This window comes from Helianthus annuus, chromosome 7, assembly GCF_002127325.2.
Source record: "Helianthus annuus cultivar XRQ/B chromosome 7, HanXRQr2.0-SUNRISE, whole genome shotgun sequence".
In the NCBI taxonomy this organism is placed as follows: domain Eukaryota; kingdom Viridiplantae; phylum Streptophyta; class Magnoliopsida; order Asterales; family Asteraceae; genus Helianthus; species Helianthus annuus.
The window spans coordinates 49,765,600-49,837,688 of NC_035439.2; the positions used below are offsets into that span (position 1 = coordinate 49,765,600).

Here is a 72,089-nt window from a genome sequence, read left to right on the forward strand (position 1 = left end):
GACTTTGAAATCTTTCCAAGATGCAAAGGATAGAAAGATGTGAATTGCTTCAAGCCTTGCAACCGGTGCGTAAACCTCATCATAGTCTATTCCCTCCTGCTGGCTGAAGCCTTGGACCACTAGACGTGCTTTGTTCCTCACCACGACTCCTCTATCATCTCGTTTACATTTAAAGACCCATTTCGTCTTAATCACCCTCTGATTCTTCGGCAGATCGACCAGTCTCCAGACGCCCAGTTTCTCAAACTGTTGCAGCTCTTCCTGCATTGCATTAACCCAGCTATCTTCGGTCAACGCTTCTTTGTAAGTCTTGGGCTCTATCTGCGAAATAAAACATTTGAGTGAGACTTCTTTCCGCATATCAGCGATAGACGAATAAAAACATGTAAAAGCATGGTCTATCTGATGTCTCGTCTTGACACCACTCTGTAGATTGCTAATAATTTGTTCTGAAGAGTGGTAAGACAGCGTCCGTGGCATCACCGTATCAGGCACCACCACTTCCGATTCCAGATGTGAAATATCGAGATCAACGGTTTGATCAACAGCCTCCTCTGATGTCTCATTTGGTTCCTCGTCAAAGGTAGGAGCGGGTTCCTCCTCTGAGTCGTCAGAAACGTCAAATGACGGAGCTAGTTCCTCTGGCGGTTCATGAATAGTTCCACTTGGTCCTGCTTCATCATCGTGAGTGCCCACGGTGGGTATAGGAACATCTAGCGGTCTAGATACTGGCTCTTGTGACTGACTTTGCTGATACAGGTACATAAGAGCAAGTTCCTCATCACTCGGCTCGGACGGCAAATGAAACGATTCCCAGAGTTTGTCGTAGTCGAACAGGAATTTTTGTCCAGGAAGTTGTTGCGATGGCGTGTGCTTCTGACAATCCACATGATGGACCTGAATCACCTTCCCCAGACATGGTACAAACACCCTTTTTAGCGGGCTGGTGTAACCTACAAAGAACCCTTCATTAGCTTTTGCGCCGAATTTACCATCAACATCTATAAAAGTACACGGAGAGCCAAAAGGTTCTAGGAACTCAAGATTTGGCTTGTAACGGTGCAGCAGCTCAAAACACGTCTTTTTGTATTTTTTCACGGTGAGAACTCGGTTCAAAGTATAGCATGCCGCTGAAACTGCTTCACTCCAGAAGTAAATCGGAAGCTTGGAATCGGCCAACATTGTACGTGCAGTCTCGATCAGGGTCCTGTTCTTTCGTTCAGCTACGCCGTTCTGCTGTGGTGTGTACGGCGCACTGAATTCATGAAGTATCCCCTTCTCGTTGCAGAACTCGTACATTTTATTATTCTTGAACTCCGTTCCGTTGTCGCTCCGAATTCTCCTGATTGGCAGCTTGTACACCGTTTCCATCTTCTTAAACAAAATCTTCAACGTCTCAAAAGTTTCATCTTTTCTCTCCAAACATGCAACCCACGAAAACCTCGAATAATCATCTGTCACCACCAAACAACAAGAATCCCCGCTGATGCTTTTGACGTTGACAGGCCCGAAGAGATCCATATGCAATCTCTCGAGAGGTAACCTGATTGTGTTGAGTATCTTCAGCGGATATGACTTTCGAACCTGTTTACCCTTTTTACAAGCAATGCAATCATCAGGTAAATGAAAATTCTTAACATTTACACCATCAACTAAATCATTGTGCACCAGAAAATTCATTTTACGTACATGAATATGTCCCATTTTTCTGTGCCACATTACCGATTCTTTTTCAGTTGCTTTTGCTTTAGTGACAAAACATTGTTTTTGAGGAGTTGTTGGCGTTGCAGCGCTCATATCTAGAATGTAAAGATCGTTAACCCTCGGAGCGCGCAACAGGACCAACTCATCAGGGACTTTAAACCCTGGCTTTAAAACCAAACACTCTGATTTTGTAAAATGAACGCTAAAATCCTTATCACATATTTGTGATATGCTTAACAAATTATTTGTCAACTCTACAATGTAGTTCACTTTGTCAAAAGATATCACGCCGTTAGTAAGCTTTCCCTGGCCGACAATTCTGCCACCTTGGTTTCCAGCAAACCCCACGTAGCTTCCATTTATAGCCTTGACATCATACAAGAGAGCTAATGACCCAGTCATGTGGCGTGATGCTCCACTGTCCATAATCCACCTCGAAAGAACAGACTTGGGCAGCCCCTGCAACCAACACACAAACACATTACTCAAACAATGATGCCCATGATTTCTTGACTTCCGACACAGATCCAAAAACTACATTACACTTCTCATTTGTTTTAGGAAAATTAAATGTGACATTTGAAGCTTCTTCTTTGACATCTTGTTTTATTTTGTTGTTAATTGTGGGAAATTCTGACAAAAACTTATCAAGCTCAGTCTCAAACTCAACAACATCATCTTTAACAAGATTTGACTCATTTTTCAAAACACTTTCCATTTTCTTGATTTCAACTGGTGATTTCGATTTCACGATCCACGATTGATTTTCAAAAACTTTTGCTTTGGGGTAAAACTTTGAAGTCTTGTGAGACTTAGAAGATTCGCCAATCTCGAAACTCGACTTCGGCTTATCCTCCGACTTCAAGGTTTCACCTCTTTTAAGAATACGGATCGGAGAAATCATTTCTTTTTTACCCTTTGAAACAACCGGTGATTTTGGTCGAGATTTTTGAACGATTTGTTTTGAAACACTTTTGTTTTGAACCTTAGGTTTTTCAACCTTTGGTTTCTCAACCACTTGTTTTTGAACAGATTTTTCAACAACCGGTTTCTTAAAAACTTTCTGACACTGTTTAGCCATGTGTCCGATTTCATTGCAGCGATAGCACACACGTTTATCATACTCTACAAAAGTGGTATTAACAGTTTCCACTTTCAGCTTCTGTGCTTCATGGAAATCGTCCACGACCTTTTGACTAAAAATGTATTCTTTTTCAATCTCAGTGCTAGGACCAGCAACAAACACATCATCAATCCTATCTTTTGGCTTAACCACCTGCTTAGCCATTTTCTTCTCAAAATCAATATCTTTTTTCTTTAACTGATTTTTCTTGTTTTGGCTTTTACCCACCCCATCTATCTTTTCCGGACTAGTGGGACGTGAAGAACCAACTGATTTTTTCAGTTTCGAAAAGAAATCATTTTTCTTGATTTCGTTAACACTCAGTTCAACCAGCTTAAAAACTTTCTCAACATTCTCAAACTTGACGTTCTGAAGCGGAAACTCAATGTCCGAATAAAGTTTGTCAGTTCCAACCATAGTGTAAACCACCATGATTGGATCATCATTCGCACTTTTATCCGTTTTCGACAAATAACGATCTAAGAAATTCCCATCCTCCTCAGAATCACTAACAGACTCCACCGAATTAGCCTTCTCAGATTTTTCACTTTCATCATCCAACACCTGATCAATAACAGTTTTGATAACCTGGGATTCGTTATCAGTGTCGGATGCAGTGAAAGTGATGTCAATATTATCAGGTAACTCTTTTTCAATTGTTTTCAGTTTGATGTTTAATGCAGCTTCCACCCCATCTGGATACTTCTGAGTATAGTGATTCCACATTGGGGGTGGAACGCTGTTAAAGACAGGTGAAGCATGTAGCTGTTGAGGTACAATTTGTTCTAACACATACGATGAAGCCACATAGCTCATCAACTTTTGATTAATTCTGTCATTCTCAATTTTAACCAACTCAAGTTCTTTTCTTAAAGATGCGATCGTGTCAAGATGAAAATTAACTTCTCTTTATTTATCAAACAATGTGGATTGAGCCAACTTTGTTGCTTTATCATTTTCAATACTCTCTTTTTGAATCATTTTGATTGACCTAGATAACGTGTTATATGCCTCTTTTACCTGTTCTAGATCAAACTTTACCAAATCAGTATGTTGTTTCAATTCCTAATACTTAGTGTCTTTTTCAAGACACTCCATGCAAGGTTGTGAACAACTTTGACATGGAGTTTCGGGAATTGAAACATTTTCAACAACAATCTTATCCTCACACACAACTTTACCAACTTGATTTGACTCTGACTCAGACGATTTGACAACTTTGACCTCTAGGACTCCAATTTCCTCTCCTAGAACTGACATCTTATCAATTGACTTTGACTCCTGGAAATCTGTGTCTACCTCCTTCAACTTGCTCATCAACGCTTTGTCTGCAATTTCCTTTAGAGCCTCTCCATTCATTTCTTTTGAAACGTCGATCACCTCCTCGACTGCTTCTTTCTCTTCTTCAAATCTCGGACACGTTCCAGTTCTCGGTTCTTCAAAGTAATCTGCAAAAGAATCAAAAATGTTAGGAGGCAGAATAGATTTCATTGTATAAACAAATTCCTCCTGCCGTGATTGAAAGTTGAGAACTTCAGTCATTGATTCCTCAGCTTCTGCAGCACCTTCCGTAGAAACCTTTTCAAAAACCTCAGGAATCACCTCATTAACTACCTCAGTAACCACTTCATCAACCACCTCAAGAGCCACCTCACAAACAATCTCAGGAACTACCTCATCAGCAATCTCAGTAACCACCTCATCGATAACCTTCGACTCTGCAACTGTCTCGGTAATCTCAACTACCTCAGCCATCATTGCCTGGTCATCCTTTCCCGGTATAAACTTATCCCAACTAAACCCAGAAGCGACTTTTTCATCATCTTGGTTTACAATAAGCGCCTTCTCTGGTTTATTCTCGATTTGAGGCCTCTGAACAGCTGGCTGTTGATTTGGTCTGTGATAAATTGCCTGTCTGTAGTAGTCGTTTGTGAATGGGTTTTGATGATTATTCACTTCACGGTTGGGGCAATCACGTTTGAAATGACCACGTTCTTTACACTTAAAACAAGTAACCTTCGATTTATCAAACCCTAACTTTTGATCAGGGCCTGACAGACTGCTTCGACCAGTAATCTCCATAAAGCGTTGAGCTCTGCGTACCAGACTCGCCATGCACCACTTTATATCTATCAATTCAAGTTCTTCAGGATCGATCTGGTCGTAATCCTCTTTTGTCATATCAGGATTACCGATCCTTCCTGCTACCAAACCTTCATAAGCTTCCAGAACGGATGCTAGTAATGCGATGTGTTGCTTGGCTGCATTCTCGGTTATCTCATTCCCGTTCTTGATGTTGACAGCTATGTTACATTGCACGCCAGAAACAAATGCCTGCTGGTTTAAACCTGTAGAACTTTGAGGCGAAATCTGTTCTGGAACTTTGATGTTTGGCTCAAAGTTGGCAAATGGAGTAGACTGGCTTGACTGATAAGCATTGGATGCAACGTTGGAGGTGTTGTCAGCACTAAACCCGGTCTGAATCTTCGGACTTTGAACATTTGTTGCTGCCGGACTGTTTTTATAATACAATGACACATCTTGCGGCATATTTGCTGAGTTCATCTTCTTTATCTTTACCAGCTCCAGCTCATGAGCCTCTATTTTCTCGATAAACACGCTCAAACTGTAATTCACAAAATCTGAATTATTTTTCAACATCATCAAATACGTTCCCCATTCTTCATAGGGAAGCGCATCACATAGCTTGTCGATCCACTCCTCATTCGTTTTCTCAATATTCAACCTTCTCATTTCAACGACTAGATGACAGTATCTCTCTATCAGTTGCTTTGTCGACTCGCCTTTAATTCCAGTGCATATATCAAATTCTTTCTTTATCAGCGCTTTCTTACTTTTGATCATAGATGCACTGCCTTTAAACTTCTGTTCCTAAGCTTGCCATATCGATTGTGCACTCTCATTGTGCTGTAGCAGAACTAGAATATCTTCCTTGATCGCTTGCTGCAGAATACTAACCATCTTCTTCTCTGCTTTAAACTCTATCTGCTCCGCATCTGTAAGACTTGCGATAGTTTTCAACATTTTCAACCCATCCATCGGAGGAACATATTTGCGTTCGATTTTAATCCAGCATTCTAGATGGTTGGCCTGCACCCAGTTTTTGAATCTCCCAGACCACCCCGAATACTCATCCAGACTCATCAACTTTGGCGGCTTCTGCATAGTTCCAAGTTCGTTTTCCAAATTTACGTTTTGCATGATACTCGCCGGACTCTGAGTAACTCCACCACTACCAGCAAACATGTTATAAAAGTCTTGGTTTTCCATTTTTAGTCACAACGGAGAAATTTACACACAACTGTTCAAACAAGCGGATCTACACCAACCGAATAAGCGAACCAGCTCTTGAACCAATAAGCGAACCAACAGTAGTCCTATGAGCGGACTAGAACAATAACCTTTCGAGCGGACCAGAAAAACAACCTTTCGAGCGGACCAGAATAAACTTTCGAGCGGACCAGAAAAAATCTTTCGAGCGGACCAGAATAAATCTTTCGAGCGGACCAGAATAAATCTTTCGAGCGGACCAGACAACAAACTTTCGAGCGGACCAGACAACAACCTTAGGAGCGAACCTGAAAACTAGTGAACCTTGGAGCGGACCAGAAAAGCGAACCCTACACTGAACGTATAAGCGGATCTGTTTCACGAGTGGTTTTTGGTCACTTTTAGGCCGAATTTGAGTCTAATCTTCTCAAGGGTTTGTTATTAGTAGATTTTACACCTTTTGTCAAATTTTCAGTCCATTTCAACCATTCAAACTGTCCGAATCTACAAAAGTACGGGTAAAAAGCTTTGTATCGGGCAAACTAACTCACAACTGGCTCTGATACCAATTATAGGATCAGTTTTGACCTCTAGAACGAGTCAATCAGAGCTAGTGCGTGTCGGAAATGTCGCGGAAATACATTTCGGACATGATACAAAGCAAACAGTAAAAGAATGGAGTAGAAACAGAAGGATTATACTTTAAACACACTTTTTCACTTGTATTTCACTTGTCGTACGGACAACACTTCGACTTGATATCACATACAAGGTTACAAATGAAATACATCACAGGGGTATTTATACTGTTTCTGGTCCGCTTATGTGACATGCCACAAAAGCGGATCTCCCTATCAAGTGGGTTCGCTTTTGTGGACATGTGACACAAAAGCGGACCTCTTACATTCAAAACATAAAATTACAGTTTAACCCCCTGTACTATACAAAATCAACCTATCCAGACCCTATACATGAAACTAGCACAACAAAGACGAAGGCTTTAGACATTGTGTACCAACAGCCCCCCCTCTTCCCAAGACTAGGATGGTCCAATCAAATTGCATGCAAATGCATGTGTTAGAAGCTCTTTGATTGGGTGGTCTTTCCAAGACCATTTTGGTCCAATGAAAATCCATGCACTTTGCATGGTTAGAGACTCTCTCATTGGATGATATGGGTGGCCATTTTCTCTCACTTGATTTAAGATAATTGTTTATGACAATTTCAATGGAAGAACTTGTAAGACTTGAAAAAACACTAGAGATTTCTCTCTAGAAATCGGCCAACATAAGGTTGTGCATAAGGTTTTTTCAAGTTTGATTTTCAAGTGCAAAACTCCATACTCTTCTCTCATATTTTCGGCCAAGGGTTGGTTCCAAGAGAGGGATTTTAAGTGAGTTTTGAGTGTAAAAATCCTAGCTAAACACAAGGTGTTTGTTGGAAGGCTTGGGGTATACAAGCTTGAGGTATTCTACACTTGAAGACTACCATTCAAGAAGCATCATCTTCTTCATATCTTTAACTCCATGGAAGGTAGTATTCTAAACACCCTATGGTTGTGTTTTAACTTTTGATAGCATGCATGTTCGTATATGGATCCGGGGTTTGGGTTTTGCATATAAAATGGGTTTTATATCTTGCAAGTAACATGTTCTAAATAATTATTCCGCTGCGTTTTTATTTTATACGGATAAAATAGCTTTCATAAACATGTGAAAAACCCAGCAATTATTAGTATTAGTATTAGGATTAGTATTAGTATTAGTATTAGTATTAGTATTATTAGTATTAGTAGTATTATTAGTGTTATTAGTCTTAGTATTAGTATTATTAATATTAGTATTAGTATTAGTATTAGTATTAATATTAGTATTAGTATTAGTATTAGTATTAGTATTAGTATTAGTATTAGTATTAGTAGTAGTATTAGTATTAGTATTAGTATTAGTATTAGTATTAGTATTAGTATTAGTATTAGTATTAGTATTAGTATTAGTATTAGTATTAGTATTAGTATTAGTATTAGTATTAGTATTAGTATTAGTATTAGTATTAGTATTAGTATTAGTATTAGTATTAGTATTAGTATTAGTATTAGTATTAGTATTAGTATTAGTATTAGTATTAGTATTAGTATTAGTATTAGTATTAGTATTAGTATTAGTATTAGTATTAGTATTATTAGTATTATAGTCTTAGTGTTAGTATTAGTATTAGTATTATTAGTATTAGTAGTATTATTAGTGTTATTAGTCTTAGTATTAGTATTAGTATTATTAGTATTATTAGTCTTAGTGTTAGTATTAGTATTAATATTAGTATTACTAATGTATTAGTATTATTAGTATTAGTATTAGTATTAGTGTTAGTATTAGTTTTAGTATTAGTATTAGTATTAGTATTATTACTAGTATTAGTATTAGTAAAGTATTATTAGTATTAGTATTAGTATTAGTGTTAGTATTAGTATTAGTATTAGTATTATTAGTATTATTAGTATTAGTATTAGTATTAGTATTATTTGTATTAGTATTATTAGTATTATTAGTATTAGTATCAGTATTAGTATTATTAGTATCAGTATTAGTATTATTAGTATTAGTATTAGTATTATTAGTATTATTATTAGTATTATTAGTATTAGTATTATTAGTAGTATTAGTATTATAAGTAGTATTATTAGTATTAGTAGTATTATTAGTATTAGTATTATTAGTATTATTAATATTAGTATTATTAGTATTATTAGTATTATTAAGTTAATAGTATTAGTATTAGTATTATTCATATTAGTATTATTAGTATTATGATGAGCTGTGTTTTAGAAAGAGAAACTTAGAGAGAGGGAGAGTTAGACCAAAACAAGCTTGCTTCATTCATTCTTGATCACCGGTTATATAACCGAAATAACAGACAATAACAAACTTTCAAACTATTGCCCGCCTATCCTATAGGTCCCTATATTATGACTTTATTACACTTTCAGTCCTTATTATAATACTCATACACACACACTAATACATTTTACACAATGACCCCCTGAACTTTCTAAACGTTATCTTTACACATCAATAGTCCCCTGTTCTTGACATCTTTGTCCTCAAAGATCATCCAACTGGAAATCTGGAAACCTCAGCTGCAATTCATCTCTGAATTCCCATGTAGCATCTGAATCTGGCAAGCCAGTCCACTTAATCAATACTTGACCTGCAGCTCTGTTGCCCCTCCTGACAACTCTTGATTCCAAAACTTTTTCAGGTTTCAAAGAAAATCTATGGCCCTTTGGAATAGGAATGACTGTAGTGGGAGGACCTGTTGCCTTCTTCAGTAGTGAAGCATGAAATGTGGGGTGTATATTAGCATCATCAGGTAAGTCAAGCTTGTATGCTACTCCACCCACCTTTTGAACCACCAAGTAAGGCCTATAGTATTTAGGTGATAACTTGCTATAGGCATGACCCCTTATAGAACTCTGAACATAGTTCTGTAACTTCAAAAATACCCAATCTCCCACTGCAAAGACCCTATCAGACCTGTGTTTATTTGCCTGCTGTCTTAGTCTATTTTGAGCCTTTTCAAGTGATTGTTTCAACAGCCTGATTGTTTCTTCCCTACTGATCATAAAGTCATCCACAGCAGCAACCATGGAATCTCTGTGCACATAGGGTACATGTAAGGGTGGAGCATAGCCATACAAGGCCTGGAATGGAGTTGTATGTGTGGCTGTGTGATAGTTAGTGTTGTACCAAAATCCTGCCAAAGATAACCATTTCATCTAAGAGCTGGGCCTCTCCATTCTCATGCATCTCAAATAAGTCTCAACACATCTATTGACTACCTCAGTCTGGCCATCAGACTGAGGGTGATATGCTGTAGATAAGGCCAAAGACACCCCTTGTAACCTTGTGAATTCCTTCCAAAAATGGCTTAAGAAGATAGGGTCTCTGTCAGAAGTGATATTGGAAGGCCACCCATGCAGCTTATAGACATTGTCAAGGAATAACTGAGCCACTTGTGCAGCAGTAAAAGGGTGTGATAAAGCCATAAAATGGCTGTATTTGGTTAGCCTATCAACTACCACAAAGATCACCTCTTTACCTTGTGATTTTGGAAGACCAGATATAAAATCCATGCTTATATCAGACCATACCTCAGTTGGAATAGGTAATGGCTGTATTAAGCCAGGGTATGCAGAACTGTCATACTTAGCTTGTTGACAGACATTGCAAGCCCTTATAAACTCTTTAATGTGCTTAGTCTGACCCTTCCAATAAAACAAACTCTTTAACCTTTGGTGTGTGGCATGCACCCCACTGTGTCCACCCATGGAGGAAGAATGGCATATTTCAATAAGCTTTTTCCTTAATTCCAGATTTGCCCCTATCACTAATTTCTGCTTTCTTTTTAATAACCCATCATGCCAACTATAATGATGGACCTCTTCCCCTTGTAACAACTTCTGAATAACATTTTGAACCACTGGATCATGTTCCCAACTGTCCTTTATATCTTTCAATAGTAATGGGTCAAAGGATGACATTACCATAGTATAAACAATGGAACTCTCAACTCTTGATAGGGCATCTGCAGCCACGTTTTCAACCCCTTTTTTATTTTGAATCTCATAGTTGTAACCCATCAGTTTAGATAGCCAAGAACGTTGTAAGGGTGTGGTAATTTTTTGTGTTAGTAAATGTTTTAGGCTTTTCGGGTCTGTCCTTATAATAAAAGGCTTAACAACCAGATAATAATGCCATTGTTTAATGGCCATTATTTTGGCTAGTAACTCTTTTTCATAAACAGATAAAACCATTTGTCTAGGACATAAGCGTTTACTGAAAAAAGCCAGGGGATGGTTATCTTGTATTAAGACTGCCCCAATTCCTTTCCCTGAGGCATCAGTCTCTATGATGAAAGATTTAGTTAAATCAGGCAGTGCTAAGACAGGAGCCTCAGTTAATGCATGTTTCAACTGATCAAAAGCTTGTTGGGCCCTGTCATTCCACTTAAAAGAGTCTTTCTTTGTTAATTCAGTCAGTGGCTTTGCAATCACACCAAAGGACCTTATGAATTTTCTGTAATACCCAGCCAACCCCAAGAACCCTCTAAGCTGCTTCCCTGAACTGCCTCGGCCACCCCATCTTTGTTGATTTTGTGACCCAATTATTCCACTTGTCGTCCACCAAAACAACATTTTGATTTCTTTGCAAATAACTGTTGATCCTTTAAAATTTTTTAAACCTTCTCAAGATGAACCAAATGCTGATCAATATCCTGGCTGTAAACCAGTATATCATCAAAGAAAACTAATACAAATTTTCTCAAAAAAGGTCTGAAAGTTTGGTTCATTAGAGCTTGAAAGGTTGCATGGGAATTATTAAGCCTAAAGGCATAACTAAAAACTCAAACAGCCCCTGATGTGTTCTAAATGCAGTTTTATGAATGTCATCATTGAACATTCTCACCTAGTGATAGCCAGATCTCAAATCCAGCTTAGAAAACACAACAGCTCCTTTTAATTCTTCTAAAAGTTCATCAAAAGGGGTATGGGAAAACTGTTCTTGATGGTGGCATTGTTGAGTTGTCTATAATCAACACACATTCTCCATGTTCCATCCTTCTTTTTTACAAGAGCCATAGGAGCAGCAAAAGAACTTTTGCTGTTTCTTATCACCCCTGATGCCAATAACTCCTCAGTCATCTTTTCAATAACATCTTTTTGGATTTATTGGTATCTGTAAGGTTTCTGATTAATAGCCATCTCTTCATTTTTTTAGTTCAATTTTATGATCACATTCTCTTGATGGTGGTAAGCCTTTGGGTTCTTCAAACACCACTGGATACTGATTCAGCAGTTCTTCAAGTCTATCATCTCTTACTTCTTTGGACACATTTGTGCTTTGACCATTTTGCCCTTCTAATGATACCAGCTGAATGCCATACATGTGAGATTCTACTAACTGATTTGGGTGGCTCAACATATGCTCCATTTGTTCTATAGAACAAAGGCTCATCTTGTTATTATTATTAATCCCTTTCAACATTTTCTTCTCACCGTTAACCATAAATTCCATGGTTAACTGGTTGAAGTTCCAAACAATATCACCCAATGGAGACAACCACCGGATGCCCAACACCATATCATAACTATCCAATGGGATTACCATCACATCTACTTCAAACCACATCCCCTGCATCATCCATTGAAATTTCTTACACATTTTTGCACAACTAATCTGATTCCCATTTGCCACTGATACTTTCAGGGCTGGTACATCATAGGTAACACATTGTAATAATCTTGCCAACCTTTCACTGATAAAATTGTGTGTGGAACCAGAATCCACTAAGATGTACAATCTTCTGGTTCCAAAAGAGCCCACAATCTTCATTGTGGAATATGAAGGAACGCCATTCATGGCATGGATAGAAATTTAGGGTTGTCCCAATATCTCAGCCAGTTCCATGATTTCATTCTCTACTTCCTCCTCTATTTCCTCATCATCCAGGATCTCGATCACAAACAACTGTCTATTTTTACATTTATAGGTAGCAGAATATTTCTCTGGACAAAAGAAACATTCTCCTCTTGCCCTTTTTTCATCAGCCTCTTTAGTGGATAATCTTCTCACACTTTTATGTCCAAACTTGTTATTATTATTATTATTAGGTGTAGGTAGTAAGGGAGGATTTGAAGAACTTACATTTGTTGTTCTATTCCCATAACTTGTCTTTCCACCACTGTTGGAAGAAGCAGACGAATTCCAACTGTTTTTCCTTACTTCTTTACTTCCAAATAAGGTTGTGTGAACCTTATCTTGCTGCTTAGCCATAGCAATGGCTTCTCTCAATGTTCTTGGTCTGAAAACCTTGATTAGACATCTTATTTCAGGTTTCAGACCTCCAACAAATAGGCTAGCAGCATATTCTTCGGACAATGTGACCTTAGTCATCAGTAAATCAAAAGAATTGCAGTATTCATCAAGTGAACCAGATTGCTGCAAATTCTTGAGTTCGTCCATTGCGTCTTCCCGTAGGTCTTCTGAAAACCTAGTGGTAATGGATCGAACATACTCATCCCAAGGAATCAATTCAATGGGTCTGTTAGAACTTGACAGATACATTGCCGATGATCTTTTCCTGTTTATTAACCCGGACATGGTCTCTGTTAAAGTGATGCGTGATACATTGGAATTGTTTACTAGAATGTCGGGACTAACTCCGAATCTAGCTAAAAGTACTACATTCTTTTGCAATGTCTCTCAGGTGGTCAAGCAGGAAATTCGGTCGCTATTGCCGTTTCAAGAGGGAGAGCTCCCTGTGAAGTATTTGGGAGTGCCTCTTATATCTACTAAGCTTATGTATAAGGATTGCAAGATTCTTGTGGACCGGGTAGATAAAAAGATCGATCATTGGATGAATAAAACTCTTTCTTTTGCGGGTAGACTCCAACTGATTAAATCAGTCATATCGGCTATGCATATTTATTGGGCATCTGTGTTTATGCTTCCAGCGCGTATTATTGGTGATATTGAAAAGCGTATGCGGAATTTTCTATGGAGCGGGGGGCTGAATAAAGTTAGCCATCCTAAAGTGGCATGGAAAAATGTTTGTCTTCCTAAGACGGAAGGGGGATTGGGTGTTCGAAGGATCCAGGATATGAATAAAGCTCTTCTCGCTAATCATGTTTGGAGTATTTTGCTTAAAAGGGAGTCGTTGTGGGTTAAATGGGTCCATTCTTACAGGATTAAGGGCAAGAACTTTTGGGATATTCCGTTGCGGGGTAGCATGACTTGGGGGTGGCGGAAAATTCTTAACCTTCGTGCTTCTATTCGCCAGTTTACTTGGTATGAGATTGGTAATGGCCAGAGCACGAATGCATGGCATGATAACTGGTGTAATCATAGTCCTTTGGGAGCCTTCATTACGCCAAGACGCATACATGGGGCGGGATTTAATATGAGTTCTAGAGTTGCGGATCTTGTCAGTCACCGTAGTGAGTGGACATGGCCTAGCTCGTGGCTTCAGCTATATCCGGGTTTGATGAGTCTTGTGCCGCCTATTCTGAATCAAAATGCTCCGGATAAGTTGATATGGAAGGATAGAGATGCTAAGCATAGGGAGTTCAGTACTTATGAAGCCTGGGATAACGTTCGTTCGCGGGGGGAAGAGGTTCTTTGGGCTGAGCTGGTGTGGTTTTCTCAGTGTATCCCGAGGCATTCGTTTCACATGTGGCTTGTTATAAAAAATAAGCTCAAAGTAATAGAACAAATGGCTCTGGCGACTCTGGGCGATATTGGCGATCTACTGAAACCCTAACTTTCTTGTTCTTTCGATCTTGCTGATCTTCTTTCTTGATTGATTTGGGTTAGGAATTGTGGTGTTGTCGTTCCTTCTGAGTAAGGATACTAGACTTCACCGTGGTTACTAATCTTTTGACGTCAGATTTAGGGTTAGCTTTTGTTTCGTTTCTTGTTAGGGTTTATCGCTAATTTGCTTGGTTTCTCTCTTCTGTTCATTATTATTGTTCGTTGCATGCTGCTAGATTACGTGTGGTATGGATTTTAATCAATCTTTGCCGGTGGATAAGGACGCTAGGAATGTGAAGCCGCCGGATATCTTGCTAAACCCTAATAAGGGTTTTACGGCTAGAGTATTGAACATAGATGGCAAAACATTCTGCCCGCGTAGGGGTGTTTTGTCGGATCATCAGCAGGGACCGAAGATAGTTAATATTATCGACGAACTAACCAAGATCACAGTTCCAGTTGAATGCATAGCGGATGGTCATAATGGTGCAACACCTGATTCGGTGCATGCTGAAGGAGAAAATTCTAACCCTAATAGTTCTACTCAGACGTATGCGGATAGGGTTAAGATTAATACTAAAGGGAAACGCGAGGTAAATTTCAGGTTATTGGAGTCTACAGAAATGGTGGAGGAGGCTGATGTGGTCATACCCAAGGAAGCTGTTAGGCAGGTACAAAAGAAATACGAAAACGTTCTGTATGGTTATTTTCTAGGTGATAGATTGCCGTTCCCGGTGGTTGAATATTATGTTAAGAATGTTTGGGCGAAGTATGGTTTTGTTAAGCTCATGATGAATTCAGATGGTTTTTTCTTTTTTAAATTCGATTCCAAGGAGGGCATGAATAAAGTTCTTGAAGGTGGTCCATGGCTGATTAGGAAGATGCCGTTATTTTTGAATGTTTGGGGCCCAACAACTAGCTTAAAAAAGGATGGTATCAAGTCGGTTCCAGTTTGGATTAAATTCCATAATGTACCGCTTGCAGTTTACACAGATGATGGGCTTAGTCTTCTGGCGTCTAAAGTTGGTATTCCCAAGAGGTTAGACGCTTATACTGCGGATATGTGCATTGATAATTGGGGGCGTACCAGTTATGCTCGAGCTTTGGTAGAGATTAATGCGGATAATGAATTAAAGAACCATGTTATAGTTGCTATCCCGAAAATGGATGAAGAGGGTTTTGTGAAAGAAACCATTAAAGTAGAGTATGAATGGAAACCTCAACGATGTGAGACTTGTTGCTTGTTTGGTCATAACAATTCGTCATGCCCGAGAGTTCAAAAAGAGAAGGCTAAGCAGGTTACGATTGATGAGGAGGGATTTATCATGGATAGAAGGAAAACGGCTAGGTATGGCTTTCCACAGAAAAAGCAAAAACCAAAGTTTGTATACAAGCCTAAGCCTAATTATGCGGGTGCAAGTACGTCAGGAACAAAAGATCAGCCGGTAGCTAAACAAGACTCTCATCCGGTGAACACTCACAATAAGTTTGAAAGTTTAGCAGATGATTCTTTGAAATCAGGTACTTTAAATGAGTTGCAGTTGGAGAATCCGGTGTATGAGAAGGTGGATGGAAGCACGAGTAGACCTGTGGACGTGAGTAATAAGCAACCGAATCAGAGTAATTATGAGGAGGAGGGTTTTGAAGATCCTGTCAATACGGAAATGTCGTCTTTTATGAGTATGTATTCAAAGAATAATCGTTCTGAGGGGGCAAGCACTCCCGGTGATATGGGTTTTTATGGATAGCATAGCCGCCTGGAATATAAGGGGCTTGAACCGGCCCCTGAAACAAAGGGAGGTTCACCAAATAGTTAAAGATAATCATCTAAGTGTCTGTGCCATCTTGGAATCTCATGTGGAGGTTTCTAAGCTTTCGAAAGTCTGTGGTAGGGTGTTTAAAAAGTGGGATTGGACGTCTAATGGGGGGGTGTGTAATAAAGGAACCAGAATTATTGTAGGTTGGAATGCCGATTATTTTCAGCTTATGGTTCTTGCCCAAACGGATCAGGTTATACATGTTCAGCTTAAGTCTACTTTCGATGCCAAAATTCTTTTTGTGTCTTTTGTTTATGCTAAGAACACTTATCAAGAGCGACGGGTGTTATGGCAAGACTTATGTAAGCATAGTTTGGTTGCCGGAAACCATCCGTGGATTGTTATGGGGGATTTCAACTCGGCCCTTTATATGGATGACTGTTTGCATGGTTCGTCCACTCCTACGACAGGTATGCGAGATTTCTTCGAGTGTGTTCAACATAATGAGTTGCTTGATATTCCGGGCCATGGTCTTCACTTTACGTGGAACCAAAAACCAAGAGATGGTATTGGTATTCTTAAGAAAATTGATCGGGTCATGGGTAATGTTCGTTTCTTGGATGAATTCCCGAATGCTCACGTGTTTTACCACCCTTACCGTTTGTCTGACCACACCCCGTGTATTCTAAAAATGGCTAGAGAGGTTCGGCCTAAACCTAAGCCATTTAAGTTCGCTAACTTCATAGCTTCTAAGGATGGGTTTAAGGAGTGTGTTATGGCTGAATGGAGCAAAACGATTGTTGGTATTCCTATGCTCTCTGTGGTAAAAAAGCTTCGTAACCTTAAACATCCGTTGCGGATCCTTCTTCATAAACAAGGTAATTTGCATGCTAAGGTTGAAAGTCTTAGAGCGAGCCTGGATGATATTCACAAGCTGATTGATCAGAACCCGTTTGATGCTGCTCTTCGGGTCAAAGAATCTAACATTATAAAGGAGCTACATTGTGCTGCTTATGATGAGGAGTCGTTTCTCAAACAGAAAGCGAAACTTGATTGGCTTAGTGCGGGTGATGGTAACACAACATATTTCCACAACTTTGTTAAAAGTAGGAATGCACGGAGCAAAATTTACTCTATTAATGACGCTAATGGTAACCATTATGAGGGTCCAGATGTGGAGCATGCGGTTGTAGATCATTATATGAAGTTTTTGGGTGTGGAGTCCGAGGTTGATGAGCTGATTATGGAGGATTTGTTTTCTAAATCCGTTAGCCCTATTGATGCTAATAATATGATTCGTCCTGTGACTAGAGAAGAAATAAAGGCTGCTATGTTCAGTATTGGTGATAATAAAGCTCCAGGTCCTGATGGTTTCACTTCGGTTTTCTTTAAGAAAGCTTGGGATATAGTGGGTGAGGAGGTTTCGGATGCTATTATGCAATTCTTCGATAATGGTAAACTGCTTCAACAGGTGAATCATACTATTATTGCTCTTGTCCCGAAGGTCCCGACTCCCTCATCGGTATTGGATTATAGGCCCATTTCTTGCTGCAATGTCATTTTTAAATGCATCAGCAAAATCTTGGTTGATCGAATTAAGTGTAGTTTGGGTAGTTTGGTAGATATCAGTCAATCTGCTTTTGTTCCGGGTAGGAAGATTACTGATAATATTCTGCTCACTCAGGAGCTTATGCATAATTACCACCTTCAAAAAGGTAAACCAAGATGTGCGCTCAAGATTGACATACAGAAAGCTTATGATACGGTTAGTTGGTCTTTTTTGAAATCTATTCTAACCAAATTTGGTTTCCCGAGTAAAATGGTTGAGTGGATTATGACATGTGTATCCACTGTCTCCTTCTCGCTGAGCATAAACGGGAATCTTTGTGGTTATTTCAAAGGTAGAAGGGGTCTTCGGCAGGGTGACCCTATTTCTCCTTACTTGTTTACTTTAGTTATGGAAGTTCTTTCGTTGCTATTACATAGAGCAGCTGATCAACATCATGCGTTCAGATATCACGATAAATGCAAGCAACATAAGATTCTCAATGTCTCATTTGCTGATGATCTTTTCTTGTTCGTCAATCCGGACATGACCTCGGTTAAGGTGGTGCGTGATACTTTGGAATTATTCACTAGAATATCAGGGCTAACCCCGAATCTAGCTAAAAGCACAGTGTTCTTTAGCAATGTTTCGTTGGGTGTTAAACAGGAAATCCGGTCCCTTCTGCCGTTTCAAGAGGGTGTGCTCCCTGTCAGGTATTTGGGTGTTCCGCTAATTTCTACAAGGCTTATGTACAGGGATTGTAAAATCCTGGTGGAAAGGGTGGATAAAAAGATTGACAATTGGATGAATAAGTCTCTTTCGTTTGCGGGGAGGCTTCAGCTAATTAAGTCAGTTATTTCGGCTATGCATATATATTGGGCTTCAGTTTTTATGCTCCCGGCTCGTATTATGGCAGATATTGAAAAAAGGATGCGAAAGTTTCTTTGGAGTGGTGGTGTAGCGAAAGTTGTTCATCCTAAAGTTGCGTGGAAAAACGTATGTCTTCCGAAATCGGAAGGGGGTTTGGGTGTGAGAAGAATTCGGGATATGAATAAGGCGTTGCTTGCGAACCACATTTGGAGTATCTTGCTTAAAAGGGAGTCTCTTTGGGTGAAATGGATCCATTCTTATAGGATTAAGGGAAAGAATTTTTGGAGCATTCCCTTTCGTGGTAGTATGACTTGGGGATGGAGAAAAATCCTAATGATTCGATCTTCGATTCGTCAGTTTGTTTGGTATTCTATCGGTAACGGTCGGGACACTAATGCGTGGTATGATAACTGGTGTGACCATAGCCCTTTGGGCGATTTCATTACCCCTAGACGAATACATGGAGCGGGTTTTAATATGCAATCTTCTGTGGCAGATCTTGTAGGTAGCCTCAATGAATGGATATGGCCGGATACATGGTTTCAGTTATACCCGGTTCTCACGAACTTTATTCCTCCGGCTCTTAACCAAAATTCGGACAAGCTGATTTGGAAAGATGGTCAACATATGCAAAAGGAGTTTAGTGCTAGTGAGGTTTGGGATAATATCCGTTCGCGTGGGGAAGAGGTGAACTGGGCTGAATTGGTGTGGTTTAGTCAATGTATCCCTAGACACTCTTTTCACATGTGGCTTGTCATCAAAAACAAGCTGAAAACCCAGGATCGTATGAGGATTTGGGATGCTGGAAGTGCTACTAATCTTAATCTGATGTGTTGTCCTCTTTGCAGGAAGGGTAAAGACTCTCGGGATCATTTATTCTTTCAGTGTGCTTATGGGGAACAAGTGTGGAATATGGTTAAAACTATGGCTTATATGGATGTAGTGGATGCTAATTGGGACTCTATAATGACTTGGTTCTCACAGCATAGATCGAGTAAGTCGCCTGAAGTTTCAGTTGGTAAAATGGTGGTGGCTGCATCTACTTATTTCATTTGGCAAGAAAGAAACAATAGATTATTCACTCCAAATCAAAGGAAGGCTGCGTTGCTTGCTGATATAGTCTTGCATACGGTGCGTATGAAGCTGATGACATTCAAAGCAGGAAAAGGTTCCAAGAATCCGTTAGTTTTAGAGCGGTGGAAGTTCCAAGTGAAGTCTATGAGCATCGATCCAGGCTAGAGTCGGTTTGAGTTTTGTGTTTTGTTTGTTGCCATTGTTTCGGCTTTTGGTTGTTTAGTCTTTGGTTGTTTGGCTTGGTTGTGAACTTGTTGGTTTTGGTTGTGCTAGTCTTGGGATGCCAAGTCTAGCCCTAGTGTGCTTCTCTGGCACGCTCGTGTGATTTTTTTATTCTTTATTTATAAAATTCACCGGGGTAACCCTTTACCCAAAAAAAAAAAAAAAAAAAAAATAAGCTCAAAACTCAAGATCGGATGGGGATATGGGACGCAGGTAGTGCAACTAATTTAAACCTTATGTGTTGTCCGCTTTGCTGGAACGGTAAAGATTCTCGTGATCACTTATTTTTCCAATGCTCGTTTGGGTTGCAAGTGTGGAATTTGGTTAAAGATTTGGCGTACATGGAAACAGTCGATGCCAATTGGGATTCTATTATGAATTGGTTTTATCATAATCCTTCGGGTAAGTCGTCAGAATTTTTAGTTGGTAAAATGGTTGTTGCGGCTTCAACTTATTTTATATGGCAAGAGAGGAACAATAGATTATTTTCTACAAAGCAGCGGGAGGCTACCTTGATTGCAAATATTATTCTCCATACGGTCCGCATGAAGTTGATGACGTTCAAGCCAGGGAGAGGATCCAAGAGTCCGTTATTGCTAGAGCGGTGGAAGTTCCAAGTCAAGACTATGAGCATTGATCCGGGCTAGAGTGGATAAGTAGTCTTTGTGTGTCTTGTTGTTGCCTTTGTTTTGGCTTCTGGTCGTGTTTGGATGTGGTTGTTTTTGTTTTGTTTGGTCGTGAATGCTTGTTGGTGTTTTTGGTTTTGCTAGTCTTGGTATGCCAAGGCTAGCCCTAGTGTGCCTCTCTGGCCCACTCGTGTTATTCTTTTTTCTTTATATAAAATTCACCGGGGTAACCCTTTACCCAAAAAAAAAGAACTTGACAGATACCCTTGATGCCATTTCAAAGCAACTCCCTCAAGATTAATGACTGCAAATTGGACTTTCATATTTTCAGGAGTTTTGTCAATTAAGAAAAAATGATTGCACTTATAAATCCACCCATCAACATCATCACTGTTGAATTTGGGGAAATCCAAACGGCCAATTCTTGATAATCTTTGATCATGGTGGTGCATTTGTAGGTGATTATTATTATTCTGCAATTGGAAAGATTCCAACTGCTGTTTAAGGCTATCAAACATGGTTTGTAGGTTAAGATTCAATTGATTGATGGCTGTTCTATTATCTTCATGAAGGGTTTGAGAATTTTTAATGGATTGAGCATGTTCTTTCAAGGTTTTCTCAAGTTTATCCATTTCTTGTTGACGAGTGTTGGCTGCCATTAATGGTGATTGAAAAGAAACGAAACAAAATTAAGAACAAGAATAAGAAGGATTTAATCACAAATTGATTAATTCCGGGAGCAGATTGATCTTCAAAGATCAATCCAGGTACAAAAATGAAAGGAATAAGAAAGAACGATGAAAAGAATAAAAGAACAAAACAGAAAAATATTTGGAGAAGGTGATCGGAATTGCGACGGTGAATGGTGGTTAACAGCGGATAACGATGGTCACCAGAGCTCAGATCGGAAGAGCTCTGATACCAATTGATGAGTTCTGTTTTAGAAAGAGAAACTTAGAGAGAGGGAGAGTTAGACCAAAACAAGCTTGCTTCATTCATTCTTGATCACCGGTTATATAACCGAAATAACAGACAATAACAAACTTTCAAACTATTGCCCGCCTATCCTATAGGTCCCTATACTATGACTTTATTACACTTTCAGTCCTTATTACAATACTCATACACACACACTATTACATTTTACACAATGATCCCCTGAACTTTCTAAACGTTATCTTTACACATCATATTAGTATTATTAGTAGTATTATTAGTATTAGTATTATTACTAGTATTATTAGTATTAGTAGTATTATTAGTATTATTAATATTTATTATTAGTATTAGTAGTATTATTAGTATTAGTAATGTATTATTAATATTAGTATTATTAGTATTAGTATTATTAATATTAGTATTAGTATTAATTAGTATTAGTATAATTAATATTAGTATTAGTATTAGTATTAGTATTAGTATTAGTATTAGTATTAGTATTAGTATTAGTATTAGTATTAGTATTAGTATTAGTATTAGTATTAGTATTAGTATTAGTATTAGTATTAGTATTAGTATTAGTATTAGTATTAGTATTAGTATTAGTATTAGTATTAGTATTAGTATTAGTATTAGTATTAGTATTAGTATTAGTATTAGTATTAGTATTAGTATTAGTATTAGTATTAGTATTAGTATTAGTATTAGTATTAGTATTAGTATTAGTATTAGTATTAGTATTAGTATTAGTATTAGTATTAGTATTAGTATTAGTATTAGTATTAGTATTAGTATTAGTATTAGTATTAGTATTAGTATTAGTATTAGTATTAGTATTAGTATTAGTATTAGTATTAGTATTAGTATTAGTATTAGTATTAGTATTAGTATTAGTATTAGTATTAGTATTAGTATTAGTATTAGTATTAGTATTAGTATTAGTATTAGTATTAGTATTAGTATTAGTATTAGTATTAGTATTAGTATTAGTATTAGTATTAGTATTAGTATTAGTATTAGTATTAGTATTAGTATTAGTATTAGTATTAGTATTAGTATTAGTATTAGTATTAGTATTAGTATTAGTATTAGTATTAGTATTAGTATTAGTATTAGTATTAGTATTAGTATTAGTATTAGTATTAGTATTAGTATTAGTAATAGTATTAGTATTAGTATTAGTATTAGTATTAGTATTAGTATTAGTATTAGTATTAGTATTAGTGTTAGTATTAGTTGTCACACCCCGACCACGTAAAACAACAAAACGTGGCGGAAACGTCGGGGAGTGTTGTAACAGAATCATTGTTTCATAACACATGGAAAATTGAAATGTTGTATTATTGATTTAAAAGAGTTACAATGTCTTAACAAACAAGAAGTAAAACAAAATTTAACTAGTCTCGTATCTTTTAATGTCACTAAGGCCTCGTCCAATCCTATATGAGCATGCATCAATATCATCATCAAATTTCATCAACTATTGTACCTGAAACACATGTGAAAATATCAGCATAAAAATGCCGGCAAGTACATAGGTTTTGTGAAAATAGGATTCATGACTTAGGTTTAAGAAAATGTTTATTGAAAACTTGTCATGAATCCAGTTTAAGTGTTTGCTTTTATAAAACGTTTGAAAAGCGATAAAAAGATAGATGATATGTAAAAGAGTAGTGTAAGGTTAAATGAATAACCAAGTAAAAATGAGTTTTGTGTTTTGCATTGTTTGTCTACTAGATGTCGAGTCATGATGTATAGTAGACTAGGTATTTGGGGTTTTATAGGTCTTTGGATTTGTTTTGTATTACATATATGGGGCATGTCCTGTATATGAACTAGTGTGGAACACATCCTCACTACTTGTACTTTATTGCGGTTGCTTTTTAATAGATTCACCGGGGTAACCCTTTACCCAAAAAAAAGTAAAAATGAGTTTGTATAAAATAAGTTGTTTGTAAAACGATGTCTTGTGGAAAATATGTTATTTTTGTAAAAATGTGTAAATCCAAATTCAATGATTTAAATAATGCTACGACATGTAATATAGTACAAGCACTTATATATAGGAAGTACCAGCGGCGTATCCACCATGCTTGTATCACATTACACACGTCTCGTTACTTAAGTCACTTACCCAAACAAACCACCAATGTAAATTTGCCCATGTCTAAACCAATTGTAAAATGTCATTGTGAAAACCATGTCAAAATGTTTATGTCAAAATGTATATATCAATACCAAAATGTCTGTGTCAAATGTCAATCATGAAATGTGTAAACAAAATGTCATGTCAAATGTCAATCATGAAATGTGTAAACAAAATGTCATGTATGGCAAGTGATATATGTATCAACTAAACCATAGGTGAAAATGCACAAAACAAAGTATTGAAGTAAAACTCAGTTTAAATCAATGTTATGTTTTGTGGAAATGCATGCTATACTGAATACGAACATTTATGCGGTATTGTTAAAATGCATACATTCAAGCCTTGTGACTATGGTGATAAACCCCTAAACGAATTTAAAGGTCTATCTGTCTAAATGTTTTAATCGAATTCGGTCATTCCTTCCATCCAAACATACCCAGGATGTCAGGAACGGGAGTTGTCAATTCCTATGGTACCATTACCTACTAACGAGCGGCGTGATCAAAGTTAATGAATGTATATGGTCCCACTTAAACAAACCAAATGTCATACCCAAAATGTAAGCATGTGATGAAAAACAAATGTACTAAGTATGATGAACATACATAGCATGAAAAGGTAATGTAAAACAATGCACTAAGTATGCGCTAAACGAACATACGTAGCATAAAATGTCATGTAAAACGATGTACTAAGTATGCACCCAATGGACATACATAGCAAAAACGCAATGAAATCATGTACTAATAGTGTACTAATGAACATAGCAAGTATATGATATGAAAACATGGAAAGCACGAAAGTAACAAGTAGGCACACGTGTTTCACCCCAAAATGTTTGGAAAACAGTAAAAGAGGGGACTATGTACTCACTTGAGGGTGCTTAGAAGTCTTGAACAACAACCAAGCAAAGCTAGAGGGATCACGGAATCAAACGGCACCCTATATAGATAACTACATAAATAACCGGACCTAAATCGGGGGATTGGATAGTATGAGGTTTCGTAAACCAAATGAGTATTGGAACTCATATGATATGGTTAAATAAAGCCCACATACTAAAATGAAACCTAACCTAAGTGCTTACGACCCATTATGACCCGTTTAGGTAGCTTATGCTACTTTAACGCGTCGTTCGCGTAAAACGCGTTCGGACCGCTTAACTAGTCCTATGACAAGTAAAATATGCCTTAACATGTCTAATATAGTTACCTAATTAGTTTAGATGTCAAAATTTAGGTTACATATGCTTTAAATAAATTTTGGTGCAAAAAGTGCATTTTGGTAATTTACCTAAGGCATAAGAACTACTTATCATACAACTACTTAAATGACGTGACCATAAGGTATAACCTCGGAAGTTTATTCCCTATACAACTATAGTCACCTAAAGTGTTTGGTCGGATCCTAATGATCGACCAAATGGGTCGGGTTCGAAAGTATAAGCGATTGATTAGATCGCTTACCTTTACGACCCTAAACAAGCACAAATCTAAAAGGGACGAGCTAAACATGCTAGAACATGTTTAGTAAAGTTAGAAAACAGGTTTGGTATCAAAACAAACGGTTTTGATACCCTAGAGTAGTTTGGTTACAAAATACGCGAGGAAACGCATTTTGGCCGAAACTACGACTCGTCACTGAGCCTAGATAACGTGGTAATCAGTGGGTATAGTCACTAGGGACTATAACCATCGTGATTACGTTCACGTTATGAAGTTCATACGAACTTCGTGTTGACCATAGATTGGTCAAAGCAGAAAGTGAAACAAAGTTTGACTTTCACGATAAAAACGCGTAAAAGAACGAAGGAATACTTACAAAAGGTCCAAGAATGGAAGCTTGATCCGATTATCCTCAGGTATGGAGCATAATAACCCCAACTTAGAGGACAAAATCAGATCAAGGTGTGGAATGAGGTGAAAAGGGTTGGGGTATTTATAGGAAAACAAGAACCGTTAGGATCGTTTCTTGATTCTCGTGCTTTAATCTTGAGCGTACAAGTGAGCACAAGGTTTTGTGATACTAGGGGCACCCAAAACCAGCCCATAGAATCAAAGAAACTATGTGCAAAACCATGGGAGCAGCTGGGTTTTAATAAAATAAAGTTTTCTGACCTGGGAGAGGCTTACGGACCGTAATCAACTCCATACGGTCCGTAAGGACCCTATTTGCTGGCAGCAACTTTCAGAATTTGGCAGAAGAGGCCCCTGCACCTCCAAACTTGGTTTTTGATGCGTTTTGACACGTTTAAGCCCCGTTAACCCCATTTAAAGGCACAAATATGAAGTTAAAGTATAGGCAACTTAAAATGTGCTCAAAAATATCCCGGATGTCGGCTCGTTTGGTCGTACGGTTGCGTTGTTCGGTAAATTACGACGGAAGTCGTAACGGACGCGAAAACGATCCAAATTGCGCGATGAATGTAATTTTGACAAGCCAATCACTAAAACATAATATTTTAATGATTACATAAATTTTTGGATGTCCGGATGTATTCAGAACGTAAGATATGCGCGAAAATGCAAACTTATGCATTTTTTGACGCTTTTAGTCCCTGAATGTCCCAAAAGTTTATTTTAGCACACCGAACACCTCAAAGCCTATTTCTAAGCTATGTCAAGGATATTTAGGGTATGTTTAACTTATGGTCAAGTTCCGGAATGTTCGTTACAGTACGATTCGACATACTTTCGCAGTTTGTCGATTTTAGTCCCTGTAAGCGAATAAACTTGATTTCGGCACATCAAACCTTCCAAAACTTATTTCTAAGTTATGTAATGGTTATTTGAGGTATGTTAAGCCTATGTCACTATTCCTGAGTGTTTGTTGCATTAAACTGGTTATATTTACGCATCAGTGCGCGTATAACCTTCCAGAAAAGCGATTTAGAGCCCGAAATCGAACAAGAGCAGATATGTGCAAAATGATACACATGTTTATACAAATCCCAAGTATGAAATACAATATTTCATTGGTTTGGTATTTGTTTTACGGCTGAAGTGACACAGGTGTCACAGTCTCCCCTACTTCAGGAAATTTCGTCCCGAAATTTATTTAGAGGAAGCTCGTGAGAGCTTAAAACATGAAGTTGAAAAGATTGAACAACACTGGTTAGAGTCCTGAACTTCTAGTAACTTTAAATAACATCATGCTTGCAATGTGAGAGGGTCACTTATATACAAGTATATAAAGCGTTATTGGTGCGTCCACCGTACCTCTATTACATTGTTCACATTTTGTTATGATTGCCACTATTGGTTCTTACACATAATAAGTCTTACCGTGGTTTCCGTGCACTGAACTTCGTAATTATGTATGCATCCATAATTACGTAATTCCTTGCATAGTCACGTAGTGCATCTTATAATGTGTAGGGGAAGGAAACAATGGATGAGCCGGTGATGATTGTGCCTAGACCACCATAGGGTCTTTTAATAAATCAACGAATGATTTAAATAGACTACCAAGGAGTCTGTTCAGCTATATCACCATATGTCATTCTTAACCAGATTCTGAACCAATCTTTTGACTAGACCACTAAAAGGGGTCTCTTTGAATTATGGAATGGTACTATATAATCCAAGGGTCTTAACGATTACGTAGAAGCCCATTAAGGATTTAAGGTAGTACCTTATGAATATCCTACTACGAATCCCTCATACGAAGATATGAAAGGTTCTACGAGGATTTGGATAACGAATATCCAGAGTATAAAACACAAAATATGCATAAAAGAAAACGCAAAATGCATAAACACATAGTCACATAACCACAAAATTGTTTATCTTGATTTTAAACTTGTCATGATTTTGTTAATTTGTTCTGCTAACTTAGCACATGTATTTAAAGCACACCAGGTATCCAATCAGTGGATTTTGATTGGTGCTTTAAACATTATCAAGAATCTAACTATGAAGTTAGAAAAGATCTTAAAAAGAAAATTCGATTTCGATTATAAGGAACCGAAATGTTCGAATTAAGGTACACAAAGAATCCAATTAAGGACTCTGATTTGAATGACAATTTTCCACAAGGATCTAATTGTGAAGATAAAAGATCCATATGGATTTTGGAAATTGAAGATGTTTTGAAATCTTGCACTGGGTGTGCTTAAGTCAATACATGAAGTAAAAAAACGCTTATGAAGTTGAGATGCTAGATATGCCAAGGCGACATATGAAGCGGAATTTGAAGGTTAAGTCAACGTATGAGGAAAAATATTTTTGAAACTATGCATGGGATTCTAAAATAAAAATGTGTGCAATGTTTTTGAAACCTTATATATAATACTTTTGAAATCATAAAGTAGGTGTATTAGGTAGGTAGATTTATAAAAATGTTTAAAAATTATGCGGGATGAATTTTGAAATTATGTATAAGGTTTTTGAAAACATGAATGATGCTTTTGAAATCATGCACTTGATATAAGTAATTATACTGTATTAGTAACATTTTGAAATCTTGAAGGTTGTTTTTGAAAACATAGACAATGTTTTTGAAATCATGGAGGTTGTTTTTGAAAATATAGACAATGTTTTTGAAATTATGCATATGATATGTTAAGTAAATACACTATATTAAAAAAAATGTTTTCGAACTATATAAAATGTTTTTGAAGTCATGAAGGTTGTTTTGAAAACTTATGTTATGCATGTTGAAAAGAATCAGAACGTAACGAGTATGAGATTTGAAAATACCCTTAGTTATCTAACCAAGGATTCAAAGGCACAGATGCACAAAAGGCACGATTACTCAAAATTTCGCTTTATTTCTTATACTTTGTCTCATAGAATGAAACGAGTACTTAAAATTTTTGAGGAAATCACGAGCGATCACTTGAAAGGGAGAATCATAAGAGTAGTTTGTAAAGAACATAGTTCCTTGATGTAGATATCATAGGGAAATACCATACACACATGTAACTACATTTGTATATTAGAATTGCGAACAACGACTTTTATTTATGTACAAAACAAATTGTTTCACAATACAAGAAAACAAAAGAAACAAGGCATAAGAGAGCAACATCTTTTGCTCGGCCAAATGCTTATCCAAGGGTTGGATTTGCATTGACAATCTTTGGGCATTTGTTCCTGAAATGGCTCGTTTCGCCACAGTTGTAGCAAGTACCAGACGAAAAACGAGCTCGAGTAGGGTTGACTTGGAGTTGGGTAGCAGCAGGATTTGCAAAAGCTTTGTTCTGGATAGCAAAGCGGCATATGTTAATCAAATGTCCCAACCGTCCACAGTAGGTACATTTGGAGCAGGGTATGAGGTTGGAATGATGACGGTTGCATCGTTTGCACCATGAGGCAGTTCCTATGTACGGCTTCCTAGCTGGTGGCGCTGCCACTTGGCTAGGTCCCGCTTGATTAGGTGTAACTGCTGCGGGTTTCCTTGAAGCCTTACGCTTCCTTGATTTTGGTGCAGGCTTGACTTCTGCTTCCTTTGGTGGCTCTTGAGTGGCTGCATTTTTGAGACAAGACTTGGCAATGCCTAGATCCACGGACTTCAAAATCACTTCGCCTATTTGCTGGGCAAATTTGGCTGTTTGCCCGGACATTTGACCGTTATTGAGATGGAGAGACATTCTAGGAGAAAATGAAAGACATAGGAAGCAACAAATGAAATGTTATCGGATAAACAAAACAGAAAGGCAATGCATACGAATTGAGATCATTTGTTTGTTACCTAAGGAAAACAAATGAGATGGTGACAAATCAAAGCAAGCGGGTCATAATAATGTATCGCTGAAGACATGCTTGCCTATAACTGAACACTCACCCCAAGAGTTCCCAGGTAAGAGTGACTGGTCCGATACTGCGGATTTGTACGAACACTCTAGCCTTAGACAGAAAACTCAGAGTACAGGCATTCACTCTTCCAGTTTGCACGTGTTCACATCATTTAGACCCAAACTTTGACGGGATTTTGAAAACTCGAAAGGCATTAAGCCAAATATGAGTCAAACTGGAAGGGTTCAAAACCTTAAAATAAATCATCCTAGAACAGATGATTAGTTTTCAAGGCAGATCAAAATTTATGTTCTTATTGTGGTTGTCACTTAAGGATAAGTGACGGTATTGTTTTTATGACTAAACGCAAGTAAACTCGCGTTAGGGTCCTAGGAAGGTTATAGACTAGGTCAAAGCATTACTAATAACCTAATTCCCTATAACCATGAGCTCTGATACCAACTTTTCTGTCACACCCCGACCACGTAAAACAACAAAACGTGGCGAAAACGTCGGGGAGTGTTGTAACAGAATCATTGTTTCATAACACATGGAAAATTGAAATGTTGTATTATTGATTTAAAAGAGTTACAATGTCTTAACAAACAAGAAGTAAAACAAAATTTAACTAGTCTTGTATCTTTTAATGTCACTAAGGCCTCGTCCAATCCTATATGAGCATGCATCAATATCATCATCAAATTTCATCAACTATTGTACCTGAAACACATGTGAAAATATATCAGCATAAAGCCGGCGAGTACATAGGTTTTGTGAAAATAGGATTCATGACTTAGGTTTAAGAAAATGTTTAATGAAAACTTGTCATGAATCCAGTTTAAGTGTTTGCTTTTATAAAACGTTTGAAAAGCGATAAAAAGATAGATGATATGTAAAAGAGTAGTGTAAGGTTAAATGAATAACCAAGTAAAAATGAGTTTGTATAAAATAAGCTGTTTGTAAAAGATGTCTTGTGGAAAATATGTTATTTGTGTAAAAATGTGTAAATCCAAATTCAATGATTTAAATAACGCTACGACATGTAATATAGTACAAGCACTTATATATAGGAAGTACCAGCGGCGTATCCACCATGCTTGTATCACATTACACACGTCTCGTTACTTAAGTCACTTACCGAAACAAACCACCAATGTAAATTTGCCCATGTCTAAACCAATTGTAAAATGTCATTGTGAAAACCATGTCAAAATGTTTATGTCAAAATGTATATATCAATACCAAAATGTATGTGTCAAATGTCAATCATGAAATGTGTAAACAAAATGTCATGTATGGCAAGTGATATATGTATCTACTAAACCATAGGTGAAAATGCACAAAACAAAGTATTGAAGTAAAACTCAGTTTAAATCAATGTTATGTTTTGTGACTGTGGTGATAAACCCCTAAACGAATTTAAAGGTCTATCTGTCTAAATGTTTTAATCGAATTCGGTCATTCCTTCCATCCAAACATACCCAGGATGTCAGGAACGGGAGTTGTCAATTCCTATGGTACCATTACCTACTAACGAGCGGCGTGATCAAAGTTAATGAATGTATATGGTCCCACTTAAACAAACCAAATGTCATACCCAAAATGTAAGCATGTGATGAAAAACAAATGTACTAAGTATGATGAACATTTTTTTTTTTTTGGGTAAAGGGTTTTACCCCGGTGAATTTTTATAAATAACCAATAAAAGAACAGGATGCGTCCAGAAATAGACGCACACTACTAGCCAAGGCATACCCTGACTAGACCAAACAAAAAACAGAGACCCGTAATAATAAACAAACACGACCAAGGGAAACAGCCCGACCAAAACACATCCACAAACTAAACGTAACAAACAGAGAACATCCTCCTTAGCCCGGGTCCTCCATTACGTTCTTCTTCGAGATCTGCCATCGGTCCATAATCTTCATGTGATCCGGGTGCTTCATAATCCTGAATCCCATTATCTTCAGCCTGACCGAGTTAAAAATGACTTGCGAGAGGATAGCCGGAGACCGCTGTAGTCTCGAGAATAGCCTGTTATTTCGTTCTTGCCATATGTAATAGGTAACCGCCCCCACCAGAATCTTGCATACAACACCGCCAAGATGTCTCATGTTAGCACTATTCACCAACCAACCCATAACGGAATCCCAAGTATTATTGACATTCCCCATATCCACCCAATCTCTAACTGTTTTCCAAACCTCGGCTGCATAGGCACATTGAAAGAATCGATGATCCCTAGAGTCACGGTCATAAGAGCATAACGGACAACACATGAGGGCCAGATTAGTAGCACTACCCGCTTCCCCAATGGACATCCTGTCCTGCGTCTTCAGCTTATTCTGAATAACAAGCCAAACATGAAACGAGTGTCTAGGAATACACTGGCTAAACCACACCGCATCAACCCAAGCGACTTTATCATTTCTCACCCGAAGAGAATCCCAAGCTTGTGAAGAGTGGAAATGTTGAAGTTTACCCCCATGGTCCTTCCAGAATAAACGATCAGCCGTATCATCAACTAACATGGGCCGAGGAATATTAATGAGAACCGGGAAAAGATCATACCACGCCACAGGCCATTTCCATTGACCGTTCGAATCAATCAAGTCCGCAACTGTCGAGCCCAGGTTGAAACCTGCATTAGCAATACGCCTAGGCGATATAAAGGACCGGAGTGGGCTACAAGCATTCCAGTTATCACTCCATGCGTTTGTTTGACGGCCGCTTTTGATAGACTTCCAAACATAAGGCCGAATCTGATTACGAATAGCAAGGATTTTCCTCCAACCCCAACTCGGGTTAGCGGAGCATTTAACCTCCCAAAAACTAGAGCCTTTAAGCTTGTAAGAATGAATCCATGAAACCCACAAAGAACGCCGATTATTTAAAATACTCCAAACATGGCTAGAAATCAGCGATTTGTTCACCTCCATAATACTCCGAATACCCAAACCACCCTCCGACTTAGGCAAGCAAATATCTTTCCAAGCCACTTTAGAACGAACCGGACCCCGAGCACCACCATTCCAAAGAAAACGACGCATACATTTTTCAAGATCTTTCACAATTCTGACCGGAAGCATGAAAACGGAGGCCCAATAAGAATACATCGCTGAAATAACCGAATTAATCAACTGGAGCCTACCCGCGAAAGATAACGATTTAGACACCCAGTTATCAATCCTCCTATGAACTCTTTCCACCAGAATCTTACAATCACTGTAAGCAAGTCTTGAAGACACCAAAGGGACTCCAAGATAACGAACAGGGAGGGATCCCTCCTGAAACGGCATTAGCCGCAAAATTTGGTCCTTTGTAAGGGAAGGAACATTGCCGAAAAAAATTGTTCTTTTAGGGGCACTTGGAACCAAACCCGAAATCCTTGTAAACATGTTGAGCGCGTCCCGTAAGAGCTTAACCGAGAGGGTATCTGCATGAGCAAAGATAAATAAATCATCGGCAAAAGAAACATTAACAATCTTCTGTTTGGCACACTGCGGATGAAACTTAAACCCGGAGCCAATTTTCGAAGCACGCTGAAGCAGGAGAGAAAGAACTTCCATGACCAATGTGAACAAGTAAGGAGACAAAGGATCACCCTGTCTAAGACCTCTCTTGCCACTAAAGTATCCATGCAGCTCACCATTGATACTCAAAGAATAGGAAACTGTAGACACACATTTCATAATCCACATGACCATTTTCCTATGAAAACCGAAACCCTCCAAGATAGCTTTAAGAAAAGACCAATTGACCGTGTCATAAGCCTTTTGGATATCAATCTTCAAGGCACATCTAGCCGGGCCTCTATCAAGATGGTAGTTATGCATAAGCTCCTGCGTTAGAAGAATGTTATCGGTAATTTTGCGGCCTGGGATAAAAGCTGACTGATTAATGCTAACTAATCCATCCAAGCTCCCTTTAATTCTATCCATAATAATCTTGCTAATGCATTTAAAGAGGACATTACAACAGGATATCGGCCTATAATCAAGAACCGAATTAGGCGAATCCTTTTTAGGGATTAAAGCAATAATAGTGTGATTAATCTGCTTCAACATTTGGCCATTCTCAAAAAAATCCAGAACTGCATTCGTCACTTGATCTCCTACCACATCCCACGAATGTTTAAAAAAAGCCGATGTATACCCATCCGGACCTGGCGCTTTGTTCTCACCAATACTAAACATAGCTTTTTTAACCTCATCTCGGGTAACCGACCGCACCATATGATTAGCCGAGAGAGCATTCAAAGTGTTAGCACATAAATCTCCAAAATCAAAATCCTCCACCTGGTAATCCATACCCAAGAAGTTCGTATAGTGATTAAGAAAAGCCGTAGAAACTTGATCACCCTCGAACTGGTTCCCTTGCGCATCCAGAATACTAGAAATTTTATTCCTAGCATTTCTGCTTTGCACACATTTATGGAAGAATCTCGTGTTTGCATCCCCCGCACTCAACCATTCAACCTTGGCTTTCTGTTTAAGAAAGCACTCCTCATCATAAGCAGCCGTTTGAAAATCAAGAAGACATGTGGCAAGCTCGTCCCGAAGTAGCAAATCCAAGGGATTTGCATCCACTTGGTTCTGAATATTATCAAGTTTAACCCGCAAATCCTCAACCCTTTTATGCAAGTTACCTTGCTGAAAAAGAATTTTACGAAAGAGAGGCTTCAAGTTTCTCATCTTTTTAACAACCGCAAACATGGAATGACCATGGATCTCCTTAGCCCACTCCGCTGAAACAACCTGCTTGAACTCGGGTTTTGAAACGATGAAATTCGGAAATTTAAACGGTTTCGGTTTAGTGTTAATCGCCGAAGAAAACTTGAATATGCACGGAGAATGATCCGACAAGCGGGCCGGTTTGAACAAGGCATACCCATTCGGAAATAAATCCAGAAATTTTAGATTACCCATGACCCGATCCAGCTTCTTCATAACTCCAATACCCTCTCTCGGTTTTTGGTTCCACGTATAGTGGATGCCATGACTCGGAACATCTAACAATTCAGTCTCCTTAATGCATTCAAAGAACTCCCTCATGCCAATCGAATGGTTCGAGGGACCGTATAAACAATCTTCCATATTGAGAGCAACATTGAAATCCCCCATGACAATCCATGGCTTATCACGAGCCAAAGCATTAAAGTTGCAAAGATCCTCCCAAAGAGCACGACGATCATGGTATCTGTTTTCAGCATAAACAAAGGAACAGAAAAAAATTCTATGATCAGCTTTTATCAGAACTTGAGTATGCATCACCTGATCAGTCTGCGAGATCACCATAATATCAACTACATCAGAATTCCACCCAAGAATAATTCTAGTACCTCTGGAACATAACCCCCCATTCGAAGTCCAATTCCAGCCGCTAAAAACTTTGTTACAAATAACAGAAAGTTTATTAATATGGATGTGCGATTCTAACACTGCACAAATATTCAGCTTGTTTTCAGCAATGAGAACCCGAACCTCAGCTTGTTTAAGGGGCCGGTTCAAACCCCTAATATTCCAAGCTGCTACACTATCCATGTAAACCCTTAAAACCGGGAGTGCTTGCCCCCTCAGCATTGCTACCAAGCGATTTGTTGCTCATAAAATTAGACATTTCCGTTGGCACAACCTCAACAACTTCTTCCTCATAGTCGTCAAACGGACTACTAGGAACAACCACTTTTGGCTCCGTTGGCTTCACATTACCAGGAGGGATATCTGCACCCCCATCCGATTTAGACAAAACTTCAAATGGGTTTTTAGTCTCTACATTGGCCTTCACAGTAGAGTCCGGCTTATCATCCTTAGTACCTGAAGTGCTCGCACCCGAGTTTCCTATTTTCGACCTGTACACAAAGTTTGCCCTCTGTTTCTTTTGCAAAACACGCTTTCTAGCCACTTTCCTCTCATCAGTTACGAAACCCTCATCATCAATCACAACCTGCTTAGCTTTTGGAACTATATTCTTAGGACAGGATTGATCACTATGACCAAAAACACAACAAGTCGAGCACCTCTGGGGTTTCCATTCGTATTCAACCTTCACCTTATGAGTAACATACCCATCCTCCACAAGGTTAGGAATAGCAACCGTAATAAAATCTTTCAACTCATTATCCGCACTAATCTCAATTAACGCACGAGCAAAACTACTTCTCCCCCAGTTATCAACACACATATCAGCCGTATACCCATCCAACCGTTTAGGGGTACCCAACTTAGACGCTAATAAACTCAGCCCATCATCCGTGTAAATAGCAATAGGAACATTATGAAGTTTCACCCAAATCGGAACTGACTTAATGCACTCCTTTTTGAGACTGACCGAAGGCGACCAAACATTCAAGAAAAGAGGCATTTTTCTAATTAACCATGGCCCTCCTTCAAGCACTTTCATCATCCCCTCCTTAGAGTCAAATTTGAAAAAGAAAAAACCTTCAGCATTCATCATGATCTTAGCAAACCCATGTTTAGACCAAACATTTTTAGCATAGTACTCCACAACAGGAAAAGGTAACCGATTGCCCAAGAAATATCCATACAAAACATTATCAAACTTATCCTGAACCTTTTGGATTACCTCACGAGGAATAAGAATATCAGCATCCTTAACCGTCTCTGTAGCGTCCAGTTTTCTGAAGTTAACCTCTCTTTTCTGCGGCTTCTGCATTTTAACCTTATCAGCATACGAAAGAATGGAAGCATCATTGACCACTGTATTCATGCTAGGGTTATGTTGGCTATCCACGTTGGCAGCCGAAGACCCATCTCCATAATCCCACGAGCTAGGTAAGTCTACCGGTTTCGATATTTCAAACAACCCATCTATAACAGAAACATTACTCGTAGAGAACATACCACGACGCGGCAACATTGGATTACCTTCAATGTTCGTCACTCTCAAACCAATCCCACGTACCGGTGGGGTCTTATCATCAATCCCCGGAGACTGTTGAGTCAGAGGTTTCAGACCTCCACTCTCATCCGCCATGCATGCAAAGGGAAAACCCTACGTAGCTGAATGAAACCAAACAAGTGAAGAAACCCTAATCGGCAAAAGATAAGGGAACAAAACAAAACCCTAATCAGCCGATCAAAAGACAAGAAGACCGAAAGAACCAGAATCCAGCGACAAGAACAAAAAAACCCGAACTCCCTTAAACCCTAGAACAAAAAGCTCAACGCTTGATCGATTAATCCAGTGTCATCAATCTAGCTAAATTAAACATAGTTAACCGCAATCAATGGCAACCAGATTAATAGATTAGGGTATCAGAATGTGTATCTAGAGCGGCGATTGAAGAAATCAAATGAAAAAAACCCTAATTCTTAATTGATCCCTAATGCTAACGAGTTCGTTATGGATACAATATCCAATCACAGACTGTTATACATACGATCACAAGAAAGAACAAGGGAGATCACGAACAAGAAAGCAAAATCGCCAAAATCGCCTAAGGGAAGGAGAGAAAACACGGCCCTTTACTCTTGTTTAGCCTTTAAGATTTTGAATTTCAGCTCTCCAACATGATGAACATACATAGCATGAAAAGGTAATGTAAAACAATGCACTAAGTATGCGCTAAACGAACATACGTAGCATAAAATGTCATGTAAAACGATGTACTAAGTATGCACACAATGGACATACATAGCAAAAATGCAATGAAATCATGTACTAATAGTGTACTAATGAACATAGCAAGTATATGATATGAAAACATGGAAAGCACGAAAGTAACAAGTAGGCACACGTGTTTCACCCCAAAATGTTTGGAAAACAGTAAAAGAGGGGACTATGTACTCACTTGAGGGTGCTTAGAAGTCTTGAACAACAACCAAGCAAAGCTAGAGGGATCACAGAATCAAACGGCACCCTATATAGATAACTACATAAATAATCGGACCTAAATCGGGGGATTGGATAGTATGACGTTTCGTAAACCAAATGAGTATTGGAACTCATATGATATGGTTAAATAAAGCCCACATACTAAAATGAAACCTAACCTAAGTGCTTACGACCCATTACGACCCGTTTAGGTAGCTTATGCTACTTTAACGCGTCGTTCGCGTAAAACGCGTTCGGACCGCTTAACTAGTCCTATGACAAGCAAAATATGCCTTAACATGTCTAATATAGTTACCTAATTAGTTTAGATGTCAAAATTTAGGTTACATATGCTTTAAATAAATTTTGGTGCAAAAAGGGCATTTTGGTAATTTACCTAAGGCATAAGAACTACTTATCATACAACTACTTAAACGACGTGACCATAAGGTATAATGTTACACCCCCAAAATCCGCCATGCGGAGTACTACCGCTTGGAGGCGTGACGTGACCAGGATCGAGCCACCAATCATACTGAACAACGTATTTAAATAAATCAAGCCAACCACAATACGATTGGTGACCAAAAGCTAGTTAACCAAGTTTTAATTTAGACAGCGGAAGCATAAACATAAAGTTCAAAACATAAGTTCACAGTTCATAAGTTTAAAGTCTGACGCATAGGTTTAATAAGTTCATAAGGATTATATATTAAACACGGGACATAACCGTCCGTACACCACAACGACTCCTTCCTCGTGCAAGCTCCAAGCATTTAGCGACCTGTAAGGCATGTAACAACGAGTCAACAACAAAGTTGAGTGAATTCACAGTTGGTTGTTTAGTTATAGCATTCGTTTCGTAAATCATTTGTTCGTTTTGAAAACCATGTATCGTATGTGTTTGCATCGCGGTCTTTCTGACATGTTTGCGAAGATTAGTGGGGGTTTCCCATGTGTTACTAGACCACGCGAATCGACTGCTACGAAAATATAAGAGGTGCCCTAAGTCAATGTCTATCAGCATTGACCCTTTGCCCATAGTCCATTAGTACACGCCCGTCCGACTGGCACGGTGTGAGGTTTGTTAAACCTAATAGCGCTATTAACTAATGACCCGCTCGCCATAGGCCTCGGCGATTAAGTCAATAAATGAGGGACTTAAAGTGATAGAGTTGATGGTCTTATGATCGTGTACGTAGGTTTTACGTACGTGCCCTTCAATCCGTGGACAGAAAAAAAGTAGTTTAATAGTAATGATAGTACAAGTAGTTAATCAATCCCATTCCCAAACCCCTGGGAATCCCATGCCTTAGAAAGAGTGTGAATGTCACACCCCCAAAATCCCACACGCGGAGTATCACCGCTTGGGAGCGTGACTGACCAGGATCAAGCCACCAATCATACAGAACATTGTATAAAGTAAAAGTAAATGCAATATAAACCAAACCAATTCCATATGAAAGGTGTTTCCAAAACATAAGTAAGTTGTCATTGTTTAGCGGAAGCGTATTATTGTAAAACCCATAGCAAATAAATATCAAATATCAAAAGTGTTCAATAAGATGATCGAGATCCAAGCCCCACAACGACCTGCTCCTTCCTTGTGCAAGCTCCAATATGTACCTAAGGTCCTGCAAGGCATGCAGCAGATAATCAACAAACTAGTTGAGCGAGTTCATAGTTAATAGTTTAGTTTGGGTAATAGTGCGTTCGTTCAGTTAAGTTTCATATCGTATCAGTTCCATCGCGGCCTCCCAGGCATGTGTGCGAAGATTAGGTTCGTTAGTTCGCGACCGTAGTCTTTACTGACCAGGGTGTGTGCGAAGGCAATTGATCAGTTCGTTCGCGACCATAGTCTTTACCGACCAGGGTGTGTGCGAAGGCAGTTGAGTAGTTCGTTCGCGACCATAGTCTTTACCGACCAGGGTGTGTGCGAAGGCAGTTCGTAAGCATCAACAGTTTAATCGTTCGTTATAATATCAAAGTATGCACAAGTAATCATCCAACCCATTCCCACCCTGGGAAACCATGCCTTGGCTGTGTGAACTCACCTTGGTTTGCTCGGTATGCTAGGTTATGCACTCACAAGAATTTAATCACGTCCTATTGTATGCACGTATAACAAATCAGTTCATGTTCGCAATGATACGCATGCAATTTAATGTTCACATAACAGTCAGTTTGCATAACGGCACAACACGTAGTATTTCACATTAAATCATCAGCTAGTATGCACGAATGCAATTTTTAACGCTCATCACCAAGCATAGCATGCCAAATAAATCAAACATTTGACCCATTATTTAGATCATACCCTAATATCTTTCGGTTACACTATTATCCTTTGACTCATTTATGATCCTTCGACTAGCAGTTTTTCACAATTATCATTCGGACCAATCATTATGTTTCGAACAATGTCATCTTTCGGTCAAGCTATCCTTCGGTCGAAACTATGGTTCGGTCGAGCTATCCTTCGGTCAAAACTATTATCTTTCGGCATGTAGTTATCCTTCGATGCATATCAGTTACATTTTATTCAAAGTTTCCAAGTTTATCCGATTTTTAATTAACACAATCTCAGTAAAGAAAACAGAATAAACATTATCGCAAAATAATAAAAATACCCTACTAGACATGTACCAGCCTACACTTCAACCAATCTATAAATCACATGAAACTCAATATGACCCCCACATGGCCGACCACTTAGAAATCATCACTTTGTCTCATAGGACCAACTCTCTAACATATATTCATTCCATAGACCAAGGTAATGGATCTGACAATTGTTTTTAAATAAATTAATACAAGAATCATATGATGTCAGTTGACTATTGCCGACAACTACATTAATCACACACATACAATGACAATTCATGAATTAATGCTTTATCTACTATGGCTGCATCTTCGATGCTTAACACATGCATGCCAAATTGACTTTTGATATATTAGTATTTGGTATGCTCTAATTTTTGATTGGACCATTTATCCAGCCAATGGCCTTAACTTGGCCGCCCATATATACCTACAATTTATTAGCTAGCAAACACACATGGTTGACCATTTCATTAACAGACATACACAAATGATCATATCATCCAATAAACATGACAGTGTGTGTTGATAATATATATGTATATTGTTCTTTTATAATGGCCGACAAAGATTGTTGTGCATGATAACTTTCACATATACCTATAATTTATCAGTAGGTCACATGCTGGGGAATCAATAATACTCAATATATCACATTCAAATCTTACAAGCTACATCATGCGAACAGAATTATTATCAACATTTAATTCAGCAGTAAACATACGTATTGCAGCCGATCTATATCCTTGCATCCATCCATTATTCAATCTAACGTATACATACAAACATGAAGACATGCATAGATCAAACAATAGTGCAACTAACCGTGATGATAGATTACAAGTTTGATTAAAGGAGGGGATGAGTTCTTGCAGTTGCCGTCGCACAAGTAGAGGGGTGTTCTAGGGTTTTTGCCGACTAGAATTTTTCACGTAAAGACTAGGAACAAAAATATAAAAGGAATTACTGGGCCAAAGCCCAATTGATTTCCGTTGGGCACCTGTTGGACGAAAACACTAAGGTGTTTTCATCAGGAAGTGTTTTTCATGAGAGTGGGGGTGATTTCGTAGGGGGAGGGGTGTTTAGCAAGGTTCCATCTTATTTATTTTAATTAAGCATACATTAACACTAATCATGTATCAACAACCCATCCACATATCACATCATTTATATAACATACAATCACAATGAAATTTAACGAATTACAAACGTGTACAGTTGTGAATCCAACCAGTCGTGTAAACAAATAAACAATTAACGTGCGATCAATGCAAAGATAGAAATCGTGGAAATTCGAGTTGTCACATTATCCCCAACTTAAAAGAAATTTCGTCCCGAAATTTGGTACGCACTCACTGAGGAAGCTAGGTAAGTTACATCGTTCACTGGTTTTTCCTGGGGTGTCACATCATCCCCCCGTTGATTTGGAATTTCGTCCCGAAATTCAGTAGTAGTAGCTTCAGCCTCAGTAGTGGATGCATTGGTTTCGAATAACTGGGGTACTTTTCTGTCATCTGATCTTCGCGTTCCCAGGTGTACTCTGGGCCATGTCGGGAGTTCCAACGAACTCGAACAAGAGGGATTCTCTTGTGTTTGAGGACCTTAACATCCCAGTCCGTGATTTCAACTGGTTCCTCGACGAACTGCAACCGTTCGTCGATAGTGAGTTCCTTAAAAGGAACTATAAGGGTCTCATCTGATAGGCATTTCTTCAGATTCGACACGTGAAATACATTGTGAACTGCACCGAGTTCAGCTGGTAGGTTTAATCTGTAGGCTACTTTGCCAATCTTTTCTAAGATTTCGAATGGTCCGACGTACCGCGGATTTAATTTGCCCCGTTTGCCAAAACGAACTACACCCTTCCAGGGTGAGACTTTTAGTAAAACCCGGTCCCCGACCTGAAATTCCAATGGCCTCTTACGCTTATCGCGTAGGCTTTCTGACGGTCGCGCGCTGCCGCCATGCGTTGTCGTATCTGTGCAATCTTTTCTGTGGCGTCCACTACAATATCTGGACCCGTAATCTGACTATCCCCCACCTCTGCCCAACAGAGAGGTGACCGGCATTTACGTCCGTACAATGCCTCGAATGGAGCGGCTTAAATGCTGGTATGGTAACTGTTATTGTATGAAAACTCCACTAAAGGGAGGTGCTTTTCCCAGCCGTTGCCGAAATCGATAACACACGCTCGAAGCATGTCTTCTAGGGTTTGAATCGTGCGCTCAGACTGCCCGTCGGTCTGAGGATGGTACGCTGTGCTCATGTCTAATCGTGAGCCGAAATGATTTGTGCATCGCTTGCTATAGTTCTGACGTGAATCGTGCATCCCGATCCGAAATGATAGAGGTGGGCACTCCGTGCCTCGAAACAACTTCTTTAAGATAGACGTCTGCGAGAGTGGAGAACTTGTCCGTTTCCTTGATCGGCAGGAAGTGTGCAGACTTGGTGAGTCGATCAACTATGACCCATATTGTATCGTTCCCACGCTGAGATCTAGGTAGACCTGTAACAAAATCCATGGAAATTTCTTCCCATTTCCATTGCGGTATCTTAGGCTGCTGAAGTAGACCAGCTGGTTTCTGATATTCAACCTTGACTCTCGCACAGGTTAAGCATTTGCCAACATAGGTGGCGATGTGGGCCTTCATACTAGGCCACCAATAAGTAGTACTGATGTCGTGGTACATTTTATCTGACCCTGGATGTACCGAGTAGCGAGACTTGTGAGCTTCATCCATTACAAGTTCGCGTAAACCGCCATAAAGTGGGACCCAAATACGCCCCGTCACATAGTAGGCGCCGTCTTCCTTTTGTTCCATGCGTTGCCTTGTGCCGCGTAAGGCTTCAGCTTTGACGTTTTCGGGTTTCAGTGCTTCTAACTGAGCAGCTCGTATCTGTGCAGGAAGACTGGACTGAATGGTAAGCTGTAGCGCTCGCACGCGCTTAGGTAGAGTGTCTTTCCGACTGAGGGCATCAGCTGCAACATTGGCCTTGCCTGGATGATACTTGATGGCGCATTCATAGTCGTTTAGAAGTTCAACCCATCTCCGTTGACGCATATTCAAATCCTTTTGCTTAAGAATATGCTCGAGACTCCTGTGATCAGTGTAAATCGTGCGCTTGGTACCGTACAGGTAGTGTCGCCATATCTTAAGCGCGAAAACAACAGCTCCCAGCTCTAAATCGTGCGTCGTGTAGTTTCGTTCATGAACCTTGAGTTGTCGAGAAGCGTAGGCTATCACTTTATCACGTTGCATCAACACACATCCAAGACCCTGGATGGATGCATCACAACCTACTACGAAATCGTCCGTGTCCTCTGACAATGAGAGAATAGGTGCGCTGCAAAGCCTATCCTTTAGGTACTGGAAAGCGGTTTCCTGGGGATCTCCCCAACGGTAGGTGACACCCTTCTGTGTCAGTAGTGTAAGTGGCTGAGCAATCTTTGAGAAATCTTTGGTAAACCGTCTGTAGTAACCCGCCAAACCCAAAAATTGGGTATTTCCGTGGGTGTACGTGGTGCAGGCCAGTTCCTGATCGAATCTACCTTGGACGGATTGACATGAATCCCATCCCTGTTCACCACATGGCCTAAGAAGTGGACTTCACGAAGCCAGAAGTCGCATTTTGAAAACTTGGCGTACAGTTGTTCCTTTCGAAGAAGTTCCAAGATAAGACGTAGGTGCTGCTCGTGCTCCTCCTGACTCTTGGAGTAAATCAGGATGTCGTCGATGAAAACAATGACGAACTTGTCGAGATAGGGTTTGCACACCCTGTTCATAAGGTCCATAAATACGGCAGATGCGCTCAATAATATCAAACCATCCATCATATCAAACATAAAGCATAGTAGTTAAAATAATTCATAAAACCCAATACAATTGATGTTCAAACCAAACTTTATTTGAGTAGCGGAAACATAATAATAAAAACCCAAAATAAGTTATAAGTTCAATTGTCGTTCATTGCGTCTCCTCCTCCTAACATGAAAACTCGACCCCTTGCCTCGTTGCCATTGTTGTTGTTTCCCCCGTTGTTGTTGTTGTTGTTCCCGTTGCCCTGATTATTGTTGCGGTTCTGGTTCTGGTTCAACTGAGGACAATCGCGTTTGTAATGACCTTCTGCCCCACACTGGAAACATCCCCGGTTTCCACGCTGTGGTTGCTGCTGCTGGTTCTGTGGAGCTGGCGGTGGGAGTTGCTGGTTCTGATTTGTTGGCCGAGAGCTTCTACAATCCTTAGCCTCATGACCCATCTTGAGGCATCTTTGACATTGTTCCCTGCGACATCTTCCGCTGTGGTGTCTGTTGCACTTATTACACAGTGGGTGAATTCCCCGATATCCACCCTGCCCCTGACTGCCAGATGATTGCTGACTCGAGTTCTGATAGTCGTTTGTCTTGCGCTGCTGAGACTGAACAGAAACCGATCCCTTGCTGGAATCCCCCTCCCATTTCCTCTTGTTGTCACTGGGAGGAGCAGAAGTGGTGACAGCAGCAGTGGTAGCCTTGACACGTTTTGGCAGTTTGTTCTGTTCCACTGCCTGATCCGTGAGGCGATGAGCAAGACGCTGAATGTCTTGGATATTGTCGAGGTTAGCCGAGGTAGCATGGCTCTGAATCTCTGAGCTAGACCCTTGAGGTACAATTCGATACGCTTGCTTGGAGGGTCCACCATGGTTGGAGACAGGATGGCCAGTTCGTTCGGCCGTTCCGTATAAGCATCAATTTCCTGACCCCGTCATTTTCAAATGGTAAAGCTCCACTTCCAACTTGTGGATGTCATCACGCGTGCAGTATTCCCTTTTAATGCGTTCTTTGAATTTGTTCCAGGGGGTGGCGTTAGCAGCTGCCAGCCCTAATATCTGAACTTGCGCGTTCCACCAGGTTAGCGCGATTCCTTCCAACGTAATAGTGGCGTACTTGACCCTGCGAGCCTCAGGGCATTCACACATCTCGAATACCGACTCGAGCTTCCCAAACCAATGGAGTAGTCCCACTGCTCCTTCTGTGCCACTGAATGTGCTTGGACGACAGTCCATGAAGTTCTTGAATGTGCAGACAGGTTGCTGTGCGTTCCGACCCGTTGCGCGAGAAAGATAGGTCAAGGTCAAGCGCGAGAGTTGGGTCACGAGAGTAGGATCTAACATCCTAGGATAGGTCTGGAATAGCAGGTTATACCTCCTGCTTGTGCGGCTGCAAGTGCCGCAACAACTTGTTCGTTAATGAGAGCCGTCAACTGGGCTTGAGTCATGTTAACACGTCCAGACATGATCGAACAGTAACGGTAGCATAAGTATGAATGGTTCGCGAGTAGTGCGATGACAGAAAAGTGTAGGCTCATAGGTGTTCTCAAGCAGAAACAAGTAGTGAGCAGAGTAATGTAAGCATACTACGAGCAAAGTTCTATGCAATTCTAGCATGTAGGCAATAATCATAAACCTTATTACCTAGAATGTCGAGTCTTGCACGTGGAGCGAAGCGTCGTTGTGGATCGTTGAGAGCACTGTTCTGGTTATAGTCTGGTTTTAATAAAAACGTTTTTCCCATATTAAAACCAAGTTCTCTATAACCAATGGCTCTGATACCAATCTGTCACACCCCCAAAATCCCACACGCGGAGTATCACCGCTTGGGAGCGTGACTGACCAGGATCAAGCCACCAATCATACAGAACATTGTATAAAGTAAAAGTAAATGCAATATAAACCAAACCAATTCCATATGAAAGGTGTTTCCAAAACATAAGTAAGTTGTCATTGTTTAGCGGAAGCGTATTATTGTAAAACCCATAGCAAATAAATATCAAATATCAAAAGTGTTCAATAAGATGATCGAGATCCAAGCCCCACAACGACCTGCTCCTTCCTTGTGCAAGCTCCAATATGTACCTAAGGTCCTGCAAGGCATGCAGCAGATAATCAACAAACTAGTTGAGCGAGTTCATAGTTAATAGTTTAGTTTGGGTAATAGTGCGTTCGTTCAGTTAAGTTTCATATCGTATCAGTTCCATCGCGGCCTCCCAGGCATGTGTGCGAAGATTAGGTTCGTTAGTTCGCGACCGTAGTCTTTACTGACCAGGGTGTGTGCGAAGGCAATTGATCAGTTCGTTCGCGACCATAGTCTTTACCGACCAGGGTGTGTGCGAAGGCAGTTGAGTAGTTCGTTCGCGACCATAGTCTTTACCGACCAGGGTGTGTGCGAAGGCAGTTCGTAAGCATCAACAGTTTAATCGTTCGTTATAATATCAAAGTATGCACAAGTAATCATCCAACCCATTCCCACCCTGGGAAACCATGCCTTGGCTGTGTGAACTCACCTTGGTTTGCTCGGTATGCTAGGTTATGCACTCACAAGAATTTAATCACGTCCTATTGTATGCACGTATAACAAATCAGTTCATGTTCGCAATGATACGCATGCAATTTAATGTTCACATAACAGTCAGTTTGCATAACGGCACAACACGTAGTATTTCACATTAAATCATCAGCTAGTATGCACGAATGCAATTTTTAACGCTCATCACCAAGCATAGCATGCCAAATAAATCAAACATTTGACCCATTATTTAGATCATACCCTAATATCTTTCGGTTACACTATTATCCTTTGACTCATTTATGATCCTTCGACTAGCAGTTTTTCACAATTATCATTCGGACCAATCATTATGTTTCGAACAATGTCATCTTTCGGTCAAGCTATCCTTCGGTCGAAACTATGGTTCGGTCGAGCTATCCTTCGGTCAAAACTATTATCTTTCGGCATGTAGTTATCCTTCGATGCATATCAGTTACATTTTATTCAAAGTTTCCAAGTTTATCCGATTTTTAATTAACACAATCTCAGTAAAGAAAACAGAATAAACATTATCGCAAAATAATAAAAATACCCTACTAGACATGTACCAGCCTACACTTCAACCAATCTATAAATCACATGAAACTCAATATGACCCCCACATGGCCGACCACTTAGAAATCATCACTTTGTCTCATAGGACCAACTCTCTAACATATATTCATTCCATAGACCAAGGTAATGGATCTGACAATTGTTTTTAAATAAATTAATACAAGAATCATATGATGTCAGTTGACTATTGCCGACAACTACATTAATCACACACATACAATGACAATTCATGAATTAATGCTTTATCTACTATGGCTGCATCTTCGATGCTTAACACATGCATGCCAAATTGACTTTTGATATATTAGTATTTGGTATGCTCTAATTTTTGATTGGACCATTTATCCAGCCAATGGCCTTAACTTGGCCGCCCATATATACCTACAATTTATTAGCTAGCAAACACACATGGTTGACCATTTCATTAACAGACATACACAAATGATCATATCATCTGTCACACCCCCAAAATCCACCTGCGGAGTATCACCGCTTGGGAGCGTGACTGACCAGGATCAAGCCACCAATCATATTGAACATGCATTTAATATTAAATAAAGTAAATGAAAACCATCCATTCAATACAAAAGGTGTTCAAACATTAAATCGTTTCAAAAGTGTTGCGGAAGCATAGTAAATAAACCAGTATCAATAGTTTTAAGTATCACAATAGTAAAGCGGAAAAGCCACGATCCTTGTCCACAACGACCCGCTTCTCCAGTGCAAGCTCCAAGTATCTAGCGATCTGCAAGGCATGTAACAGAATGATCAACAAACTAGTTGAGCGAGTTCACATAAAGGAAATGCGTAATAGTAAGTTCATTTGTAATAGGTGGCTCTACTGGGCCGTTTGTATATTTTACTGTGGTGGTGTTCCACGTTTTCCTGTGGTGGTGTTCCACGTTTTCCTGTGGTGGTGTTCCACGTTTTCCTGTGGTGGTGTTCCACGTTTTCCTGTGGTGGTGTTCCACGTTTTCCTGTGGTGGTGTTCCACGTTTTCCTGTGGTGGTGTTCCACGTTTTCCTGTGGTGGTGTTCCACGTTTTCCTGTGGTGGTGTTCCACGTTTTCCTAACCACTAGACTACTCGTAGCTATAGGTATCCTTCACAACCGAGGATAGTGATGTGGTAGTCTAGTCATAGTGTCAATAGAGTATCTAATCAACCTTTCAATCCCATTCCCAACACCCCGGGAACCCCATGCCTTGGTAAGAGTGTGAACTCACCTTGGTTTGCTCGGTATGCTAAATAAGTACACACGCTCACAGTTAATCAATCACGTCCTATTGTATACACGTATAGCAAATCAGTTCATGGTCGGAATATTACGCATGCAATTAATTGTTCACACAGCAGTCAGTTTGCATATCAGCACAACACGTAGTATTACACAAACATGTTCATCACCAAGCATGGCATGTCAATTAATTCAACATATGTTCAATTGTTCAAGACATTATGCAAAACCCTAACATCTTTCGATTCATACTTCATAATTCATCCTTCGACAGTCCATTATCTTTCGGACCGAAGGTTATCCTTCGGACCATGTTATCTCTCGGTCCAACTATCTGTCGGTCCAATTATCTTTCGGTCCAACTATCTGTCGATCAGACTATGGTTCGGTCAATCATAACAATGGTTCGACCAAAGCTATCCTTCGGTCAACATGACATCCTAACAGTCTCAACACAAATCATCGATCAAACAGGCTGAATTCAAGTTGTTTCTCAAGAACCCTAATGAACACAATCCTATTTACATACAATCAGTTTAACCTTGAAACACATCAAGTTTACACTAATCAATATCAATGTGTGAATCCATGGAGTAACAATCCAATCAACATAACTATCATTCAACACGTATATACCAACCGATTACAATTTTGATCAATCCGATTAACCTATATCCGATGTCTATACCAACCACATATTGCGAGACAATTGGTAAATAATGAATCACACACAACCGATTAAATCAGGTTATCATCATACAACGATCCGACCGGTTAAGCACATTCATATATGGTAAATCAAACACATAATCACCAAACCGATATGGATACTAACCGGGGTAGAAGACAAAGAATTGATCAGCAAGGTCTCCGTAAGGGTTGTGATTGCCGTCACAAATTAAGAGTGTTCTAGGGTTTTACTGAAAAACTGCCGACTATGCATGTTTTCGTATTTAAACATACTATGGAAGTGGGCCAAGCCCATGAAGGAACTGGGCCGAAACATATCGAAGGATATGTTTCGTGATCCTTCGGGCCAAACCATGTCGAAGGATGTGCTTCGTGTTCGAACCATGTTGTCGAAGGATATGTTTCGAGGTCTTCGGATCCTTCGAACTAAGTTAATAATATTATAATAATAACAATTCTAATATTTATTTTCTATCACCACAAATAGTAACATGTAGGCAAAACGACAATATATTTCATTAACACACAACTCGTATAATTCAAGTCCACAATCCAACAACTAAACAGTCTAAGTCAAAGTCAACGCGCATTAAATGCGAAAGTGAAAGTCAAAAACTCGAGTTGTCACATTATCCCCAACTTAAAAGAAATTTCGTCCCGAAATTTGGTACGCACTTACTGAGGAAGCTAGGTATCGTTCACTGGTTTTCCTGGGGTGTCACATCATCCCCCCGTTGATTTGGAATTTCGTCCCGAAATTCAGTAGTAGTAGCTTCAGCCTCAGAAGTGGATGCATTGGTTTCGAATAACTGGGGATACTTTTCTTGCATCTGATCTTCGCGTTCCCAGGTATACTCTGGACCACGCTGGGAGTTCCAACGAACTCGGACAAGAGGGATTCTCTTGTGTTTGAGGACCTTAACATCCCGGTCCGTGATTTCAACTGGTTCCTCGACGAACTGCAACCGCTCGTCGATAGTGAGTTCCTTAAAAGGAACTATAAGGGTCTCATCTGACAGGCACTTCTTCAGATTTGACACGTGAAATACATTGTGAACTGCACCGAGTTCAGTTGGTAGGTTCAGTCTGTAGGCTACTGGGCCTATTCCTTCAGTGATTTCAAATGGTCCAACATACCGTGGATTGAGTTTGCCTCGTTTACTAAATCGAACCACACCCTTCCAGGGTGAGACTTTCAATAAAACCCGGTCCCCGACCTGAAATTCCAAGGCTTGCTACGCTTGCCCGCGTAGGCTTTCTGACGGTCGCGTGCTGCCGTCATGCGTTGTCGTATCTGTGCAATCTTTTCTATAGCGTCCACTACAATCTCTGGACCCGTAATTCGACTATCCCCCACCTCTGCCCAACAGAGAGGTGACCGGCATTTACGTCCGTAGAATGCCTCGAATGGAGCGGCTTGAATGCTGGTGTGATAACTGTTATTGTACGAAAACTCCACTAAAGGGAGGTGCTTTTCCCAGCCGTTGCCGAAATCAATAACACACGCTCGAAGCATGTCTTGAATAGTTCGCTCAGACTGCCCATCCGTCTGAGGGTGATATGCTGTGCTCATGTCTAAACGTGAGCCAAACGCTTTGTGCATCGCATGCCGTAGTTCTGACGTGAATCGTGCATCCCGATCCGAAATAATAGAAATGGGCACCCCGTGCCTCGAAACAACTTCCTTGAGGTAGATATCTGCGAGAGTGGAGAACTTATCCGTTTCCTTAATAGCCAGGAAGTGTGCAGACTTGGTGAGTCGATCCACGATCACCCATATTGTGTCGTTCCCACGCTGAGATCTCGGTAGGCCTGTAACAAAGTCCATGGAAATTTCTTCCCATTTCCACTGTGGTATCGTAGGCTGTTGAAGTAGGCCAGCTGGTTTCTGATATTCGACCTTGACTCTCGCACAGGTCAAGCATTTTCCAACGTACGTAGCAATGTGGGCCTTCATACTAGGCCACCAATATGTAGTGCTGATGTCGTGGTACATTTTATCCGACCCTGGATGTACCGAGTAGCGAGACTTGTGTGCTTCGTCCATTACGAGTTCGCGTAAACCGCCATAGAGAGGGACCCAAATCCGGCCCGTGACATAGTAGGCGCCGTCCGCCTTTTGTTCCATTTGTTGTCGTGAGCCGCGTAAGGCTTCAGCCTTGACGTTTTCGGGCTTCAGGGCTTCTGTCTGAGCAGCTCGTATCTGAGCAGGAAGGCTAGACTGAATCGTAAGCTGTAGCGCTCGCACGCGCCGTGGTAAAGTGTCCTTTCGACTAAGGGCATCCGCCACAACATTGGCTTTGCCTGGATGATACTTGATAGCGCATTCGTAATCGTTAAGTAACTCGACCCATCGTCGTTGACGCATATTCAAATCCTTCTGCTTAAGGATATGCTCGAGACTCCTGTGATCGGTGTAAATCGTGCACCTGGTACCGTACAGGTAGTGTCGCCATATCTTAAGCGCGAAAACAACAGCTCCCAGCTCTAAATCGTGCGTCGTGTAGTTGCGCTCGTGAACCTTGAGTTGACGAGAGGCGTAAGCGATAACCTTGTCGCGCTGCATTAACACACATCCCAGTCCCCGAATGGATGCATCACAATAAACCACGAAGTCGTCTGTGCCCTCTGGCAATGAGAGGATAGGTGCATTGCAAAGTCTATCCTTTAGGTGCTGAAAAGCAGTCTCCTGGGGCTCTCCCCAGCGATAGGTAACACCCTTCTGTGTCAGTAGCGTAAGTGGTTGCGCGATCTTTGAAAAGTCTCTAATAAACCGTCTGTAGTAACCTGCCAGACCCAAGAATTGACGTATTTCTGTCGGTGTACGCGGTGCAGGCCAGTTTCGGATCGAATCTACCTTGGATGGATCGACATGTATCCCATCCTTGTTCACTACGTGGCCTAAGAAGTGGACTTCACGAAGCCAGAAGTCGCATTTAGAAAGCTTGGCGTACAACTGTTCCTTCCGAAGGAGTTCCAAAATAAGACGAAGATGCTGCTCGTGCTCCTCCTGACTCTTGGAGTAGATCAGAATGTCGTTGATGGAGTCAAGAACATTTTGTCTAGGTAGGGTTTGCACACTCTGTTCGTAATGTCCATAAATACGGCGGGTGTGTTCAATAATATCAAACCATTTATCACATCAATCATAAAATATAGTAGTTGAAATAATTCATAAAACCCAAAACATTTGATGTTCAAACCAAACTTTGTTCGAATAGCGGAAACATAATAATGAAAAACCCCAAAAAGAAGTCATAAGTTCAATTAGCGTTCATTGCGTCTCCTCCTCCTAACATGAAAACTCGACCTCTTGCCTCGTTGCCATTGTTATTGTTGTTTCCCCCGTTGTTGTCGTTGTTCCCGTTGCCCTGGTTATTGTTGTGGTTCTGATTCTGGTTCAACTGAGGACAATCGCGTTTGTAGTGTCCTTCTGCCCCACACTGGAAACATCCCCGGTTTCCACGCTGTGGTTGCTGCTGCTGGTTCTGTGGAGCTGGCGGTGGGAGTTGCTGGTTCTGATTTGCAGGCCGTGGACTCCTACAGTCTTTGGCCTCATGACCCATCTTGAGGCATCTTTGACAACGAACCTTATTACACTGGCCACTGTGATGTTTGTTGCAGGTGTTACACTTTGGAAGGTTTCCTCGATACCCTCCTTGTTTATGGCTGCTAGAGGAGTGCTGACTTGGACTCTGGTAGCTGTCCGTCTTTCGCTGCTGAGACTGCGCCTGCACTGAAGCTGACCCCTTGCTAGAATCCCCCTCCCATTTTCTTTTACTTTCACTGGGAGTAGCAAGTGTAGTAGAAGCAGTAGCGGTAGCAGTAGCACTGATACGCTTTGGCAGTTTGTTCTGATCCACTGCCTGATCGGTGATGCGATGAGCGAGACGCTGGATCTCCTGAATGTTGTTGAGGTTAGCCGAGGTAACGTGGCTCTGAATCTCTGGTACAAGCCCCTTGAGATACAACTCAATGCGCTTGTATGGTGGGTCTACCATGGTTGGACATAGCACAGCCAACTCGTTCGACCTCTTGGTGTAAGCTTCAATCTCTGAACCCACCATCTTCAAGTTGTACAACTCATCCTCCAACTTGTGAATGTCTTCTCTAGTGCAGTATTCCCTCTTGATCAGTTCTTTGAATTCATTCCAGGGTGTGGCGTTAGCAGCCGCCAACCCTAAGATCTGCACTTGTGCGTTCCACCAAGTGAGCGCAATCCCTTCAAGTGTGCCAGTGGCGAACTTCACCCTGCGAGCCTCAGGGCATTCACACATTTCAAAAACCGACTCGAGCTTTTCAAACCAGTGGAGGAGTCCAACTGCCCCCTCCGTGCCGCTGAACGAGCTAGGACGACAGTCCATGAAATTCTTGAATGTGCACCCAGGTTGTTGCTGAGCGGGTTGACCTGCTTGGGCGGCTGCAACTGCCGCAGCAACGAGAGCCTCTAGCTGGGCTTGAGTCATGGTAATTCGTGCGGCCATTGATCTTCACATCAAAGGCAACATAAGTGAGAAAGGTTCGCGAATAGTGCGATGACAGAAGAGTGTAAGCACATAAGTATTCTCATGCTATGACAAGTTGTGAGCAAGGTAATGTAAGCATACTACGAGCAAAGTTCTAAGCAAATTCTAGCATGTAGGCAATAAACATAAACCTTATTACCTAAGAAGTTGAGTCTTGCACGTGGAGCGAAGCGTCGTTGTGGATCGTTGAGAGCACTGTTCTGGTTATAGTCTGGTTTTAATAAAAACGTTTTCCCCTTATTAAAACCAAGTTCTCTATAACCAATGGCTCTGATACCAATCTGTCACACCCCCAAAATCCACCTGCGGAGTATCACCGCTTGGGAGCGTGACTGACCAGGATCAAGCCACCAATCATATTGAACATGCATTTAATATTAAATAAAGTAAATGAAAACCATCCATTCAATACAAAAGGTGTTCAAACATTAAATCGTTTCAAAAGTGTTGCGGAAGCATAGTAAATAAACCAGTATCAATAGTTTTAAGTATCACAATAGTAAAGCGGAAAAGCCACGATCCTTGTCCACAACGACCCGCTTCTCCAGTGCAAGCTCCAAGTATCTAGCGATCTGCAAGGCATGTAACAGAATGATCAACAAACTAGTTGAGCGAGTTCACATAAAGGAAATGCGTAATAGTAAGTTCATTTGTAATAGGTGGCTCTACTGGGCCGTTTGTATATTTTACTGTGGTGGTGTTCCACGTTTTCCTGTGGTGGTGTTCCACGTTTTCCTGTGGTGGTGTTCCACGTTTTCCTGTGGTGGTGTTCCACGTTTTCCTGTGGTGGTGTTCCACGTTTTCCTGTGGTGGTGTTCCACGTTTTCCTGTGGTGGTGTTCCACGTTTTCCTGTGGTGGTGTTCCACGTTTTCCTGTGGTGGTGTTCCACGTTTTCCTAACCACTAGACTACTCGTAGCTATAGGTATCCTTCACAACCGAGGATAGTGATGTGGTAGTCTAGTCATAGTGTCAATAGAGTATCTAATCAACCTTTCAATCCCATTCCCAACACCCCGGGAACCCCATGCCTTGGTAAGAGTGTGAACTCACCTTGGTTTGCTCGGTATGCTAAATAAGTACACACGCTCACAGTTAATCAATCACGTCCTATTGTATACACGTATAGCAAATCAGTTCATGGTCGGAATATTACGCATGCAATTAATTGTTCACACAGCAGTCAGTTTGCATATCAGCACAACACGTAGTATTACACAAACATGTTCATCACCAAGCATGGCATGTCAATTAATTCAACATATGTTCAATTGTTCAAGACATTATGCAAAACCCTAACATCTTTCGATTCATACTTCATAATTCATCCTTCGACAGTCCATTATCTTTCGGACCGAAGGTTATCCTTCGGACCATGTTATCTCTCGGTCCAACTATCTGTCGGTCCAATTATCTTTCGGTCCAACTATCTGTCGATCAGACTATGGTTCGGTCAATCATAACAATGGTTCGACCAAAGCTATCCTTCGGTCAACATGACATCCTAACAGTCTCAACACAAATCATCGATCAAACAGGCTGAATTCAAGTTGTTTCTCAAGAACCCTAATGAACACAATCCTATTTACATACAATCAGTTTAACCTTGAAACACATCAAGTTTACACTAATCAATATCAATGTGTGAATCCATGGAGTAACAATCCAATCAACATAACTATCATTCAACACGTATATACCAACCGATTACAATTTTGATCAATCCGATTAACCTATATCCGATGTCTATACCAACCACATATTGCGAGACAATTGGTAAATAATGAATCACACACAACCGATTAAATCAGGTTATCATCATACAACGATCCGACCGGTTAAGCACATTCATATATGGTAAATCAAACACATAATCACCAAACCGATATGGATACTAACCGGGGTAGAAGACAAAGAATTGATCAGCAAGGTCTCCGTAAGGGTTGTGATTGTCGTCACAAATTAAGAGTGTTCTAGGGTTTTACTGAAAAACTGCCGACTATGCATGTTTTCGTATTTAAACATACTATGGAAGTGGGCCAAGCCCATGAAGGAACTGGGCCGAAACATATCGAAGGATATGTTTCGTGATCCTTCGGGCCAAACCATGTCGAAGGATGTGCTTCGTGTTCGAACCATGTTGTCGAAGGATATGTTTCGAGGTCTTCGGATCCTTCGAACTAAGTTAATAATATTATAATAATAACAATTCTAATATTTATTTTCTATCACCACAAATAGTAACATGTAGGCAAAACGACAATATATTTCATTAACACACAACTCGTATAATTCAAGTCCACAATCCAACAACTAAACAGTCTAAGTCAAAGTCAACGCGCATTAAATGCGAAAGTGAAAGTCAAAAACTCGAGTTGTCACATCATCCAATAAACATGACAGTGTGTGTTGATAATATATATGTATATTGTTCTTTTATAATGGCCGACAAAGATTGTTGTGCATGATAACTTTCACATATACCTATAATTTATCAGTAGGTCACATGCTGGGGAATCAATAATACTCAATATATCACATTCAAATCTTACAAGCTACATCATGCGAACAGAATTATTATCAACATTTAATTCAGCAGTAAACATACGTATTGCAGCCGATCTATATCCTTGCATCCATCCATTATTCAATCTAACGTATACATACAAACATGAAGACATGCATAGATCAAACAATAGTGCAACTAACCGTGATGATAGATTACAAGTTTGATTAAAGGAGGGGATGAGTTCTTGCAGTTGCCGTCGCACAAGTAGAGGGGTGTTCTAGGGTTTTTGCCGACTAGAATTTTTCACGTAAAGACTAGGAACAAAAATATAAAAGGAATTACTGGGCCAAAGCCCAATTGATTTCCGTTGGGCACCTGTTGGACGAAAACACTAAGGTGTTTTCATCAGGAAGTGTTTTTCATGAGAGTGGGGGTGATTTCGTAGGGGGAGGGGTGTTTAGCAAGGTTCCATCTTATTTATTTTAATTAAGCATACATTAACACTAATCATGTATCAACAACCCATCCACATATCACATCATTTATATAACATACAATCACAATGAAATTTAACGAATTACAAACGTGTACAGTTGTGAATCCAACCAGTCGTGTAAACAAATAAACAATTAACGTGCGATCAATGCAAAGATAGAAATCGTGGAAATTCGAGTTGTCACAGTGAACTCACCTCGGTTTGCTCGGTTAGATTCTCAATATAGCTAACACTCAAGGTCGGTCAATCACGTCCTAGTATGATTTACCAGTTAGTCATTTAGTGGCTTTCAAATAGAACACAAAGTTTCTACACGTATCTATCACATAACATGCATCACTTTAACGGTTTATGCCCTCTAAGTTTCCCATCCATTCCCCACTCAAAATCAAACATACGATAATGCACATAACATATATAACATGTTAGTTCATTCACGGATAGCATACTCGACATTTAGACACGCAAGTCACAACTTATCTCAATTCAACATTTATATTCAAAACCGGCTGTTTTCGGACATCTTAATAAAATAGTTATATTATTCCAAAAATTCCCAAATTTCTACAAGATGTCTTAAACGTTCCATATTTTATTGTGTAAATGTATCGGAGTCCGGTTCACTACCAATATTTTATAAAAAAATCATATTCAGATTTATGAATTTCTGACCACAGTCCACGGAACAATTTATTAAAAATTCATCGAGCGTCCGATTTACCAAATTCCGGTGTGGTAATTACAATTTATTAAAAATTCATCGAGCGTCCGATTTACCAAATTCATCGAGCGTCCGATTTACCAAATTCATCGAGCATCGGTTGTCATCTACTGTACAAATTTCATGGTCCGATTCATCACAAAACTCAGGTTATGACTGAAAGTACGACACCCATTTATTGCTGTAAAAATTTAGCTTAAGTTGATGTTACAAATTAACACTTTAAAAATAGTAAACGAGGTCCAAAAATTATGATTCCGGTGCCATTAGAACCGTATTTCCTAATACCACATTTTAGAGTCAAAATATCAGTTTTTCGCAGCGTTTATGACCTGTTTACAGCCAACTGAAGTTGGCTGTAAAACTTGGACAGATTCTGTTTTCACTTTCCAACTTACTAATTTGTGTTCGATTGATTCCGTTAATCATGTTTAGTGACCACAACAACATCAAACATCCATATAATCCAGCAATACTTCAGATAATCAACCAACAATCATAATCACACAAGATCTACATGCTTTACACTAATATTCATCCATTAACCACCTTGTTCATCATTTTAGTAGACTTTTAGATTTTGATCTTGTATGTTCATAATTTTTAACCAACAAATCTCTTATTAACCACATCAAACATGAACAAGAAGTCGATTAGGAGCACTTACAACTAGCTCAAGGCTAGGGAAGAAACTAGACGAAAAACGAGTGGTTAAAAGCAACGAGCTGAGGTCCTTCGCTTTCCGAATGCACCAAGCCTTCTTATACGGGATCCTTAACACTTGAATGAACTTGGAATGTGAAGATCAAAGCTCGAAAAATTGATTGTGGCAAGAGGGGTGTTCGGCCGAGAGTTATTGAGAGAAGAGGGAGAGTTTTGTGTTGTGATGTTTGGGTGTGAATGATATGGGGGATTAAGTCTACTACTTATAGACATTACATATGATTTTTAACCAAAGGTCTCCATGTCTCATAGATATTAGACATACTTGGTTATTTTAATCACAATTAGTACAAGGGTGTCCCCCTAGGGGACGGTTTGGTTAGAGGGGGGGGGGTTCCTAGTTCATTTCCAACCATTTAGTTAGTTTATAGTTAGGTTAATCTAGTTAGTTTAGGGATTAACCCGGTTAGTAGTGTGTTGAGCTTCATGGCGGGTGTTAGGGTATTCAGGGACCCTAATTGGCTCAGGAAAGAATAAGCAATGTTATTGGCAATATTTTCATGTTCCGGGTAAAGTCCGGTTGTTCGGTTTGATACTGTTTCGTTAAAGTGCTTAATTAATCTGTAAAGTGTCATACAAATATATTTTTGTAACGTTTTTGATTTTTAATACTCAGGAAAGCATAACGGACCATTTAATGATTTTTCTGCATACTACCAGTATGTTAACAAGCGCATGTAAGCATAACACATATATCAGAAAGCAGTTAAGTAATTCCACACAGTCGTCAAGCACTTTAATTATTATTAATAAATTGTACGGAATACATGGGATTTTGGGGGTTGTCACATTCTCCCCCTGTTAAGAGAATTTCGTCCCGAAATTTAGCGCGTGGTTTCTGAGGAAGCTAGTTAAGTTGCATTGTTTTCCTGATTTTCCTGGGGTGTCACATCATCCCCCCGTTGATTTGGAATTTCGTCCCGAAATTCTGCAGTAGCTTCAGCCTTAGTAGTGGTTGCGTTTTTCTTAAACAACTGGGGATACTTGAGTTTCATTTGGTCTTCTCGTTCCCAGGTATACTCTGGGCCTCGACGGGAATTCCAACGAACTCGGACGAGAGGTATTCTAGTGTGCTTGAGAATCTTAACGTCTTGATCTGTAATCTCTACTGGTTCTTCGACTAATCGCAGCTGGTCGTCGATAGTGAGCTCCTTGAGAGGAACTATGAGGGTCCCATCTGACAGACACTTCTTCAGATTTGACACATGGAAGACATTGTGAACTCCGCTGAGTTCTTCAGGTAGGTTCAGCCTGTAAGCGACTTTGCCAATTTTCTCAATGATCTCGAACGGTCTGACATAACGCGGGTTGAGCTTGCCCCGTTTGCTAAATCGGACTACACCTTTCCAAGGTGAGACTTTGAGCTGCACTCGATCCCCAACCTGGAACTCGAGTGGCTTTCTTCGCTTATCGGCATAGCTTTTCTGACGGTCACGAGCTGCCGCCATTCGCTGTCGTATCTGAGCAATCTTTTCTGTTGTATCTATTACTAGTTCTGGACCAGTGATTTGACTGTCACCAACTTCTGCCCAACAGAGAGGTGATCGGCACTTGCATCCATACAATGCCTCGAACGGGGCGGCCTGGATGCTGGTGTGGTAACTGTTGTTATATGAAAACTCCACTAGCGGAAGGTGTTTTTCCCAGCCATTGCCGAAGTCGATTACGCATGCCCTAAGCATGTCTTCGAGGGTTTGGATGGTGCGTTCAGATTGCCCATCCGTCTGTAGATGATAAGCGGTGCTCATATCTAAACGTAAGCCAAAAGACTTATGCATAGCTTGCCACAGTTCAGAGGTAAAACGATCGTCACGATCAGAAATGATGGAGGTTGGCACACCGTGCCTTGATACCTCTTCTTTTAGGTAGATGTCTGCTAGAGTAGAAAACTTATCCGTTTCTTTGATAGGCAGAAAATGTGCAGACTTGGTCCGTCGATCCACGATCACCCAATGGTATCATTTCCGCGTTGAGATCTGGGCAGACCAGTAACGAAATCCATGGAAATTTGCTCCCATTTCCATTTAGGTATCTCTGGTGGTTGGAGTGGGCCTGGTGGTTTCTGGTATTCGACCTTGACCCTGGCACAAGTCAAGCATTTACCGACGTAGGTTGCTATGCTGGCTTTCATACCAGGCCACTAGTATGTAGTCTTGAGATCATGGTACATCTTGTCCGAACCAGGATGTACTGAGTAACGCGACTTATGCGCTTCATCCATCACAAGCTCGCGTAGGTCTCCATACAGTGGAACCCATATGCGTCCGTTAACATAGTAGGCGCCGTTTTCTTTTTGTTCTAGTCGTTGCCTCGATCCTCGTAAGGACTCAGCCCTGATGTTCTCTGCCTTCAATGCTTCAACTTGAGCATCGCGAATCTAAGCGGGAAGGTTAGATTGGATGGTAAGCTGTAACGCACGTACACGCCTAGGTATAGTATCCTTTCGACTGAGGGCGTCGGCCACAACATTGGCTTTGCCCGGATGATACTTGATAGCGCATTCGTAATCATTCAAGAGCTCTACCCATCGGCGTTGTCGCATATTCAATTCCTTTTGCTTGAAGATATGCTCGAGACTCCTGTGATCGGTGTAAATGGTGCACTTGGTACCGTACAGGTAATGTCTCCATATCTTAAGCGCGAAAACAACTACTCCCAATTCCAAGTCGTGCGTAGTGTAGTTCCTTTCGTGAACCTTAAGTTGGCGTGATGCATAGGCAATGACCTTGTCACGTTTCATCAACACACAACCAAGTCCTTGGATGGAAGCGTCGCAGTAAACCACAAAATCATCTGTGCCTTCAGGCAATGAGAGGATAGGTGCGCTACAGAGTCTATCTTTCAAGTGCTGAAATGCGGACTCCTGTGCATCACCCCAACGGTAGGTAACACCTTTCTGAGTTAGTGAAGTGAGAAGTTGCGCAATCCTTGAGAAATCTTTGATAAACCTTCTGTAATATCCTGCCAAACCTAAGAATTGGCGGATCTCTGTTGGTGTGCGGGGTGCAGGCCAATTCTTGATCGATTCAACCTTAGATGGATCTACATGAATTCCATCCTTGTTTACCACATGGCCTAGAAAGTGGACTTCGCGAAGCCAGAAGTCACATTTCGAAAACTTGGCATACAACTGCTCTTTTCGAAGTAGTTCCAGAATAAGCCTCAGGTTTTGCTCGTGTTCCTCCTGACTCTTAGAATAGATCAGGATGTCGTCGATGAAGACTATGACAAATTTATCCAAGTAAGGCTTGCACACTCGGTTCATGAGTTCCATGAAGACTGCAGGTGCATTCATCAATCCGAAAGACATAACCAGAAACTCATAATGGCCGTAACGAGTCCTGAATGCTATTTTGGAGACGTCCTCCTCTCGGACTCTCAGCTGATGGTAGCCTGACCTTAGGTCAATCTTAGAATAGAAGCTCGACCTTTGCAACTGGTCGAACAAATCATCAATGCGTGGAAGGGGATAACGATTCTTCACGGTCACCTTGTTGAGCTCACGGTAGTCAATACACATCCTGAAGGTACCGTCTTTCTTCTTACGAACAACACTGGAGCTCCCCATGGCGAAGAGCTTGGACGTATAAAACCCTTTTTCCAGAAGTTCTTGTAGTTGCGTAGACAGTTCTTCGAGTTCTGATGGAGCAAGTCGATAAGACGCACGAGCTATTGGTGCTGCTCCAGGTGCTAGCTCGATTTGAAACTCGACTTGTCGATGAGGCGGAAGCCCAGGTAATTCCTCAGGAAATACCTCGGGAAAGTCGCGTACAATAGGAATGTCTTCTATCTTCCTTTCTTCCGTGGATGCCTTAGTAACGAGGGCTAAGATAGCGGTGTGGCCCTTCCGTAAACACTTCTGGGCTTTAAGGAAAGAGGTGATGCCTACAACAGCACCACTCTTGTCGCCACGAATCACGAGGGGTTCTTTACCAGGGCGAGGGATGCGGACGATTTTCTCCTTGCAAATAATCTCCGCTTGGTGTTGAGATAACCAATCCATCCCAATGACAACGTCAAAACTACCCAGAACGATAGGAATGAGGTTGATAGAAAAGGTCTGATCGGCAAGGACAAGCTTGCAACCTTTAACTATATATGTAGCCTCTAAACTTTTGCCATTTGCTATTTCTACCATGTGCTTGGTGTTCAAAAGTGTTGGAGTGCGCTTAAGCATTTGGCTAACTTTTAAGGACACGTAGCTAGTATCGGCACCCGAATCAAATAAAACAGTAACAAAGAAATCATCCAGAAGAAACTTACCCATCACAATGTTGGGATCATTCCTTGCATCACCCTGACCAATCACGAAAGCACGACCTCTTGCTCCATTACTATTGTTGTTACACCCGTTGTTACCTCCATTGTTGTTCCCGTTTCCCTGGTTGTTGTTGTTGTTCTGATTTTGGTTAAGCTGGGGACAGTTCTTCTTAAAGTGGCCTTCAGCGCCACACTGAAAGCATCCCCTGTTGCCCCGTTGTTGTTGTTGATTTTGCGGTGCTTGCTGTTGCTACTGGCGATTCTGATTTACAGGCCGTGAGCTCCTGCAATCCTTGGCTTCGTGACCCATCTTGAGACACCTCTGACAACGTCCTTTGTTGCATTGACCACTATGGTGTATGTTACATTTTTTGCACTTCAGGTGGTTTCCTCGATACCCACCCTGTCCTTGATTACCGGAGGATTGCTGACCAGGACTCTGGTAGCCATCAGTCTTTCTCTGCTGAGACTGAACCGAAACAGAACCCTTACTGGAGTTTTCGTCCCATTTTCGCTTGTTGTCGTTGGGAGCATCAGAAGTAGCGGCGCTAATACGTTTGGGCAGTTTGTTCTGCTCAACTGCCTGATCAGTGAGACGGTGAGCCAACTTGACGATTTGCTGTATAGTGCCAAGGTTAGCGGAGGCTACGTGGCTTTGAAATTCTAGCACCAAGCCCTTAAGGTACAGCTCAATGCGTTTGTAAGGAGGGTCCACCATAGTAGGACACAGGATGGCCAGTTCGTTTGACTTTTTAGTATACGCCTCAATCTCAGACCCCGTCATCTTCAGGTTGAAAAATTCCACCTCTAGCTTGTGGATGTCGTCACGACTGCAATACTCTTCTCTAATCAGTTCTTTGAAGCCGTTCCATGGGGTGGCGTTAGCAACCGCCAACCCAAGCAATTGGACCTGTGCTTTCCACCAGGTTAACGCAGCTCCTTCGAGTGTTCCAGTAGCATACTTCACCTTACGATCTTCCGGGTAATCACACATCTCGAAAACAGACTCGAGCTTCTCGAACCAGTAAAGAAGGCCTACAGCACCTTCTGTGTCGCTGAAAGTGCTAGGTCGGCAATCCATGAAGGTTTTGAATGTGCACACAGCAGGCTGAGCATGTTGACCTCCTGCGGGAACAGCTGCGAGTGCCTCGCAACTCGTTCGCTGATCAAAGCCGTCAACTGGGCTTGAGTGAGGTTGATACGTCCTCCGTGTCCGCTCATGGTCTTCATCACGAAGCAACGTAAGTGAGAAAAGTGTCGTGAAAGTGCGTAAGTGTGGGACGACAGTAGAGAGTAAGCACACAAGGTTCAAGTAGCAGTTATCACGTTAACTAATGAACAGCTGCGTAAGTGTGGGACGACAGTCGTGAAAGTGCTATCTAACCGACAATATAACATAAATCATACCACTTATGGTGTCGAGTCTTACACGTGGAGCGAAGCGTCGTTGTGGATCGTTGAGCACTGTACAAGTTATAGTCTGGTTTTATCAAAAATATTTTCCCTTTTTAAAACCAAGTTCACTATAACCAATGGCTCTGATACCAATCTGTCACACCCCCAAAATCCACCATGCGGAGTACTACCGCTTGGAGTCGTGACGTGACCAGGATCGAGCCACCAATCATACTGAACAACGTATATAAATAAATCAACCCAACCACAATACGATTGGTGACCAAAAGCTAGTTAACCAAGTTTTAATTTAGACAGCGGAAGCATAAACATAAAGTTCAAAACATAAGTTCACAGTTCATAAGTTTAAAATCCGACGCATAGGTTTAATAAGTTCATAAGGATTATATATTAAACACGGGACATAACCGTCCGTACACCACAAAGACTCCTTCCTCGTGCAAGCTCCAAGCATTTAGTGACCTGTAAGGCATGTAACAACGAGTCAACAACAAAGTTGAGTGAATTCACAGTTGGTTGTTTAGTTATAGCATTCGTTTCGTAAATCATTTGTTCGTTTTGAAAACCATGTATCGTATGTGTTTGCATCGCGGTCTTTCTGACATGTTTGCGAAGATTGGTGGGGGTTTCCCATGTGTTACTAGACCACGCGTATCGACTGCTACGAAAATATAAGAGGTGCCCTAAGTCAATATCTATCAGCATTGACCCTTTGCCCATAGTCCATTAGTACACGCCCGTCCGACTGGCACGGTATGAGGTTTGTTAAACCTAATAGCGCTATAAACTAATGACCCGCTCGCCATAGGCCTCGGCGATTAAGTCGATAAATGAGGGACTTAAAGTGATAGAGTTGATGGTCTTATGATCGTGTACGTAGGTTTTACGTACGTGCCCTTCAATCCGAGGACAGAAAAAAAGTAGTTTAATAGTAATGATAGTACAACTAGTTAATCAATCCCATTCCCAAACCCCTGGGAATCCCATGCCTTAGAAAGAGTGTGAACTCACCTCGGTTTGCTCAGTTAGATTCTCAATATAGCTAACACTCAAGGTCGGTCAATCACGTCCTAGTATGATTTACCAGTTAGTCATTTAGTGGCTTTCAAATAGAACACAAAGTTTCTACACGTATCTATCACATAACATGCATCACTTTAACGGTTTATGCCCTCTAAGTTTCCCATCCATTCCCCACTCAAAATCAAACATACGATAATGCACATAACATATATAACATGTTAGATCATTCACGGATAGCATACTCGACATTTAGACACGCAAGTCACAACTTATCTCAATTCAGCATTTATATTCAAAACCGGCTGTTTTCGGACATCTTAATAAAATAGTTATATTATTCCAAAAATTCCCAAATTTCTACAAGATGTCTTAAACGTTCCATATTTTATTGTGTAAAAGTATCGGAGTCCGGTTCACTACCAATATTTTATAAAAAAATCATATTCCGGACTAACTCAGATTTATGAATTTCTGACCACAGTCCACGGAACAATTTATTAAAAATTCATCGAACGTTTGATTTACGAAATTCCAGTGGGGTAATTACACATGCATCGGTTGTCATCTACTGTACAAATTTCATGGTCTGATTCATCACAAAACTCATGTTATGACTGAAAGTACGACACCCATTTATTGCTGTCAAAATTCAGCTTAAGTTGCTGTTACAAATTAACACGTTAAAAATAGTAAACGAGGTCCAAAAATTATGATTCCGGTGCCATTAGAACCGTATTTCCTAATATCACATTTTAAAGTCAAAATATCAGTTTTTCGCAGGGTTTATGACCTGTTTACAGCCAACTGAAGTTGGTTGTGTTCGATTGATTCCGTTAATCATGTTTAGGGACCACAACAACATCAAACATCCATATAATCCAGCAATACTTCAGATAATCAACCAATAATCATAATCACACAAGATCTACGTGCTTTACACTAATATTCATCCATTAACCACCTTGTTCATCATTTTAGTAGACTTTTAGATTTTGATCTTGTATGTTCATAATTTTTAACCAACAAATCTCTTATTAACCACATCAAACATGAACAAGAAGTTGATTAGGAGCACTTACAACTAGCTCAAGGCAAGGGAAGAAACTAGACGAAAAACGAGTGGTTAAAAGCAACGAGATGAGGTCCTTCGCTTTCCGAATGCACCAAGCCTTCTTATACGGGATCCTTAACACTTGAATGAACTTGGAATGTGAAGATCAAAGCTCGAAAAATTGATGGTGGCAAGAGGGGTGTTCGGCCGAGAGTTCTTGAGAGAAGAGGGAGAGTTTTGTGTTGTGATGTTTGGGTGTGAATGATATGGGGGATTAAGTCTACTACTTATAGACATTACATATGATTTTTAACCAAAGGTCTCCATGTCTCATAGATACTAGACATACTTGGTTATTTTAATCACAATTAGTACAAGGGTGTCCCCCTAGGGGACGGTTTGGTTAGAGGAGGGGGGGGGGGTTCCTAGTTCATTTCCAACCATTTAGTTAGTTTATAGTTAGGTTAATCTAGTTAGTTTAGGGATTAACCCGGTTAGTAGTGTGTTGAGCTTTATGGCGGGTGTTAGGGTATTCAGGGACCCTAATTGGCTCAGGAAAGAATAAGCAATGTTATTGGCAATATTTTCATGTTCCGGGTAAAGTCCGGTTGTTCGGTTTGATACTGTTTCGTTAAAGTGCTTAATTAATCTGTAAAGTGTCATACACATATATTTTTGTAACGTTTTTGATTTTTAATACTCAAGAAAGCATAACGGACCATTTAATGATTTTTCTGCATACTACCAGTATGTTAACAAGCGCATGTAAGCATAACACAGATATCAGAAAGCAGTTAAGTAATTCCACACAGTCGTCAAGCACTTTAATTATTATTAATAAATTGTACGGAATACATGGGATTTTGGGGGTTGTCACATATAACCTCGGAAGTATATTCCCTATACAACTATGGTCACCTAAAGTGTTTGGTCGGATCCTAATGATCGACCAAATGGGTCGGGTTCGAAAGTATAAGCGATTGATTAGATCGCTTACCTTTACGACCCTAAACAAGCACAAATCTAAAAGCGACGAGCTAAACATGCTAGAACATGTTTAGTAAAGTTAGAAAACAGGTTTAGTATCAAAACAAACGGTTTTGATACCCTAGAGTAGTTTGGTTACAAAGTACGCGAGGAAACGCATTTTGGCCGAAACTACGACTCGTCACTGAGCCTAGATACGTTCACGTTATGAAGTTCATACGAACTTCGTGTTGACCATAGATTGGTCAAAGCAGAAAGTCAAACAAAGTTTGACTTTCACGATAAAAACGCGTAAAAGAACGAAGGAATACTTACAAAAGGTCCAAGAATGGAAGCTTGATCTGATTATCCTCAGGTATGGAGCATAATAACCCCAACTTAGAGGACAAAATCAGATCAAGGTGTGGAATGAGGTGAAAAGGGTTGGGGTATTCATAGGAAAACAAGAACCGTTAGGATCGTTTCTTGATTCTCGTGCTTTAATCTTGAGCGTACAAGTGGGCACAAGGTTTTGTGATACTAGGGGCACCCAAAACCAGTCCATAGAAGAAGACTTTCACCCAAAACCAGTCTAAAGTGACAGAGGCTTTTATTGATGGAAGATGGGAATGGCCAGAGGAGTGGAGAAATGAGTATCCGGTTTTGTTTCAGCTTCGTCCTCTATCTATATCGGATATGCAGGACAGAAGATTATGGATGAATTCGGATGGCAAGCTGGTTCCTTTCACAACGAAAGAAGTGTGGAATGTTGTTCGGACTCGTGAACAACCAAAGTTATGGTCGAAAGTGGTGTGGTCGTCGTTTAATATTCCAAAGCATTCGTTCATGTGCTGGCTTATTTTTAAGAAAAAGCTTTGGACTCAAGACCGGATTATGAGGTGGAATCATTTGGTTACGGGATCTATGAATCTGATGTGCTGTCTGTTATGCCAATCAGATTTAGAAACGCATGAACATCTATTTTTTGAATGCTCTTATTCGAAATCAGTGTGGCATAAAGTAAGGCATAAAGTTGAGATGAACTCGGTTAAAGAGTCTTGGGAGGAGATTTCAGCTTCGTTGATTACGAAAGCAAACTCGAAATCGGTTTTTGCTGTTGCGAGTAGATTGGTGGTGGCAGCCGCGGCGTATAGTATTTGGAGTGAACGTAACGCGCGTTTTTTCAGTAACCGGTTGAGACCTCCGGAACAGCTGGCGGATAGAATCGTTAGTACGGTTAGAACAAAGTTATTCTCATTCAGGTATAAGCAAACCTCAAATGTCAAGCGTTTTATGGAAGCGTGGAAGTTGGATAAAGCAGACTTTTTGGAAGAAGACTGAAGATCAGCGAGTTTTTTATTTCGTTTGATATTTTGGTTGTGTTATGTGGTTGTTTTCTTGTTGCACTCTTTAGTGGTATGTCACTAAGAGAACTAGAGGGTATTTTCAGCCTTCTACTTGTTTGATTTTGATATGTTATAAAATCACCGGGGTAACCCTTTACCCAAAAAAAAAAACCAGTCCATAGAATCAAAGAAACTATGTGCAAAACCATGGGAGCAGCTGGGTTTTAATAAAATAAAGTTTTCTGACCTGGGAGAGGCTTACGGACCGTAAGCAACTCCATACGGTCCGTAAGGAACCTATTTGCTGGCAGCAACTTTCAGAATTTGGCAGAACAGGCCCCTACACCTCCAAACCTGGTTTTTGATGCGTTTTGACACGTTTAAGCCCCGTTAACCCCATTTAAAGGCACAAATATGAAGTTAAAGTATAGGGAACTTAAAATGTGCTCAAACATATCCCGTATGTCGGCTCGTTTGGTCGTACGGTTGCGTTGTTCGGTAAATTACGATGAAGTCGTAACGGACGCGAAAACGATCCAAATTGCGCGACGAATGTAATTTTGATAAGCCAATCACTAAAACATAATATTTTAATGATTATATAAATTTTTGGATGTCTGGATGTATTCAGAACGTAAGATATGCGCGAAAATGCAAACTTATGCATTTTTTGACGCTTTTAGTCCCTGAATGTCCCAAAAGTTTATTTTAGCACACTGAACACCTCAAAGCCTATTTCTAAGCTATGTCAAGGATATTTAGGGTATGTTTAACTTATGGTCAAGTTCCGGAATGTTCGTTACAGTACGAATCGGAATACTTTCGTAGTTTGTCGATTTTAGTCCCTGTAAGCGAATAAACTTGATTTCGGCACATCAAACCTTCCAAAACTTATTTCTAAGTTATGTAAAGGTTATTTGAGGTATGTTAAGCCTGTGTCACTATTCCGGAGTGTTTGTTGCATTAAACTGGTTATATTTACACATCAGTGCGCGTATAACCTTCCAGAAAAGCGATTTAGAGCCCGAAATCGAACAAGAGTTGATATGTGGAAAATGATACACATGTTTATACAAATCCCAAGTATGAAATACAAAATTTCTTTGGTTTGGTATTTGTTTGATGGCTGAAGTGACACAGGTGTCACATTAGTATTAGTATTAGTATTAGTATTAGTCTTAGTATTAGTGTTAGTATTAGTGTTAGTATTAGTGTTAGTATTAGTGTTAGTATTAGTGTTAGTATTAGTGTTAGTATTAGTGTTAGTATTAGTGTTAGTATTAGTGTTAGTATTAGTGTTAGTATTAGTGTTAGTATTAGTATTAGTATTAGTATTAGTATTATTAGCTTTTAACCAAAGGGTTTTGTGTCCCTTATAGTACATGCCACATCTTGCACAATCCAAAGAGATCTACTCAAAATATTAACAAGATTATGGAAGATCATAAGTGGGGCCACCTTGGGACCGAAAATGTGAAGGGGGAGGGGGGGTTATGTGTAAGTTTCATGGGTAGTTAAGTTAAATGGTTAGATTTCAAGTGTAGTGTTTAGGTGTTAAACATATATGGTGTTATATAGTGTGTTAGGGTGTTCAGTGATCATAACTAGCTCAAAAATATTAAAACAATGCTTCTAGCAATATTTTGGTGTTCCGGGTAATGTCCGGTTGTTCGGTTAAATACCGGTTCGTTAAAGTGCTAAATTGCACAGTTTAGTGTCCTTTATGTATCCTTTTGTGCTTAGGAAAGTATTTAGGACCATTTAGTCACGTTTTTGCATGGTACAATCTTGTCATAATGCTGAATTTTGCTGAAATATATAAAATTCAGCATTTAAAGTGTATTTCTGGTGCTTTTCAGTGCGTATTTTAGCTTCCAGAAAGTCTATATGTTAACCCTTGTATGTACTCTTGGGTTTTAATGCATTCTTGTCGTTGGACCTACACCTAGGCCCCAATTAGCAAACCCCCCAAATAACACGTATGGAGTGTCCCTGTTAGGCGTGTGACGTACCAACAACGAGCCACTAATTACGTTGAAGCCACACAAGTTACAAAATAAAATCCTCAAGTATTAATGAAAAACACCAATCACGAGTTTAAATGTAAACCAACATGTTCAGCGGAAGCAAATAATAATCCATAGTTAAATTCCACTTGTAATATTTTTGGCCATACGTTGGAGTCGTGCCCTAAGTCCGTGAAACCGGTTGTAATTCAGGAAAACAAAGGTAAGAATAAGGTGGATGAGCAGGGTTATCAAGTGATGGGAAGGAAGAAATCAGCAAAACAAGTTGTAAGAGATAAACCTAAGTTTGTCTATCGTCCGGTTCGAAAGGATCAACATAATGCTTCTACATCTAAACCAAAGACAAATGGTATTCGGCTGAAGAATGCGTTCAGTGCTTTGGAGACTCCTAATAATGATTATGATGAGAATGACTCGGATCATGATGAAGTCAGGGAAGTGGCTGATGAAACAACTAGGTTTATGCAAAATAACATGAAGGACGGTGGTTCTTTTTCAGGGGCAAGCACTCCTGCTGTGGAGGTTTCTAATGGATAGTATAGCCAGCTGGAATATAAGGGGGTTGAACCACCCTCTGAAACAAAAAGAGGTTCGGCATGTTATCAAGGAAAATAACTTAAAGGTGTGTGGCATTTTAGAGTCTCATGTTCAAGTTCATAACTTAGGGAATGTGTATAGTAAGCTTTGCAAGGGATGGGATTGGTTGTCGAATGGAAACTTATGTCACAAAAGCACTAGAATCATCGTAGGGTGGAATCCTAGGGATGTGGATGTTATGCTCTTATCTGCTACGGATCAAGTCATGCATCTTCAACTTGTCTTTAAAGGTGCGAAGAAGGCCATGTTTTGTTCTATGGTTTATGCTAGTAACGATTATAAGGAAAGAAGAGAGCTATGGAGTTCGTTGAACAGGCACAAGGGTTTTGTCAATGACAAGCCGTGGACGATTATGGGGGATTTTAACGCCATTCTTGAGCTTGGTGATACTCATTTGGGGGCATCAGGTGTTTCGGTTAGTATGGTGGAATTTAGAGAATGTGTTCGGAACATTGAGGTTTTTGATATTAAAAGTTCAGGTGTGCACTTTACTTGGAACCAAAAACCTAAGCATGGGATAGGGATTATGAGAAAGATTGACAGAATCATGGTTAATTGCCATTTCACGGATTCGTTTCCTAAAGCGTTCGCGGTCTTTCAACCCCATCGTGTTTCGGATCATTCAGCTTGTGTTTTGAAGTTAACGGAAGTGTCGAGTTGCAAGCATAAACCGTTCAAGTTTCCTAATTTTCTTACCCACAAGGCTGAATTTTTAAACCTCGTTAAAGATGGTTGGGATGCTCACTTTGATGGGGTTCCAATGTTTAAAGTGGTGAAGAAGCTAAGAAGTTTAAAGCATCCAATTCGGTCCCTTTTACATCGGCAGGGGAACCTGCATGAGCGTGTGGCAATTATCAGGAAGGAGCTGGATGACTATCAAAGTAAAGTGGATAAGGATCCGGACGATTACACCCTTAGGAACTTGGCTGCTGAATGTCAGAAAAAATTCATGGAGGTTTCTTTAGATGAAGAACGATTTCTTAAGCAAAAGGCGAAACAAAAATGGCTTCAGGTTGGGGATGCTAACACGAAATTCTTCCATAATATGGTTAAGAGCAGGAATAACATTTCGCAAATCCAATTTATTAAAGATGCTAATGGAAACGAGTTTGAAGGAATAGCGGTGGCTAATGCTCTCGTTGATCACTATAAAGCTTTTCTTGGTAAGAAGGGTAATGTGACCAAACAGCCTAGTAGTATGTGTTTTCCTAGACGTATTAGTGATGCAAAGGCTGAATTCATGATTCGTGAGGTCACTGATGATGAAATAAAGTCGGCTTTCTTTGATGTCGGGGATGACAAAGCTCCGGGTCCGGATGGATATTCGTCAGCTTTCTTTAAAAAATCATGGCAGATTGTTGGTGAGGAGGTAACTAGTGCTATCAAAGATTTCTTTAGAAGTGGCCGGTTATTGCAAGAAATCAATCATACTTTTTTGGCGCTGATTCCGAAAGTGAGCACTCCAACGTATGTGACTGATTACCGGCCTATCTCTTGTTGTAATGTTATTTACAAAGCGATTAGTAAGATTCTTACTAATAGGCTACTGGAGGGGATTAACGAGGTTGTAAGCATAAATCAGTCAGCTTTTATCCCTGGGCGTAGAATATCGGATAATATCCTTTTAACTCAAGAATTGCTCCATAACTATCACAGAAGTTCGGGTCCTCCAAGGTGTGCTTTCAAAGTAGATATTCAAAAGGCGTATGATACTGTCGATTGGGATTTCCTTCGTGCGACGCTATTGGGTTTTGGTTTTCATGATATGATGGTGAATTGGGTTATGAGTTGTG

General features: G+C 40.1%; 3 protein-coding genes across 3 annotated transcripts; all 3 read left to right on the forward strand.

Annotated features, from left to right (window-relative positions):
- The first annotated feature begins 13,213 nt into the window (after positions 1-13,213).
- Positions 13,214-14,437, forward strand: LOC110929794. Its single transcript, XM_022173010.1, has one exon. The coding sequence runs from the start codon at positions 13,214-13,216 to the stop codon at positions 14,435-14,437; it is 1,224 nt and encodes a 407-aa protein (XP_022028702.1).
- A 5,653-nt stretch (positions 14,438-20,090) lies between these two features.
- Positions 20,091-20,543, forward strand: LOC110929636. Its single transcript, XM_022172829.1, has one exon. It carries the CDS (start codon positions 20,091-20,093, stop codon positions 20,541-20,543), a length of 453 nt encoding a protein of 150 aa, XP_022028521.1.
- Positions 20,544-67,022: 46,479 nt separating this feature from the next.
- On the forward strand, positions 67,023-67,667 carry LOC110866504. The gene has a single exon (XM_022115653.1). It carries the CDS (start codon positions 67,023-67,025, stop codon positions 67,665-67,667), a length of 645 nt encoding a protein of 214 aa, XP_021971345.1.
- The last annotated feature ends 4,422 nt before the right edge of the window (positions 67,668-72,089 follow it).

What these genes read in the sequence shown, in the direction of transcription:
- LOC110929794 (XM_022173010.1), top strand. Translation starts at nt 13,214, where the DNA reads ATGGGTCTGTTAGAACTTGACAGATACATTGCCGATGATCTTTTCCTG.
- LOC110929636 (XM_022172829.1), top strand. Translation starts at nt 20,091, where the DNA reads ATGGGGATATGGGACGCAGGTAGTGCAACTAATTTAAACCTTATGTGT.
- LOC110866504 (XM_022115653.1), top strand. Translation starts at nt 67,023, where the DNA reads ATGCAGGACAGAAGATTATGGATGAATTCGGATGGCAAGCTGGTTCCT.